General features: G+C 41.7%; 3 protein-coding genes across 3 annotated transcripts; 1 reads left to right on the top strand and 2 right to left on the bottom strand.

Annotated features, from left to right (window-relative positions):
* Positions 1 to 4626: 4626 nt before the first annotated feature.
* Positions 4627 to 17392, bottom strand: LOC139445566 (uncharacterized). The gene is made up of 4 exons (XM_071226722.1): positions 17275 to 17392; positions 9675 to 9755; positions 8318 to 8424; positions 4627 to 5645 (listed from the first exon to the last, which is right to left on the bottom strand). Exons 1-4 carry the CDS (start codon positions 17357 to 17359, stop codon positions 5454 to 5456), a joined length of 465 nt encoding a protein of 154 aa, XP_071082823.1. The 5' UTR covers positions 17360 to 17392; the 3' UTR covers positions 4627 to 5453.
* A 7405-nt stretch (positions 17393 to 24797) lies between these two features.
* On the bottom strand, positions 24798 to 26558 carry LOC139445019 (phosphoglycerate kinase 1-like). The gene has a single exon (XM_071226077.1). It carries the CDS (start codon positions 26535 to 26537, stop codon positions 25287 to 25289), a length of 1251 nt encoding a protein of 416 aa, XP_071082178.1. The 5' UTR covers positions 26538 to 26558; the 3' UTR covers positions 24798 to 25286.
* Positions 26559 to 28719: 2161 nt separating this feature from the next.
* On the top strand, positions 28720 to 47404 carry LOC139445753 (F-box only protein 7-like). The gene is made up of 10 exons (XM_071226957.1): positions 28720 to 28915; positions 32239 to 32797; positions 34044 to 34182; positions 35794 to 35883; positions 36175 to 36264; positions 36728 to 36780; positions 40846 to 40969; positions 44183 to 44220; positions 46327 to 46504; positions 47130 to 47404. Exons 1-10 carry the CDS (start codon positions 28791 to 28793, stop codon positions 47336 to 47338), a joined length of 1605 nt encoding a protein of 534 aa, XP_071083058.1. The 5' UTR covers positions 28720 to 28790; the 3' UTR covers positions 47339 to 47404.
* Positions 47405 to 72089: the final 24685 nt, after the last annotated feature.

Below are 72089 nucleotides of genomic sequence, written 5' to 3' on the forward strand. Positions count from 1 at the left end.
TGTCCTTTGTGTGTGTCTGAGAACATTACTTCAGGTTTCTTTCATTGTCTTTTGTCAGTTTCAGGAGTGAGTGAGTGAGTGAGTATGGTTTTACCCTTATAGCAATATTCCAGCAATATCACGGCGTGGGACACCAGAAATGGGCATTACACATTGTACCCATGTCGGGAATCGAACCCTGATCTTCGGCGTGACGAGCAAACGCTTTTACCCCTAGGCTTCCCGACCGCCCTGACAGTTTCAGGAAACTGACCTTACATTAACTATCATATTCTACTGATTATAGGATGTAACTGCATAAACGTTGCGTTATTCTTTTTATTTACAATCAATTCAAAGTTGCAGGTGCACAAGTAAACAGTAGTGTGAAATGTTTAACTGCTTAATTGCTTCTCTGAAGATTGCTTTATTACATGCAATACCACCGCATTCTTAGTCATACAGGTTCCTGTATACCGAAATCTGCCAAAACTACGCATTTGTGCTATCAGCTTTTCATTTGACTTTAAAACCCGAATACATGTTCATTCCTCTTTCGTACTGGATTCCAAAGCTCCATAAAAATCCGTAGAAGAGGGTCCAGCAAATGTACTTCCTAATCCCGGTCACAAAGATGAACCATAATCCTAAATATATGTAAGGATGGACTATCTTTATATTCACATAACGTATTTGATACAAGTGGAATTAATACGGTGTGGATTCTCAAAAACTTCATTCCTAGATTGATAACTTTGGAATGTGATAATTTGGGGATTGGATATTGAGGCATCCCCATGGGCACCAATTGTGCTCCTCTTCCTGATCTGTTTTTTTATATATACATATGAATCGGAATTTCTTCTTGGATTAGCATAATCAAAATAGGGGAATTTGGCCAAAGAGTTTAACTTAAACTTCAGGTATATTCATGATCTGATGAATAGAAGCAACAAACTTCTTTCCATATTCATAAAAAAATCTCTGCTAAAAGTACGATTCCGACTGTCCGATGAGCATATGTTTATATAGTTTCATATAGTGATGATACCACGTGTTTGTGAAAAGGTGTTCATTCAGTAATGATCAAATAGCCAATTTCCTTCCACTAATTTAGCCACCGGAACTAAACATAAAAGAGACGAATGAAACCGCCGCCTCTGTTTCCTATTTAGATTAATGCATCAAGATTCGGAGAGACAAAAATATCCATAGGACTGTATGACAAGAGTGATGATTTCAACTTTCCAATAGTCAACTTTCCCTTTATGTCGAGCAATATTCCAGTATCTCCAACCTTTGGTGTCTACATTTCACATTCTGAGGTGCAATCGAGCATGCTCTTTCTACCAAGATTTCAAAGATTGTCATACGAATCTTGATCAAAGGTTCTTTGATCAGGGTACAACATTCAAAGCTTTCAAAATTCAAAAGGTTTTACGTTAGACACGCGGAGTACATTTTAAAAATTGATGCAGTAGTGACCTTATGATTGCTTTTGCATGTCTTTGTGATGTGTGCCACCGGTGGGGAAGGAACAAGTGAGGTCACGTGAGATTGCTCTTGAGGAATTGGCTCAGTCTTAAAGAGTTTACTCAAAGAACAACAACAACAAAGAAATCCAAATGGGAGAGTGGGTACGTGACTTCACTCATAGTTTCTCTTGTTACTGCACGATAAGATTCATTGAAACCCACAAATAATTGATGGTCTTCTCGCAAAAAGTATGCATCGACACATTGTCCTGCACACAAGGCCTCGTTGTCAAATCTCTATAGGTTTAACATGCACTCTAGGTCTCCACTGCTTCACAATACACGGCACAGAAATAACTACTTTGTTATCTACTCTGATTATATTATCTACACAAAGCAACTGAAGAGATTTAGTCTTTGGCCACTAACTAAAGCTAACAACATGGTAAATTTCAATGTTCACATTCTTAATGACATCTGCTACCTAAAGACTCCATATAATCCAGAACAGTTTTGACATTCCAGGTCACTTGGTAGTTAGGCATTGAAGGTATTGGATGAAAATACCTTTCAAAACCTTTATCACCAATGGGTTCTATGCCACTGGCAATCCTGAATGGAGATGAAGCACAGCAGATAAAGGACTACGTTCTGTGTTAATCAATCTCATTAAAATCAGATCTTAGTTCTCGCTACCGCTAAACAAAGCGGTAGCGAGAACTAAGATCTGATTTTAATGAGATTGTGTGTTAGTTGCATTGTATCCACCTCCAAATTCATATAACTGTCGCATGAAATCAAGCATAACACTCTCATCTGGTCAAAATGGATCGGTGTTCAGGTCTTGGCAATAATGCATGTGCTTAACTTAGTATGACTTGTATTTTTGCTGAGTACAACCTCTCCAAGAATTCATGATAATGTTAATCGTGTCATGAGAAAAACCCTGTCTTTCCAAACAACACCTGATAAATGCAACACCATCATATGCATTTTCTTGTGTAGAGGATGAAGAGCCTCCGCTATGTAGGGCATCTGTAGTGATCTCTGTCCTTTCAGAATCAGAGGAGGTGGCAATATCAACATTCGCAACATTATCGGATACCAGGTATGTGTGGAATACCTCGGCAATACCATCAGACCTTCTGCTGTCTTCACGTATTTTGGGCTACACTCGCTCCAATGAGCTGAAAGGAGGAAAGGCATGAACGCTTCAGAGCGATCTTAGCACTAAGACTATCATAAGTCTATGTTAAAGTATGGGACTTACGATCATCTTTGCGCTAAGATCGCTTTGGGCAAGTGGGCCCTGGTCTCCATGACCAATACCTAGACACCTACTTATTGAGGCGTGAAGTAAAAAGGTCTTCGTCTGCAGGAAATGTGTCAGTTATTGCTTTAAGGGGTTTGTGAAGCATCCATTCTGTTGCTTCATTAAAATATATGTTTACCCGATTAGCTTCAAAATTGAGGACCCCTGGTAAATGAACCGCTGACATCCACATTTGGTTTCCTTTGCTAACAAACAAATCTGGTTAGATATCTACAAATTGAGATTTAGTTCCACCCATGTGGTTAATGTAAGCTACTGCAGTAGCATTGTCAATTCAAAGTCTTAAATGTCGACATGGCAACACATTCAGGAAACTTTTGATGACAAAGAAGGCTGCCTGAAGTTCAAGATCTGTAATGTTGCTCCGAAACTCAATGTCTTTGAGTTACCATCTGCCATCTTTTTTCGGATTGTTCACTGCATCCCGATCTAGTCCTGAGCATCAGTGGTGAGTGTTATTGAAGGCAAAGGTCGGGATATTGGAGCACCATAACACTTAATATTGTCTTCCCACCAACCTAGGTGACGTATACCTGCGTTGGGAATAGTCATAGAAGCACTAAAATCCCCTCTTACTGCTTTCGTCGACATATTTTGCAAGTGTCTGAAATAGGGGTCGCTAGTTTGAAACTAGTGCCGTAAGGCTCGAGATAGCTGCTTTCTGATTGACAAATGTCGACTTCTTGTCAGTCATTTCATTAGTCGGTCAAAGTTCGATTTTAATGAGATTGCAGTCAATGTGAGCATACGATCGTTCACTCCAGATGCAACTGAAATGTAAAGTTTCTATCTGCGTGAGCCCTCAGTAATGAGGCAGATAACTTAAAACAAACACACAGTACCAGCGCTATTCCATATGTTGTCAATGGTAGAAGAAGAAATTAACAGCAGGTCTTCTATGTTTTCGTTCAGGTACAGGTCGAGCTTTGCGGTGTTTGTAGATCAGTGTTAAGACATGGCTTAAAGATAACAAGAAGGCTGATTGGATATGTGATTGTGACATTTATTAAATTCGGCTTCAAACACAAAATCTTCCTCAGATTAACATTACAATAACATGGCATAACTCTTTATGCAATGACGTCACTCCTGTGTGCAATGACGCAAACAGACAATAACGACACATAAGATGTACTGTATAGCCCCCCAAAAACAATACTCTACAATTGGACTTTCAATATTAGCCATAAGGTTGGAAAAAATTGTAAGATGTAATTGTTACTGCATTAGAGCATTATTCTTAATGATGATCGGTCAGTTGTAACGATATATCAAAAAAACAATACGATATGACGTCATCGGTTGTTCATGACGTCACAAAATTAAGTTTCAATGAAGATTGGTATTTCACGCACACGAGCACGCACGCACGCACGCACATGCGCACGCACACCACTCCCAAAGAGACGGGGAAGTCGGGTAGCCTAGTGGTTAAAGCGTTCGCTCGTCACGCCAAAGACCCTGGTTCGATTCCCGACATGGGTACAATGTGTGAAGCCCATTTCTGGTGACCCCCGCCGTGATATTGTTGGAATATTGCTAAAAGCGGCGTAAAACCATACTCACTCACTCCCACAGAGACACATACATACACGCCAGACACCATACACACCCAACAATCTCGGGTATTAACACCACACCCGTGCTCGTTGGTTTCACCAAAGTGAAAAATATCTGAGACCCCAATCACTTCGAACGTGAATACTGTTAAAAGCGGCGGTAAACTCAACACCCTCACTCACCCATTATCTAGGGACAAATACTCCGTAGTTCCTCATAGCTGTTTGGTTATTGAAAGTAAGAAACGAGGACCGTGTCCTACCACCTACCACCTGCAAAGGTGAATAACAAACTTCGCATATGCCGAAATCGGCAATAATGAAGTCGATTCTTAACCAATTGGTGGTAGTTACTGCTACAACAATAAAAATATCAAACTTCGTATGTACCGAATTGTTGGCTAACATGAAGTCTATTCTCAACCCATGTGTGGTACTGACAGCTACCTCTATTGAAATAACTTTGTATATAACAAATTGCATTCGACCCGTGAAGATCCGGGGTAAAATAGGTCTTCAGCAACCCACGCTTGCTGTAAAAGACGACGAGGTTTTTCGTAAAAGAGTGAGTGAGTGAATATGGTTTTACGCCGCTTTTAGCAATATTCCAGCAATATCAAGGCGGAGGTCACCAGAAATGGGCTTTACACATTGGACCCGTGTCGGGAATCGAACCCGGGTCTTCGGCGTGAAGAGCGAACGCTTTAACCACTAGGCTACCCGACCACCCCTGTTTTTTCGTAAGAGGCGACGAGCGGGATCGGGTGGTCAGCATCGCTGATTTGGTTGATGCATGTCACCGTATCCCAATTGAATGTATCGATGCTGATGATATCAATAACAGGATTGCCTGATCCAGATTTGATTAATTACAGACATCCGTCATATATTGCTGTGTGCGGCGTAAAACAACAAACAAAACAAATTGAATTCAGGAGCTGACAGAATATTGATGGCATATATTCCTGTTTATTTATCACGGGCAACTCTAACATACACCAACTAAAATCTAAACATCCCGCAGTGATGTAATTTCATCCTGTGTCTCCCATAACAACAAGCGGTCTCACATAGTTATACTTCAGTAATGACGAGACAGGAAGTAGGTCACCGCCTGCACACTGTAACAGGAACGTGAGAATGATGCACGATGTAGTCGCTGACACTGCCGAGAAGCGTCCTCCGTATCTTCCCCACCCCACGCGCTCCAGTGACGATCAGGCTGGCGTTTTCCTCGTCGGCAATACGGACGATTACCTCCCCTGGACTGCCGATCACGCTCTTCACCTTGCCTGTCATCTGAAAATAAACAGAGTGAGTGAGTTGGGTTTAACGCCGCTTTTAACAGTATTTCAGTTATATCACGGCGTGTCAGCTTAATGTGAGAGGAAAGCCCGAAGTGATGCAGGTCTCAGACGTCTACCACTTCAGTGAAACCCAAGACCACGGGTATGGTTCTGACAAACCTAGAAACATAATCGGGGCGAACCTGGATTCGAACCCACAATCATAGGTTTCTGGCTTTCCCATGGGACGCAACTCTGCACAGCGAATCGCGGCGCCTCAGATGACTGGGCCACCGTACCCGAATACAAACAGAGCCATGGGTCAAGCATGTGCCAAGCAACTGTGGGATTTGAACCAAACTCTCATAAACAAAAGCAGCACCAAATAAACCACACAAAAAACACACAAACTAACATCCTTAAAGAGGCTGTACGTATGTTTGATATCTCATATAAGAAATAAACGACTCTTGGTCGTTGTTTGTCGTATAATAAAACACTGCAAGGGGACTAAATCACCCTGGGCTGCTCCCCACATGGCTTATTCTCCCTGCAGTGTTTTATTGTACGACAAACAACCCCCACTTGTCGATCTACAGAACAACACTTTAGTGTTATGTCTGTATCAATCCATCCCATCCCCATTTTATGTAACAGTGCGTAATGTACCCCGCCCCCCCCCCCCCTTTCCCCACCCGCAAAAAGATACATGTAACATTTTTTCATTACACTCCTACCCATAATAAACTTGACAATCCCTAAATAATGTTTGTTTGTTTGTTTGTTTGTTTGTTTGTATGTTTGTTTGTTGTTTAACGCCGCACAATATTCCAGCTATATGACGGCGGTCTGTAAAATAGTCGAGTCTGGACCAAACAATCCAGTGATTGACATCATGAGCATCGATCCACGCAATTGGGATCGATGACTTGTATCAACCATGTCAGCGAGCCTGACCACCAGATCCCGTTATTCGCCTTTTACGACAAGCATAGTCGCCTTTTACCGCAAGTATGAGTTTCTGAAGACCTATTCTACCCCGGAATCTTCACAATGTACATTTGTGATCAGTTTTGGCAACGATTCATCTCAAACTTGATTGTTTTGTAGATGTTACTCTAGTTGTTTGTGTACCTCAAACCTAAACACCTACATAAATCAGCTGATTGTTTCGAAATGTATTGTAAACTATGGAAACTAACTGCAAACAAGGATAAAACGAAGGTCCGTATCTTCGGTGGAACTATAACAGACAATAGAAAGACAATTTATTTTGAATGAAAATTATCTGGGTTTTGTGGCTGAATATAAATATCATCTTCCTGGTTGAAATCAAATGTCTCAACAACTCTCTCTCTCTGATACATATTGGCAATCTTGGACCGCGGATATTTCAAATTCTAGTAAAGGCTCCACATTTCGTACACAAACTTGAAACATAATTAATAAACACTCCACTCCCCTTATCCTGTAAATTACTATTCTTTGGGACATCTTGTTACCGCCGGCTAATAGAAACTGGAAGACGGAATGGAACTCCCTTGAATCAACGTTTATGCAAATTGTGTGATACTTATGACATTGGAGATGAATTCCAATGTATTCTTAAATGTAAATATTTCAATAAACAAAGGGCAATGTACGTATACATTCTAAAACACTATTCCAAAACACCAGATATGTTACAACAACAGCAATTATTTAACTACCATAAGATCTCTGTCCTAAAGAAGCTGTGTAAATGTGTTAACATTTACTGAAAATTGTAAAAAATCCAGGTAAACGTCTGTCCGACGCCATATATAATACTGTTTGTACCTCATTAGCTGATGCATTCGAAATAGAGTGCCATTCTATTCTGACATCTCGCTGTCATTTTTTCAAGAACATGTATGCCAGCAAGATATATTTTACGTCCGTTTCGTAAGGTTCATGCAAAAACATAGAATTGTTGAAAATGTTTCTGATTTTTCCTTCCACTTATAAGACAGATAAGACACACTGTTCCTCGGATTTGTCCCTCATAAAACTGTCAACTCTTTGGGTGATGAAAGGGTATTCAATTTTTCCTGCAGGACGTGGTCTCCCTCTCGCCCCTTCCATCGAATTTGTTTTATACCTCTTCCTCGGGCATGGTTGAGAACGTAGACACTTGGGACTGGGAAAATCGCTAGGGCTTTCGGCTCGCGAGATTTCCCCTCACTATCATGATAACAAGCTAAAAAAAAGCCCTGGGAATCGTGTTTTATCCATTACATAAAAGTTAAATTCACCGCTCCTGGAATGTACGTGTATAAACCCCTCCCCTTCCAAAACACGACCCTTAAAGATACGGGGAGAGACAAGGTCTTCAGCAACCCATGCTTGCCGTAAAAGGCGACTATGTTTGTAGCAAGAGGCGACTAACGGGATCGGGTGGTCAGGCTCGCTGACTTGGTTGATGCATGTTGATGTATCCCACTTGCGTAGATCGAAGCTCATGATGTCAATCGCTGGATCGTCTGGTCCAGATTCGATTAATTATAGACCGCCGTCATATAGTAGGAGTGCGGCGTAAAACAACAAACAACCAAACAAAAATTCCAATACATACACTGAAGGATTCCCGGACATCCACAAACACACACGCACATGCACACACGCACACACGCCCACACGCACACGCACACGCACACGCACACTAACCCCGGCGTCAGTAAGCAGGGCGCTGAATCCCTCCAGCAGCTTGTTCTTCTTCTGTTGTTCCTGCTCCATCTGTTCTACCACCTGCTTGATGTCCGGACGGGCATGGCCTACAACAGCAGCCACAACATTGCAGTGAGTGAGTGAGTTCGGTTTAACGCCGCTTTTAACAGTATTCCAGTTATATCGCGGCGTGTCAGCTTAATGTGGGGGGGAGCCCGAAATGATGCAGGTCCAAGACGTTTACCACTTGGGTGAAACCCATGCACGGGTATGGTGCTGACAAACCTAGAAACAAAATCGGGGCGAACCTGGATTCGAACCACAAAATCATAGGTTTCTGGCGTGCCGAAGGGGCGCAACTCTGCACTCCGAATTGCGGCGCCTTAAACGACTGGGCCACCAGTGCTCTCCACAACACTGCAGATATTTCACAGCATTAATTCAAAAAAACGTCCCGTGAATTCCGGGTTTAGAATTGAGCAGCCCATGTTTGTCGTAAGACGCGACTAACGGGTTCGGGTGGTCAGGTTCAGTGAATTGTTTGAATGCACGTCATCATACCCTGACAGCGTGGCCTTTGCTCATAACATCAACCACTGGTTTGTCTGGCCATACTTGATCATTTGCAAGAAGCCGGGACATCACTGGAAGATTACTAAGTGCTGTGTAAAACAACACACAAGGTCTGGTGAAAGGGTTTTTTAACGTCGCGTTAAAGGTTATTGCACTTAAGCAGTGACGTGCATGTACGTGTGTGTACTAGTCCCGACTAATGCCGGTTTCATACTGCTAGCCCACTCAGATACCTGGCAGGGTAACAACAAGTACCATCTTTTAACGTCTATGGGCATGATGCGGAGAAATCAATCGGAACACCTCTCGGGTAACTTGCATATCTCGAATTAGAATCGTTCAGTTGAAATGAACTGATGTGTATCCGATGCATTGGGTAAAGGGGAGTAACTCGTTTCGAGTTTTACTGAGTTAAACGGCGAAATTGGGTTTAACGTCGCGTCCAAGATTATTGCACTTATATAGCGACATGCATGCACGTGGCTGGCAGCCTGTACTAGTCCGGACTGATGCTAGATGATGGTGCTAGCACATTGAGATACCATGCCGCAGTTTAACATGAATACTCCTCAGACACAGTATACTGACTCCGACCGACCGGTCCTTGTTATTGCCCCTTAATGCCGAGCGCCAGACTGGGTAGGGTAACAAGTACCATCTTTTTGGTATGGCGCGGCCCGGGGATCGAACCCTGGACCTTCCGCTCTCCGGGCGGACGCTCTACCACTGGGCCATGGAGCCTATGTACCCCTCGCTTGACGGTTGACCGCGTGTAGTCTCCTACCTGAGTTGAGGCAGTGCTGATACTCAGGTGAGTGAACAGCGATCACGAAGTCGCCCGGCCTGTGAACGTTCTCTTTATACCCTGAAACAAGTGTGAGTGAGTGAGTGAGTTGGGTTTAACGACGATTTCACAAATATTTCTCTAACATCGTTATCACGGAATACTTGTGCTGTCATGGAACACCAGAAACAATCCACGAGCCCCTATTTGTGTAAGACACCTTTCTCACTAAAAGACACAAGTTGTACTGAAAAGTTTTTGTTTGTTTGTTTGTTTGTTTGTTTGTTTGTTGTTTAATGTCGCACTCAGCAATATTCCAGCTATATGACGGCGATCTGTAAATAATCGAGTCTGGACCAGACAATCCAGTGATTGACATCATGAGCATCGATCCACGCAATTGGGATATAATGACATGCATCAATCAAGTCAGAGAGCCTGTCCACCCGATCCCGTTAGTCGCCTCTTACGACAAGCATAGTCGCCTTTTACGGCAAGCATGGGTTGCTGAAGACCTATTCTACCCTGGATATTCACGGGTCTGCAATGTAAAGGTTTTTATGAAAACTTTGAAAAAAGTTGGTGTAAATAATATTGTCTCAGGTTTTACAAAAAGCAATGTTCGCTGATCCTGAAAAAAAGTGTCGTCACACTCACTTATAAAATATGTGTAAAAATAACATTTAAAAAAAAGTCGAAATTCTTCCTGACATCGCTTAGATTATTATTTAGTTTATGATTTATATAATTATAATCAAGTACCAATACTTATAGGTACAGAGTGTAGAATAGACCGCTCCCAGTCAGTTCATATTCTCAGTCTACCATATATTTCCTCACAAAGTGCCATTCACAGTTTTATTATCATCAAATATTGAATTATGGTCAGATGAAACGTTCTTGGCTGCTAGCCGGCAAGCAAGATATGACCCTATTATTTACTTGGTATCGCCTCACGCTGTAGAAACAGGCCACAGCAACGAGGCGTTCTGCAGCCGCTCATCAAAAGGGATGAGTGAGTGAGTGGGGGAACGGTGTTTACGTCCTTGTAAACATTCCAGCTGTATCTCGGCGGCCTGGGTCTCCGTCAACAACGTTACCTTGGCAACTCCCATACGTTAACAGAGACTTACCATAGTCGCTGCACTCAACGCTTTGAACGAGGCCGTGGCGCTGTTGAACAAAGCGATCTTAGCGCTAAGGTGATCGTAACTCCCATACTTTCTCATACTTAAAGATTGTCGTTGCACTAAGCTCTTTAAACGAGGCCTGGGCGCCGTTCAATATAGCGCGCTGTGACTGTCGTAAGCCAATCTTAAACTATGGAAGTTACGATCATTTTAGCGCTAAGATCGCTTTGTTGAACCGCGCCACGGCCTCGTTCAAAGCGATATGTACTTAACCGTGCCGTACTGAGCGCATGGGGACTCGTTTCTCAAAGTGAGTGAGTGGGTATGGTTTTACGCCGCTTTTAAGAAGCGGCGTAAAACCATACTGACTCACTCATATAGCTGGAATATTGTTGAGAATGGCGTTAAACAAGAGAAAAAAACATACTTCCTTTAAACGAGTGAGTACGGTTCAGAGTCGCTTTTCGCCTTCTTACATCCCAGAGTAGATAGGACTGGCTAAGAAAGGAACTTAAATTGACTTCACACATTGTCCATGTTGGGAATTGAACCTGTGTCTCCGTCTGGCGAGCGAAGTGCGAGCAGTTCAACACGGAACATTTTGTTATCAATCCTGATAAGGTGCCGGGTTTTAGGAAAACGAAGCTGTGGTCAATGAGGATTATGTAATTTATGAATATTACTCCGGATAGCAGCGCTATAACGAGGTCAGTTGACCTGGCTGGTATGACCGCTGGTATGACCCATATGACCTTAGAGTCACGCGGTCAGTTGATTAGAGAGCTACCACAAGATACTGTTGATGCGTTATTTGCAGTGTCTTTTCTGTACATTAAACTCACAAAAAATTAACAGTGTAAGGGCATAATAAACTAATTATAAGATAATCATCCAGACTTAAAAAAAATAGCGCAGTTCACCTTGACATGAAGTCAACAGCTTACAACACAAAGACAGAAACCTAGAAAAGGACTGAAAACCAACACTAAAAATCTAATAATTTGAGCAAAATATGATGTCATCATAACGCGAAACATACATACCAAAGTTCAGCTCCCTCAGTTTGGTAATTTCAATAGAGAAATTGACAGAGCCAAATTTTGAGAAGAGCATGGTCAAAAGAAAGAAAAAAATGAAAACTCTGCCAAAACGGGAACATGCATGTTGATTCCCAAAACGTTTGTTTGTTTGTTGTTTAATGCCGCACTCAGCAATATTCCAGCTATATGACGACGGTCTGTAAATAATCGAGTCTGGACCAGACAATCCAGTGATTGACATCATGAGCATCGATCCACGTAGTTGGGATCGATGACATGCATCAATCAAGTCAGCGAGCCAGACCATCCGATCCCGTTAGTCGCCTTTTACGACAAGCATAGTCGCCTTTTACGGCAAGCATGGGTTGCTGAAGACATATTCTATCCCGGATATTAACGGGTCGTTCTGTCAATAAAGTGCCTGGTCCACACTCGATGACGTCACGTGACAGCGGCCGAATAATGATGGACTTTGCGGCGTAAAGCTCCATTTCCTCATCACTCTGTAGCTCTCATCAGTCCGCGTCTGTTTAGCGAGCGGAAGACAGGTGCTTCTATCAACGCCCACGTCATACCAACAGTGAGTGAGTATGGTTTTACGCCGCTTTAAGCAATATTCCAGCAATATCAAGCGCATCTTCCCGAGGCAAGTGAGTTAACTTACTATAAAAGTCCAGTTTCCACCCTTGCCGAACTAGGCTGGTATTGTGGAGTTACATTTTGGCTGGACTAACGAGTCTATGCATAGTCCAATCAAAATCGCGCATCGAAATCGAAATCCGGTTCGTAAAGTGTCATGCAGATTTCGGTCGACTGCAGGATTTGCAAAGCATGTGCACCGCTAACTCGTTGTCAACAGATATTTTCTAAATCTTTTCAAGTTTTTAATCAAGGTGCTCACGTGATTTGATGCACTTCGCGATGTAAGACTCGTTTTAATACAATATAGATCTTGATTATCGATCAGATCGTCTTGACTGGGCGCCACCGTTTTGCTTTAAGCAAATGCAAGTGATACGAGAGGTTGAATCTGATTAGTCAATAGGAGAGGCATAGAAAGGACATACCTCGTAACAGCCACTGGTGGCGCTACGATAGAGCCCAGGAATTCCAGCCTAGTTCGGCAAGGGTGGAAACTGGACTTTTAAAGTCAGTTAACTCTCTTGCCTCGGGAAGATGTATCAAGTGGGGTACACCAGAGGTGGGCTTCACACATTGTACCCATGTCGGGAATCCAACCCAATTATACAGGATGTTGTTCATTTCAATTTCTCACTGGGGAGACGGGATGTTAGTTTGAGCTCAGCATTATCTGTTTTAATGTTTAGGATCTCAATTATTTTATCCACAACGGACAGGTTCACATCATTCTATTTTTTCCGTGGAACATGATAACCTTTAAATTTATTTTAGAAACAATACACACACACCGTCCAAAAAGATAAATAAATTGGAAATATGTTTAGACAAAGAATGTGATTTTTTAATGACGTCATAGCTGAAATGGATTACAAGTCTCCGTCGCCACACGTGCAGCTATTGCGCGCCATGGAAATTCCGTGCAAAAATAGCTCTGGGGTGTTCAGCACTGCCGCGGAAGACGTTTGTTGACAGAACTCATTATCAGATCGCTGGAAGATGGATGTTCTGGGCAAGGCAATAAGTACATCACAGAAAACGCCAGACTCGGGAAGAATGCCAGAAAACCATACGAAGAAATGAAACGTAATTGGCTGAGAGTAGAAGTCATTCTGTCGTAATGTGATTACATAGAGAAATCAATATCGTGCAGAATATGTTGACAGCCGTGATTGGAACTAGAATACCTGTTAAGCATGTCGAGTTTGGAACGGAGAATTGGAGGTATGGCTTCCTCGATCATTCATATTATAAACCCATCGTTTCAGGGTACATTAAACATTCGAGGATGCCGGTAAGTGGTAAACGTCTGAGACCTGCATCACTTCGGGCTTTCCTCCCACATTAAGCTGTCTGGGATGGAAGTCGCCATGTTGGAACTGGTGCCGAACAGCTCGAGAAAGCTGCTTTCTGATTGGCAAATGTCAACTTCTTGTTTTATTGGTCGCGAAAGGGCGTTCTGGTGTGACCTGTAAGGGGATGTCCTCAGATCTTTGTTTAGCGGTGGATTGATGCAATAGACACTGGAGACAAACATAATCCCGCCTCGTCGTGTCTGAGTTCAGAGCAAGGCTCGACCCCCTATGCTTTCGCTTTTAAGGGGCGGTCGAGTAGCCTAGTGGTTAAAGCGTTCGGTCGTCACGCCGAACACCCGGGTTCGATTCCCGACGTGAGTACAATGTGTGAAACCCATTTCTCCGTAATATTGCTGGAATACTGCTAAAAGCGGCGTTAAACCATACTCACTCACTCACTTTCGCTTTTACGGATTTCTAGATTTGTCAGCACCCGTGCTCGTGGGTTTCACCGAAGTGGTAAACGTCTGAGACCTGCATCACTTCGGGCTTTCCTCCCACATTAAGCTTACACGCCTGGAATTCGCCCTCACTCATTTACTCTAACCGAACAGAGCGCTGCGGCAGGGTCGCATTGCTAAACACTCTGGTTAGTTTGGAGATCAAACAAACCCACGGGGCCAGCCGACAAGTCTCACAGACGTGGTAGATTAGAAGAAAGTGTTTACTCCTTGACGGAACAGGCGGAATCAACCCAGGCTAGATCAACAACCCGCGGGTGTGTTTCGTATCACGAAAATATAGTACACGTTACTATGCAACGCGAATGGATTTTCTGTAATACTCCACTGAAATCTTCACACAATATTTACGTGAAAGCATGGAAAGCAGAAATTGAATCAATTTGAATGAAGCCGACTTTGATCGTTTTCAAACAGTCCAGTAACATTAAGTGATATATTTACGAAGAAAATTATTCACGCTAGCGAGGGGTTTGTTTGTTTGTTGTTTAATGCCGCACTCAGCAATATTCCAGTTATATGACGGCGGTCTGTAAATAATCGAGTCTGGACCAGATAACCCAGTGATTGACATCATGAGCATCCATCCACGCAATTGGGATACGATGAAATGCATCAACCAAGTCAGCGAGCCTGACCACCCGATCCTGTTAGTAGCTTCTTGCTGCAAGCATAGTCGCCTTTTACGACAAGCATAAGTTGCTGAAGACATATTCTACTCCGGAACTTCACAGGTCTGCTAACGAGGGGACACTGATGGACCAGTCGTCGAACACGCCGCAATTCGCTGTGCGGAGTAGCGCCTCTTAGACCTACCAGAAAAAAACAAATTGTGGGTTCGAGTCCCAGAGTCGCACTGGTTATTTGTCCAGGTTTGTTACGATCTCCCACCGCAAGATTACGCGACGTGGTACAACTCAAATACTGTTCAAATCGGCGTCAGTACTAAACTCAAAACAACGCATGTAACGTTTATCAAATAATTATTTGCTGATTAAATTTTAAACAATATAAGGTGACAAATACAGGGTTTTTTTATGACATCCGGTGAAACGATATACACCAATTACTATCTTTTATTGTATTTTTATATGAAAATGTTAATTTCTGAGGGACCCGTGAAGGTCCGCGTTAGAATAGGTCTTCAGCAACCCATGCTTGCCGTAAGAGTGAGTGAGTGAGTATGGTTTTACGCCGCTTTCAGCAATATTCCAGCAATATCACGGCGGGGGACACCAGAAATGGGCTTCACACATTGTACCAAAATCGGGAATCGAACCCGGGTTTTCGGCGTGACGAGCGAACGCTTTACCCACTTGGCCATCAGACCGCCCCCTTACGATCGGGTGGTCAGGCTCGCTGACTTGGTTGATGCATGTCATCGTATCCCAATTGCGTGGATCGATGCTCATGATCTCATGATATTTTCAGAACGCCGTTATATAGCTTGGATTTTGCTGAGTGCGGCGTTAAACAACAAACAAGCAAATAATTTCTAACTTACAGTTCCTGTTTATACATTTATACATATATATATATGTCACATGACTACCTGTCGGCTGTGGATATACCGTCAGCCGTCGAAGCCGGCGAAAATAATTCGAGCTATCCGCATTTCGATATAAGCGGGTTGACAGTATGAAGCCATGGTGCCAGTGTGGAACAGGTGGCCCACACCGTCGTTACGCGCGTTGTATCGAGTTAATTGGCCAGTTGTTCCACCAGAACTGGTTAATAACGAGACGACATATACCCACACGAATACACAGCGTTAATTGTTGATCATATTTGCAAACACTGCCATACGGTCATTATTGATATGAAAAACACTCCCAACGAACGCTGTAGTTATAATGGCAGAGCTACATACCACAAATGCTATGCACGAAGTTAGCCGATATTATGACCGTGGACGTAGCTGTATGATAAACACAATATATGGGCGGCCAAGGGACAAAAGTACGCAATAATAGTCAAATATTACGAATAAAGAATGAATGTTACAAATAAAGGTCATTATGTATACAAATAATGAACTAAAAAAATTGTTCTTTTATTTCAGCTTTGTATTTTTTACCGAATGGCCGCCCAAAGACGATGGTAACTGTCCGTATTGAATACAGTACAGTAAACTACGGTTATAACGAACACAAAGTTCGTTGTAAACGTAATTTGTATGATCACATCTACCCAGTATATACAGTCAAGTCTCGTTAATTCGAAACTCGTTAATCCGACACACTGTATAATAGCAAATGGCCGGGACCAAAAACAGTTCGATATATCCGCCAGTTCGTTATAAGCGTGTTCGTTATAAACGTAGTTTACTGTATATAGCAAGGCATTGTGGCCAGTTCAGTAAGAACCGACTGCAGTGCCGATAAAGCCTGGCATTCCATGTAACGTTCCAGCCAAAGCCTTCAGCGTTCATTTGGTCTGCTGGCCGGTCAATAATTCTGGCTCGCTTAAATTACATGCGGTCAGATTCACGTACGCCATTTCTACAGTATGGCTTAACCTACGTCGGTGGTTGCACTATGCATGACATCACTAAAACTATTATTAAATAATTGGAAAGAACATGATTGGCAGGTGTACATTACATGATTGAAAACAAATGGACCGGGTGACCTTACAGCCTTAATAATACGTGCATGGATCTATGCTTGATTCGTTCACTGATCAATATCACATGAACTAGTAGTTAACGCGGTCAGACTACAACATGAGAAAAAACACTCTGTTGATCGAACGGTACAAGTATGAACCCCACCTAACAAATGTACATCAGAAAATGTGAACGAGGACACACTTACTGCCTTCTTCCTCGTCTGCGAGTTTGTTAGTATTCAATGTTAACTAGTTCTATTTCCCGGTGAATACACACATGGCGATCCGCCTGTGACTAATTTTCATAAAGCAGAGGTATATTTGTCTTATTATAACACACACTTTTCATTTACCAGTGTACTTACAATTAAAGGCATACTCTGAAAACTCGCTGCCATCAAGCGCGACCACGACCACGCGAGAGCCACTTGTATCCGACTTCTCCGCCATGTTTCGTGAAAGTCAATTCTACGCTGAGCGATATTCCCTCGCTATACCGCTAGCGCGATAAGGGAATGTTGGATTTACAAGGCTCAGCATGTGAATGCACAGGACCTCGATGATAGCGTGTATAACATAATATATTCGTATAAAAAAACAATCACGCTGTGTGTGAATGATATTCACGCCTTCTGCAGTATCTCACGTAAATGGACACGTTTCACACATTATGACAAAACTGCTTTGGACGTATTCTTCTTGTGTGTTGATGTAGGATTGCCACAACATTTACTCCCGTAAAGCTCACTAATAAAGATTAATATCGCATGTTCAACATCAAAATAGCGTTGTCCTCAATGTGCATATCGAAATATTCAGGACGAATTGTCTCGTATCTTTCAGTACATATTCGGAATGGGGGTGAGGTAGGGTTGGGGGTGGGTGGGGTTGGGGGTGGGGGGTGTTGGTGGCCGGTGGGGATATCTCCAATGGCTTGTTACCGGATTATTCCTGTATGCAAATGTAGCTAACCTATTTTTACGGTCATTATTTTTGAAAGTCGCAAAGTATTCTTAGATCATGTCGGTCACTGACTCAAGACACACAAATTTGTTATTTATTAATGTACTTATTTACATTTTTATGTACTTTTTATTTCTTTTCTTTTTTAAAACACCACACGACCCCTGCAATATACTAAATGGTCGCCCCCTTGATGTGGGAGAAAAAACATGTTGTATGTGTGGTCTCTGTGTGTGTCTTTGGTTGTTGTATAAGGCCACACTCATCAATATTTCAGCTATAATTATGACGGCGGTCTGTAAATAATCGAGTCTGGACCAGACAAACCAGTGATTGAGATCATGAGCATTGATCCACGCAATTGGAATACGATGAAATGCATCAACCAAGTCAGCGAGTCTAACCACCCGATCCCGTTAGTCGCCTCTTACGACAAGCTTAGTCACCTTTTACGGCAAGCATGGGTTGCTGAAGACCTATTCTACCCCGGTCCACTGTTACAGGATTCATTCTCAATCATTTATTCTGAACACATTTATAATTTAATAATTTAATATATGATGAAAGAATGCAATTTGCTACACAATCTGTTCACATATTAATCAACAAAGTGTTCACGTTACTCACGAAACCAACTTTGCTGGCTATTGTACCCTTGATCTACACGGGTTGTAGTTTGTTATAAGCATATATACAGCAAATGGACAGGACCCAAAAACTGTTCGTTATATCCATCAGTTCGTTATAAGCATGTTTGTTATAAACGTATTACTGTACCAATCGGATCACTTAATAATTCCGATATGTCCATAAAGAATTAGTTGTTTTGAAACTTTCGCATCTAGATCAGGAGTGTCTACATTTCATTTTTGTCTGTTTGTTTCTACTAGAAATGCATATACATTTAAATTGTCAAATTGTCTTGACATGATGAGTACATTACTGATAGATCCTTTTGTATTGAACGTCGTGCTATGGCTGAGAGCCTTTGCGACGTAAAATTTCATATTTCCATTCCATTCCTTTTGTATTCTTTTTGTATTTTATACTACTACTGCTGCCACTGTGGTTATTACCACTGTTATTACAAAACCTCTATTTACATGTCAAGCATCATATTAGTTCAATAATTATATAATGCGCTGTACAGCTGTAAATGATATTGTTTATCTTTATGTGTATATGGGCCAATGGCCTTTCATACAATAAAGATTGATTGATTGATTCCAACCTTTAGAATACAATGGGTAGGAAAAGGTAAGTGAAGTGTCAGCTTCATTGGTCCAGTGGATTCTGAGGAGATGTTTACAACATAGGCCATGCATGGCATAACTTCACCTGACAGGTGAACTGTCAGGTGAGCTAAAAATGAAAAATATGCGTTAAAAATTATAACACTTCAAGCGGTCTTGCTGTTTTGTCAAACAAATGTCAAAATATTATGACTTTTTATGGGTCAACGTATGACATTTATGACACGTGTGTCCTTTGTCTGACTAACGTTAGTTTCAAAGCGTCCATAGAGGTAACCTGTCATTGTGACTGCTGTCGATGATGGCGAGTTGGTGCGTTCTGGCGGTCAGTTCACACACGAGTTGGTCCATATTATTGTAAACAATAATGAATGAAAATTTGAAGAAAAAAATAACAAAATAGATTAAAACAACTAGCCAGATATGCACAACTGGTAAAACATAACGCAATTTGAGATTGAATGGATGCACAAGTTTGATAAAAACAGACTCGTAGATGAAGGATGTAAGAAAAAAAAAAATTTTGGTCGTATTTGGTGACTTTCTACGCAATATTGCCATAAAATAAGAGAACATTTTGAGAACATATTTGAACCAGTGCTTCTCAATCCATGATTGTCTAACATGCTGATTGTGTGACACCCGATGATATGACAAACTGATTATGTGACATTCTAATTGTGTCACATACCGACTGTGTGACATGCTGAATATGACATGGCGAGGTGAGGTGAAATGGGGTTTAACGTCGCGTCCAAGATTATTGCACTTATATAGCGACGTGCATGTACGTGTGTGTGTGGCTGCTTGTACTAGTCCGGACTGACGCCGATTTAGAATGCTAGCTCACTGAGATACCATGGGGCAGTTTTAACATGAATACCCCACTCAGACACAGTATACTGACTCCGAGCCGACCAGTCCTTGCTTTAGCCCCTTAATGCCGAGCGCCAGACAGGGTAACAACAAGTACCTTCTTTTCACGTCTTTATCGAACTCCGGACCTTCCACGGAGGCGGTCTGATGAAAGTGATAGTGACATACTGATTGTGTGACATACTGATTGTGTGACATACTGATTGTGTTACATGCTGGTTGTGTGACATGCTGGTTGTGTGAAATGCTGTTCGTGTGACATGCTGATTGTGTGACATGCTGGTTGTGTGAAATGTTGTTCGTGTGACATGTTGATGGTGTGACATGTTGATGGTATGACATGTTGATGGCGTGACATGTTAATAGTGTGAAATGCTGATTGTGTGACATGTTGATGGTGTGACATGCTGATTGTGTGACATGTTGATGGTGTGACATGTTGATGGTGTGACATGCTGATTGTGTGACATGTTGATGGTGTGACATGCTGATTGTGTGACATGTTGATTGTGTGACATGTTGATGGTGTGACATGCTGATTGTGTGACATGTTGATTGTGTGACATGTTGATGGTGTGACATGCTGATTGTGACACGCTGATTGTGTGACATGTTGATGGTGTGACATGTTGATGGTGTGACATGCTAATGGTGTGACATGTTGATGGTGTGACATGTTGATGGTATGACATGCTGATGGTGTGACATGTTGATAGTGTGACATGCTGATTGTGACATGCTGATAGTGTGACATGTTGATGGTGTGACATGTCGATAGTGTGACATACTGATTGTGTGACATGTTGATGGTGTGACATGTTGATTGTGACATGCTGATAGTGTGACATGTTGATGGTGTGACATGTTGATGGTTTGACATGTTGATAGTGTGACATGCTGATTGTGTGACATGTTGATGGTGTGATATGTTGATGGTGTGACATGTTGATGGTGTGACATACTGATGGTGTGACATGTTGATAGTGTGACATGTTGATGGTGTGACATGCTGATTGTGTTACATGTTGAAGGTGTGACATGTTGATGGTGTGACATGCTGATGGTGTGACATGCTGATAGTGTGACATGCTGATTGTCACATGCTGATAGTGTGACATGCTGGTTGTGTTACCTGCTGATGGTGTGACATGCTGGTTGTGTGACATGCTGGTTGTGTGACATGCTGATGGTGTGACATGCTGGTTGTGTTACCTGCTGATGGTGTGACATGCTGGTTGTGTGACATGCTGGTTGTGTGACATGCTGATGGTGTGACATGCTGATTGTGTGACATGTTGATGGTCTGACATGCTGATGGTGACATGTTGATGGCAGGACATGTTGATCGTGTGACATACTGATTGTGTGACATGTTGGTTGTGTGACATGCTGATTATGTGACATACTGATTGTGTGACATGTTGGTTGTGTGACATGCTGATGGTGTGACATACTGATTGTGTGACATGTTGGTTGTGTGACATACTGATTGTGTAACATACTGATTGTGTGACATGTTGGTTGTGTGACATACTGATTGTGTAACATACTGATGGTGTGACATGCTGATTGTGTGACATGTTGGTTGTGTGACATGCTGATTATGTGACATACTGATTGTGTGACATGTTGATGGTGTGACATGCTGATGGTGTGACTTACTGATGGTGTGACTTACTGATGGTGTGACATGTTGATGGTGTGACATGCTGATGGTGTGACTTACTGATGGTGTGACTTACTGATGGTGTGATATGTGGAATGTGTGACATGTTGGTTGTGTGACATGCTGATTGTGTGACATGCTGATGGTGTGACATGCTGATGGTGTGACATGCTGATGGTGTGACTTACTGATGGTGTGACATGTGGAATGTGTGACATGTTGGTTGTGTGACATGTTGATTGTGACACGCTGATTGTGTGACATGTTGATGGTGTGACATGCTGATGGTGTGACTTACTGATGGTGTGACTTACTGATGGTGTGACTTACTGATGGTGTGACATGTGGAATGTGTGACATGTTGGTTGTGCGGCATGCTGATGGTGTGACATGTTGATGGTGTGACATACTGATTGTTTGACGTGTTGATTGTGTAACATACTGATGGTGTGACATGTTGATGGTGTGACATACTGATGGTGTGACATGTTGATGGTGTGACATGTTGATGGTGTGACATGCTGATGTGTGACATGTTGATGGTGTGACATGTTGATGGTGTGACATGTTGATGGTGTGACATGCTGATGTGTGACATGTTGAATGGTGTCACATGTTGATGGTGTCACATGTTGATGCTGTCACATGTTGATGGTGTCACATGCTGATGTGTGACATGCCGATGGTGTCACATACTGATGGTGTGACATGTTGATGGTGTGACATCCTGATGGTGTGACATATTGATGGTGTGACATGTTGATTGTTTGACATGTTGTATGTTGACTTCAGGTTGCATTGGTCACACTGTCAGTAAAAGGAAGCCATGGAGCATCCATGTTTGGGTCTGGGCAAGGAGCCTTCAGTCCAGGATGTGTTACTGACATATGCAGAACGAGAATGATACTGTCATGTACTAGGCCTCAAGCTAGTTCAGGCCTGTAAGTCTCTCAGTAGGACTTCATTACTATCTTTAAGAGGTTGGCTGGTTTCAACTCATCAGCTGCTGATGTGCACAGTCCAATATTGGATGAAGTTCAGTAAAATCCTCATATTTGCAGTGGAAATTCTAATGAAGTATCTCATAAATAAAAACATACAAGGAAATTCATGGTTGAAAAAACTATACCCTCCATTTCTGAAACCAGGTGATTGGTTTCATGGGTAATGAACTATACAACCCATTAATTATCAATGATTAATTATCCAATCAATCTGAATATAATTGTTTCAATGAGCCTGGCACAGTGGGGAGGTATAGCCAGTTAACTGTACGCATTCCGCTAACCACATCCCGTATATGACCGCGTATAAGCCGAATTTTGAGGACCAGAAAAAAGATTCTGTAGAAAGGGGTCGGCTTATCCACGGGATACACTTTCATGATAGTATTTTTCAGATCGTGATCTGTCACACAGATGCGTCACAACGAGCATCTTTCTGTAACCTTTTTGTGGGGGACATACAGATGAGATACCTGGCAATTGAAATGGAAAGGATTTGTAGCAATGCAAGAGGAGACAATCTGAAAATAAGTTATTCCCCTTAGACTTAGTGCTCAAGGTCATTTAATCATTTTGATTATGTCTGCCTGTGTGTTTGCTGTTTAACGCTACACCAAGATAATCCAGTGATTGACATCATGAGCAACGATCCTTGCCATCAGGTATGATGACATGCCAAGACACCCATTCTGACCACCCAATTCGTTAAGTCTTACAACCAGCATAGGTTGCTAGGAACTAATTCTAACCATGATTCCCCATCAGGCCTTGTTGCTTGTCAGGCACTGTTAAAGGTTGGTTTGTTGTTTAACGCCAAACTCAGCAATATTTCAGCTATATGGCGGTGGTCTGTAAATAATGAAGTCTGGACCAGACAATCCAGTGATTGAGACCATGAGCAGCGATCTACGCAATTGGGATCGATGACATGCATCAACCAAGTCAGCCAGCCTGACCACCCAATGCTGTTAGTCGCCTCTTACGACAAGCATAGTTGCTTTTAATGGCAAGCATGGGTTGCTGAAGACCTATTCTGCCCCGGTGCCGTTTCAGGATTCATTCTCAATCACTTATTCTGAACACTTTAATAATTTAATATATGATGAATAAATGCAATTTGCTATCAAAAATCTGTTCACATATTAACCATTAAAGTGTTCACATTACTCCCGAAACCAACTTGGCTGGCCGAATTTTTTTATCTGTAACCTTTCCCTCCTCAAATTCAATGTGATGACCTATAATATTACTTAGTTCTCCATGAGCTGACAAAGAGAATCTCACCTGAGTGTCTTTTGATATCAAAAATATAAACACGAGTTGATAAAAGTGGAAAAATTCCGAGGCTAGCCGACTTTTTCAATTTGTAGACAGTAATTAGCAGTGTCTTCAGTGTAAAAAGTACTGCTAACAGCTTCAGTAGCAGAGTCATTAGTGATGTCATTTGATTGTGACATCATGGTAACCAGTGATATCACAATGGTCTGCAAAGCATTGTGATGTAATTTCATTGCAGCGATATCTACAGTGTAGATATCGCTTGATCTAATCCAAGCGATATCTCCTGTGGGAGCCAGTTTTGGATGATAAAAATAAAATCTCACCCTCGTGTCTTTTGATATGAAATATATCAACACTCGTTGATAAAAGTGGCAAATATCCTCGGCAAGCCTCGGAATTTTTCCACTTTTTCCTACTCGTGTTGATATATTTGATATCAAAAGACACTTGGGTGAGATTCTCTATTTAAAACCTGAAACTATAATTATTTCAGCATTATATCTACTTGTAATTTAAGAAAATCTATGCAACCAGCCAGCCTGAACCACACATCATTTTAGAACTGCAAGTACCGACAGAAGATCGGTTTGTGTCCCGTCTTTCTTGACTTGACAACACACATAATCCCACAAAACATTCATCGTATGTGAATCACATTCATCCAGAGTTAATGGCCGAAATTCCTTCAAAAAAAGTGATATACCAAAATATACACCCTAAAACGCCTCTTATCACACATTTTTTTTAACTTTTGGATGAAAATCTAATTATTTATTGTGGCCTTGTACAATAACTTTTTGTCATCATCTGAAGATCTGCAAACTTAAAACAAGGTAAATGATAATAAATTTCAGTTTCATTTAGTCCATATTTAATCAAACTAAATAACCTGACAAACACATGTAAGGGTTCAATAGTTTTCCATGAATCGTTAGTGCGTAGTTATACATTCAACAAGTAAAGATGCCATAACAATAAGTAACGTTGACAGCATGGATACTTATCTTGAAACAAGCCATTAGAGTTACTGATGTACTTATAATAATTACTCCTTGAAACAGGCATAAAGGATGTTAACATGGGTAAGTTACAATTGCAATATCTTCCTTCTGACAGAACTGAAATACTACACAATACCTTTCACATAGTCACCGGTCAACAAGACAACGAAACATGTCCTCAGTCTGGGCTAGGCCTGACAAAGATCACAAATGTGTCTCACTATAAGCAGTGATAAGATGAACAAATATTTCAGATCATGTGAGAAAGAACACATCTGAGAGATCTCACTACGAAAATCTATTCTGTATAGAATTTCTAGTGACATCGAGTCTTTAAGCATTATCGGAGAGGGCTGCTACACCAGGGAGAGTCTTTCCTTCCAGCAGTTCGAGGCTAGCTCCACCTCCCGTGCTCACGTGGCTGACCTTTTGCTCCGTGTTGAACTTGGCTGCACATGTTGCTGTGTCACCTCCACCGATAATGGTCGTTGCACCACCTTCGGTTGCCATGACAACTGCATCCATCATAGACTGGGTGCCTTTGGCAAAGTTGGGGAACTCGAAAACACCAGGTGGACCATTCCATACAATTGTTTTAGCCCTGCCAATGACTTCAGCGAACTTGGCTGATGATTCGGGTCCCACATCCAAGCCTAAAGATCCAGCCGGAATACCGGATGAGACCGTAGCTTTACCGACATTGGCATTTTCGGCAAACTTGTCAGCTGTAACGAAATCTGTTGGAAGATGGATCTGAACATTATTTTTGGCTGCTTTTTCCATCAGATTGTTAATGATCTTAGCACCCTCTTCATCATACAAGGAGCTGCCAATCTCCATACCCTGGAGGACCTTGAGGAACGTAAACGCCATTCCACCACCTACGATCATCTCATTAACCTTGTCAAGCATGTTCTCAATCAGCTGGATCTTGTCTGCAACTTTGGCACCACCAAGGATGGCAAGGAATGGTCTCTCTGGGTTATCCAAAGCTTTTGCAAAATAGGTCAGTTCCTTCTTGAGCAAGATGCCTGCTGCTCGCTGAGGGAGTTGACAACCAACCATTGAACTGTGAGCTCTGTGTGCAGTGCCAAATGCATCATTCACATAAACATCGCCTAGTTTAGAGAGGGATGCTCTGAAAGCATCCACTGCACCTTTTTCGGCCTTCACCTTTTTGCCTTCAGAGTCGACGCCTTTTCCTTCCTCTTCTATATGAAACCGTAGATTTTCTAACAAAATGATGGATCCATCAGCCGGATTAGCACATGCCGCCTCCACCTCGCTGCCAACACAGTCGCTTAGGAATGTTATAGACTTTCCAAGAAGCGTTTCCAGCTCTTTGGCGACAGGTGTCAACGAATACTTCTCGTTCCTTTGACCGTCAGGTCGCCCAAGGTGACTCATAAGAACGACGGATTTCGCCCCATTTTCCAGCGCTGACTTGATTGTAGGCAGCGCTGCTACGATTCTCTGGTTGTTGGTGATGTTACCATCCTTGAGTGGTACATTAAAATCAACTCGCATCAACACACGTTTGCCTTTCACATCAATTTTGTCGATGCCGAGCTTGTTGAGTGCCATGATGCTTGTTATGAGTCAAGGGCAAGGTCACTGTGCCGGTTACAAGGACATACTTCATTTATGGTTTTTCTTCCGATATCGTGATTAGTCTTCTGCCAGTTGGAGCATGCAACATATCACTCGTAAAAAAAATATCTTTTCCAAAATATAATTATTATGGTAAAGTTTCTACCCACTGTCGCCTCAGTTACATTTTCAGTTTGTTGAGTTTAGTTCTCAACTTATTTTTCTCAAAGCACGATTCCAGCATTTATAACAGATCTTACCAATCAGTACATCATTGGAAAAAGAATCTGTTTTCAAAATTCAAAACCTTTTGATACAATGAGAAAACACGAGGTGTGTATTACAGATTCTAATGGAAACAAAATTCCAAATAAAACATTAATGAACCTAATCCAGAAAACTAAATATTTATACACTGTGTTGTAAATTGACGGCCAAAAAAACCTTTAACATGTTCAAAATAAAATTGCAAAAATGTAAAAAACATTAGTTGGAACTAAATCAATGCAAAACACTTCGACCAAACACAACAATGGCCTATGCAGAAAGTTATACACGTCCACGGCACGTTTGTTTTTTGGTTTGTTTTTTTTTGTTTTTTGTATGGTTTTTTTTCATTTGTTTTTTTTTTTTTTTTTTTTTTTTAGAAGGGGGCAGAAATGCGTGAAAAAAGTGATAAACGCGCTCCGCTTGGGCAGCCGAAACTACCCGTGCAATTAGGGTATGTAAATGGTGCTGAGGGTGTGTCAGACACTCATACTGATAACAAACCACCACAGACATGCCACGCCTGACACACGAACAACGCGAGCGGGTCCTCGGTATGATACAGATGAAGACCGTTATTTGCTTACTTTGTATCTCCGGAATCGATTCCTGACAGTGACGTCATCAGGGAGGATGCCTTAGGGCAGTTATTGACAGCGCAACACCCTCGCATCTCCGGAATCGATTCCTGACATTGACGTCATCAGCGACGATGCCTTAGGGCAGTTATTGACAGCGCAACATCCTCGTCAGAGATTGAGATGTGCCCAAACTATACGTTGATGGCAACGATGTGACTGGCAGAGGGTCGTCTTCGCTGTTCAAAGTCTGTTCTGATTTTACCGCCGAAGGGGAGAACGAACGGCGGCATGTTGCGTTCATTACGTCGTGTCGTATAGTGGAGGGGTGTTATGGTGTGGAGAGAACGCCACTGTCCATCGTTAAAGAAAATTGACAGCTCAGGGTTACATGGATGACATTCTTGGTCCGATTGTGCCACCATTTCTACAGCAGCTGTGTCCTTCATCAGCCTGTCTTCTGCGACATTGTGATTTATTAAAGCATTGAATAAAGAATAGCATCAAGGAATGCTATTATAACTAGAAGCATACGGCGTCCATGGCAGTCTACCTGGATGGTTTCGTAGCTATCTCGAAAATAGGGTACAGAAAGTAATTGTTGACGGTTATGCTTCGGGAGACAGTTGTTCAGAACACGGTTATTTCAACGTCAGTTTAACTCCCAACCAACCGTAAAATATTTAACCAAACATGTTTCGACGGGAGTTCCACAGGGATCGGTCTTAGGGCCTTACTATTTATGAGATACATTAAAAATATTATCGATGGTATCGACAGTAACCTTTGTCTCTTGGCGAACGAGACATGTTATCGTAGATGATCAAGATACCACCGTTAATACAATAAATACTGACTTAGATATAATATCTCACATTGGGTCAAAAATGGCAAGTTAATTTAAATCTAGAAAAGAGTGGGGCAGTATTATTCTCACGTAAGGTTAATTCATGTGCAAAACTGGTATTCTTGTTTAGGATTATACTTCTACTTATAGACTGGACTTCTCAGGTGTTTTTAGATTAAACACAAAACAAAGTCTACGTTGAAAACATGTTTAATCCGATTAATGTTTCAAATCAATTGCTTATGTATATATCCTGATTTGTAGATATCTACAAATAATATAGAAACATTTGTAATTGAAACAGGTGGCAGTGCAGTCTAGGGGTTTTCATATGAACAGGACATGTAAGATACATTAGTACCTAAAAGAAGTATACCGACATGACACACGCTTATTTCCCCTTGACCACTCTTTCATTCGTGAGTTTGTAATGTTACCAGACTGGGCTCCTTTCTGTTAAAGATCGCGCATTCGGAGAGAGATACCAGTTAGAAAACAATGCCGGAAGTTTAGTTATTTGCAAACAAACCCACATGTCAACAGAAAAGAAACAAGATGAAATTGCGAGTTAGGATACAGGGCGTGACAAAGACAGTCAGTTTAGGTGACGGCGGTGCGAAGGACGTTACATTTGCCGTGCTGAAGCAGACAATCACATCAGAACTAGGTTTATGTCATGTGTAAGTGTTGTGAATTATAGCCAGAAATATCATATGACATTGTCATTGAAACAAGACACATATCTAGCATTGACAATCAAGTCTTAAACAAAGCCACGACTAGCAGCATATATCTACATTAGCAATGAACTTTTCATAAACTATTATTTGATCTATCATGATCTATAGGCCTATCTGTATTGAAGGGTGATACGGTGAATGACAGAGTTCGTCGGGATGAGTGATAGGTGGCGGATGAATGTGATTTTTTACCCCAAATCCTAGCTGATTTTCTACCTCAAATCCTAGGTGATTTTGTACCCAAGAAAATAAAACATTATGTATTTCAGTATATAATTATATTTATTTTAACGTTGGCCTACCTTAAGAATACAGTACCACAAACATTTCAAACACGTGACAATACGCTATGCCGTAATTTGTGGTATTTTGTTGCCAGTCATACCGGTGAAACAATGCCCTGTGACGTCAGGGATCGTCAAGTGTACATAAGCTCCTCCCAGTGATCTATGGTCGAGCCATCAGTTACGAGGCTTCGCTGTAGGGAAGGAGGACAGCTTCTGCCTTTAGGAAGGGTAGATAATGTCGTCCTGTTCGCTGATTGATCCTTCTGTGCCATCCTTCAAGGTCATGAATTGTTAGTCGTGATTTATATGCCATAAACAGTCCAGTTGGATGGTCTCCACAAAGAACTTCTTATCCAAATGGGGGCACAGTTGGCCCAGTCATCTAAGGCGCCGCAATTCACTGTGCAGAGTTGCGTCCTTTGGGCACGCCAGAAACCTATGATTGTAGGTTTGTAGCCAGGTTCACCCTGATTATGTTTCTAGGTTTGTCAGCACCATACCCATTCTTGAAGTGGTAAATGTCTGAGACCTGCATCACTTAAGGCTTTCCTCCCACATTAAGCTGGCACGCCATTATATAGCTGGGATAATGTTAAAAGCGGCATTAAACCCAACTCACTCACTCACTGTTATCCAAATATTGGGACCAGTTAATTGGTTAAACCTATGTTAATTGTATTGTTTTGATAGGAAAGTGATAGTAAAGTGACTTTAGAATGCTAAAATAATCATGATAATGTTAATCATTTTAATTAGAAGCTAAATCAAGAACAATTTGGGAACAAAATTGCCTCATTCCTTGGGGGCTGCTACTAACTTGTAAGGGCAGCTCAGCACCTTCTTGTATAGATCCGAATGCAACACTATATTTAAATGCTGCACTCTACCCATGAAGATCCGGGTTAGGATATGTCTTCAGCAACCCATGCTTGTCGTGAGAGGCGACTATGCTTGTCCTAAGAGGCGACTAACGGAATCGGGTGGTCAGACTCGGGAGACTTGGTTGATGAATGTCATACATCTGGAATATTGCTGTATATGTTAAAAAACACACAAACAAACAATTCAATGCTGCACTCAGATTACTGGGCATTTGTCATTTTGACCGCCACTCTCTTGTTTGCCACAGGCTTGGAACACAATCGTCATGTAACACTTTGTTTATCTACAAAATATCCCCAAGTTTTGTTTTCAGCCAATTATGTTACAATTCATTGAGATATGTCATCAGAGGACCCAGATAAACCAATCAAATCATTACCTTGCTGGTTGACATTTTCAAGATAAGATCCATCTTTTAAATGAGAAAAGTACTAATGTAAGAAAAAACATAAGAGATTTACATAGAACACTTCCAATTTTTGTACATTTCAAGTTTATTGCCTTTAACAAAGAAAATGGGTCTGAAAGTTTAGAATATTTCCACCATATTGAAAAGACAACATGGGTTACCTCCCTTGCCTTGTGATCTCAAGGTGTACTGAGTGTGATGATAACATATATACAGTCAGTTTGGCTCCAAATGAGAACGATGAATTGCAAAATAACTCAAAATTGGGAATGATCTATTAAATGCAAATACCGTCCACAGAAACGAATACCCTGTACCCAACAATATCTGCTGTTTGTTATTTTTATTCCCTGGAAACAGGAAACAGTTGTTTAAGGAAGTATCATGTTAAGTGTTAAAGTTGACATCGTCCACGGAGGGGGCACAAAGGTAAGAGGAACAAACAAACAAATCCTTTGTCTATGTACAGTTTACAGTATATGTTTACCATGTTCAAGGGGTTACATTATCAGATTAGCATCGATTAGAAGTAGATAAAAATAAATAAAAATAATGCAAATACAAGGTAAATAAGGCTTAAAAAAAATAAAAGAATTGGTTCTCAGGTAATGACTTTTGAAAATATAGTGCAGGCAGGCAGTGGCTTCTTTTTTTTTTTTTGCTTATTCAAACTAGTATGCACTCAAATAAACAGTCGTGTAGAATCAACCTAGGAAAGGGCCACTCTCAGAAAGAAGCATACAAACTCCTATTGCTGCCATGACTATAACATGAGATGCACAGTAAAACAGTGTGCATGTAAAGGGAAGTAACTGTGTGCTATATTGGATCACATTGTTTTTAAGTATTAGGATTTGTTTTGGTTTTTTTAAATATAGAAATAAAAACAAAACATGCGGCAGATTTTATGATGATGCGTGCTGTGCCTCAGAACCAAGACAATTATTTCTTTTATCCAAAGCCTATATTGTTATTATGTTATCCAACATGTCCAATAGAACATGTTTTAAACTGTATAAATGATAAGGAAGAGAATTTATGGATGTCAACTTCTTTATTATGAGGAACACAACATTTCGGAGTATGTTTCATCATACCTGATGAAGGAGTAAGCATACACTCCGAAACGTTGTGTTTGAAAAATTTGTTTTAAAAAGACTTTGCATTCAAGACTCATTTGTGAAAATATCGACTTGGTAAAAAAATGCTGATGTGATGTTAAATTCTACCTCACTCACTGACTTATGTATGATCATGTGTGATCAGTTCAAATACCGTATTCGACGTAATAAGCGCCCAGGGCGCTCTCAAAAGTAGAAATAGGGGGCTCTTATTAGAATATTATTTTGGTGAAAAAAACAGCGTTGAAAGATAAATTTCATGGTTTATGCTGAAAGCCCGAAATGTTTATATTCGACAGATATATTTTTCCAGAATTTAATTCCCCATAATTGAGGGTGCATATTACACACGAGTGCGTATTATACACGAATAAATAGGTGTACATTGATCAATCGGAAGGGGTGCTAATTGGGATTGTTCACTAGCCAATATATTAGCAAATATCGCGCGTGGGCGCTTATTAGAGCGGGGCGCTTATTACGTCGAATACGGTATGTGTACCTGTTATTTGTCAGATCTTACAACAAGCATGACAAGAACATGTTCTTGGTTTTTTCCCACAGATCTTTTGCCCTAAGTTTGAACAAGAAAGACATTCTAGAAGGTGACGAAACAGTTCTAGATGACTTTGGTATTGTGTCAGGAGATCTCATCCATGTCTTGGTGGAGGAAGGAGCTTTGGCCAGTCAGCCAAGGGAGGTTACTCCTACAAGCCAACCAAGGGAGGTTACTCCTACCAGTCAACCAAGGGAGGTCACTCCAGCCACCAGTCATACCAGTACACTATTCACCAGTGCCTCTAATGTGGATTCAAGATCAGATATGTCTGCTTCATCTACAAGCGTAGACCAAAGATCTGAAGTTCTGGATGCTTCAGTTGCAGATGATCCCATGGAAGGAAGCAGCAATATGGGAGGAAGCAGTGATATGCTTCCTGTGGAGAATGATCCAGTTGTGAATCGGTGCTTAAGCGAGCCACTACAGTGTTGTGAGTCAACGACTGATGACGTTCCAGTCTTACTGGCTCACTTATATGAGTCTGTTCAATGTGGAGATCAGAATGACTTCTTGTGGGTTGTGATACACACTTTAATGTTGGAGGCAGGATTCAAACCCACTCAGGTACAGCAACCAGTCTAACTGCTACGCTAACAGTTTGGGGGTAATGTAGCCAGCCATTTGTCATGTTTCTTGGAAACTTGTAGGGTCTTCTGTTCTTGGATAGGAAAATTTCTGTCTATTTAAATTCAGTCAATGTATTTTACACTGTAAAAAAGAAAAGCAGTTGTCTAAGGAACAGCAGTTTGCCGTGCAGAGTCGCATCCCTTGTGTGTGCAAGGAACCTATGATAGTGGGTTCCAAAACCCAACTTCACCCTCACAATGTGTCGAGGTTTATCGCCACTATACCTGTTGTCGTGGGTTTCACATGTTAAGTGTCTAAGACCTGCATCACTTCGGGCTTTCCTCCCACATTAATCTGACACGCCGTGATATGACTGGAATACTGTTAAAAGCGGCGTTAAACCAAACTCAGTCACTATTCATTTCATGACTCATTAATTGCCTTCATTTCACTGCTCCTTGGAAAAGTTCACCGGTTGCAATTGGGGGTTTGGGCTTACAATATAAGGATAAGGTAAAATAAGGACCCTCGAGCCCTTGTCATGTATAGTGAAGATTTTAGAAATCATTATGAAGTTATCAGGTTACCATATGTGTTCATATAATTGAGAATAAGAATAAGACGTCTTTTCAACACGTGTGTTATTTTTGGACAACACCAAATACAGCTGAAATGTGTCAAACCCTTTTGAGTTTTCGGCTGGAGATTTTCTAATATTTGTACTTGAGCAAGTCTTTGACCCAAGTTGATTTCCAAGGAGATGTAGATAAAGTGAGTGAGTGAGTGAGTCGGATTTTACGCCGCTTTTAGCAATATTCCAGCCATATCACGCTGGGGTACACCAGAAATGGGCTTCACACATTGTACCCATGTCGGGAATCGAACCCGGGTCTTCGGCGTGACGAGCTAACGCTTTAACCACTAGGCTACCCGACCGCCCTGTAGATAAAGATGAAACAAAAACATCAAATAATAATTATGTTGAGATGAGCTTGTTATGCTCATAGTCAGATAAAGTTCAGAAAATCAGCCCTGCTTTTTCACTCATTTTAACCATATGCACCTACTTGATCATGCAAGTCCAAAACTTGAGCATGTTCGATAATGTGCATCAAAATATTTTGAAGTAAAAAAGGGCCCTTATCATACTTGATTCTTTAATAAATAATTCTTTAGTAAACTTAATAACATAACATACATGTATTGTCAGTGGTTCTGAAGTGTCCAGCTTGTGATGTTTCAGGGTGATGACAGCGGTAGTTCAATGCCAGACAACTGGAGGCAGCCAGCGCTCTACAACACCAGGTACCGTCTCCCAGAGTCTGACGGTGTGGTCAGCGCAGTGACAGGAGTAGTGATGGGGTCATTTCTCATTGTACACGGTAGGTCAATACTTTTATTGCCCATCGGGCTAGAAATAACAGAGTTCATAAAAATTGTATCTTCACTCGTGCAAATATCACTCCACGCTCACCAGTGTATTGTTGACGTCATCAACACGGCATTAATGGCGTCATTCAAATCTTATTCTGAGGTCATAGCAACAGCATCATAGCTGAGCATCCACTAGCCCATTTATCACAGTCAAGCTTCCAGGCTTTGATACAGGCAAGTGGACACGCTGGTATCACGAAGATGAAGATTGTTGATGACATTCGACAGCTAAAGTTTTCTAAGACGGCGGTCGCCCCGGTTATGTTTCTAGGTTTGTGAGCACCATACCAGTGCTCGTGGGTTTCACCGAAGTGGTAAACGTTTGAGACCTGCATCACTTCAGGCTTTCCTCCCACATTAAGCTGACACGCTACGATATAACTGGAATACTGTCAAAAGCGCCGTTAAACCCAACTCACTAAGACAGCGGTCATGATCAGTGCATTTTTCTAAGGGGGAGCACAAAACAATTAAGAAATAATCATGATAATTGGTAATAAATGAATTATTACACTCACATATGTGTCATATTGATTTTACAAACTCGTGGAAGAATTTGTGTAGTACTCTCCCTCAGGAAATACAAGAATTCTGACTCTTTGTTTCGTAAAGTCAGTATGACACACATGCTCGTATATCAATCTCTATGTCTTTCTAGTAAAATATTCAGAGCCTAAAGTTTGAAGTCAGGCAATGAACACCCTTATTAATCATCATGTAAATATGGATCAAAATATGCGAGTTTATCTAATTTCCATACGACATGTACAAAGCAATACTTATGTGTAGTAAACTGTGTGCGATATAAGCGAAAGCGACATCGTTGTTGTTGACGTGAGAGTTGGTGATGTGACTGTAGATAATGATTTACAGAGCTTTGATTGTTGCCATCATGTACTGTCGACATGGTTCTCACTATCAACAAGACTGATTATTCTCTTGATGCTCTTAGCATGTTTGTTTGGTTGCTGATTAGTCTCTTCATGCTCTTAGCGTGTTTGTTTGGTTGCTGATTAGTCTCTTGATGCTCTTAGCGTGTTTGTTTGGTTGCTGATTATTCTCTTGATGCTCTTAGCGTGTTTGTTTGGTTGCTGATTATTCTCTTGATGCTCTTAGCGTGTTTGTTTGGTTGCTGATTAGTCTCTTCATGCTCTTAGCGTGTTTGTTTGGTTGCTGATTAGTCTCTTCATGCTCTTAGCGTGTTTGTTTGGTTACTGATTAGTCTCTCATGCTCTTAGTGTGTTTGTTTGGTTACTGATTAGTCTCTTCATGCTCTTAGCATGTTTGTTTGGTTGATGCACGTCATCGTATCGCAGTTTCACTGGATTGTCTGGTCCAGACTTGATTATTTACAGTCCGCCGTCATATAGCTGGAATATTGCTGAAAGGCGTTAAGCAACAAACAACATATTGGACAATGCCAGTTCTTCAAATTCACTGGGGTCACAACAGAGGTCTCTGCCATTTCTTCCATTTGTACCATTAGAAAATGTAAAATCGTGCTTAATTATTTACCACTTCAGCACTCAATGCTTATTCTCACTTGAATCTTCCTGCAGGTTACATTGTTGGCAATGAGGTTGATGATTCCTGCTCGTACAAAGTGATCCTGAGGCCCAGCGAGTATTTCACAGGAGACACACAACATGGTAATGATTCTTGTAGATACAAGTTGCCTTTGTTGGAGCACACTGTACATATGACTCATGATGGTCTTTGTTTGAGACTGCCAAAAGAAGGAAAAGACTCCGTCCGCCCGCACTAAAAAACATTGCTTGAGAAGCAATTCTTATAGTTTTTTAAGCCTTAATGATTTTTTATCATGTTTATCACCATGATGAGAGAACATACAGAAATAGATCTGTAAAGCAGCTGATGAAACAGGAAGACCACAGATTGCACTGTATGGAGATTCCCTGTAGTTATGTTTCTGTGTGCAGGGCCAGCCAAGTGCTACAAGAACCTGAAGCTGATCTCCCGTAGCGTGAAGAACCATGTCTGTCTGCCGCTGCTGAAAGACATGAGGACAGGTGATTGTGTCATGTCGTATATTTCACTTGATTATATGTTTAGTGATGGAATACTGTATATTCTGAAAAAAGTAAAAATTGATATCTCATGCAAGTGAATTCACACTTTGTAACATTTTCACTTTTGCCACTCAATAAGATATCAACTTGTTCTGGTCACTTAGTGAGATAAAAAAATATTTGGCAAGAAAATTAAATTAAAAAATACTCTAAATGCTGCAGCACATATTTCGAAATAATTTCTTGTGATGAGTGTAATTCTTTGCTCTCACTCACTCACTCACACTCACACTCACACTCACTCACACTCACTCACACTCACTCACTCACTCACTCACTCACACACTTGATCAAAATAACAAAGGCTTGAGAAATCCTACACGTTATTAGAAATGTCACAATCACCACATAGAGTCAGTGTTTACTATAAGTCTCGTGTGTAACAAGATGATGTATTTTGCAGTGTTGGGGTACCCTGATGGGATAAACCTCCTGTCCTTGACACATGAACTGAAGGTGAGAGTCAAGGTCACACTGTTATGCCATGATTGGTAGGGTGTCAAGCGGTGGCATAATCTAATCCTTGATATTGTGCACTTGGATTATCAAATTGAAACCTCAAACATTTAAGTTGTGCACTGTATCTCCTGTTGTAAGGTGAGATCATTGTAAGCTACAAGTGAAGTTTCATGTCATACTGTTGAATAATTTATACCCAGTGAATATATATACAGTCGTGCCCCGCTTATACGGACTTCAGATATCCGGAAACCTTGGTTCCCCGACGATTTTCATTCAAAACGAAATAATTACTATATAAATTTACCCGTATATACGGAAATTCAGTGTCCGGAACCGGACGGTCATTTTCATACACAAAACACTGAAATGCACACAAAATTGTCTCACTTACCCGGACAATACACTTCCGCTGGTGGTAATCCTTCCTCTGGTGGTAATCCTTCCGCTGGTGGTAATCCTTTGATTCGTGACAAGTCAATTAACCAAGTGACACGGAGTTACATTTGAGACCAGCTTGTTTATTGTACATGTAATCCCCAAGCACAAGTTCGTGGCTTGTATAGAGACCTTGATTACCTATTACGAGAACACAGGCGATCTGGACAATTTGGAATTATTGTTTAAAATTCAAACCTCAAAATGTGGTAAAGTTCAAACTTCAATGACAGACTTTTTGAAACGTGTATGGATAAAGATTGAGTGGATGTATCTGTTTGCTCTGTCATCTGTCATGAGTTACATAAGTGAAGGGAAGTAACTCTTCCAGTAAAAAGCTGGTTTCAGTTATACGGAAATTCGTTTATACGGACGAATTGTGAAATGACGCAAGTGTCCGTATAAACGAGGCACGACTGTATTGAACAACTGCTTTCTGAAAATGATATTTGTTTGTATTACTCTTCACAATCTCCATCTTCTGTGTTTTGTAAAGGTAACCATAATATCTTTCTATATAGCTGCAAAATGTATACTTGCAGGATATATTTAGGATTTCACGAAAAGCCACTCTTTTTCCCCAAATAGATGCATGTTAAACAATTACCTTTTGACAAACATTGGTCAGTCATACATTTACATGGTAGGTTATTGTTATTATTATTGTTTTTTATAATAATTGTCATAATGATTATGTCACTAAATCTATAGCCAAATTTCTAGATGTGTTCATTCGTATTTCAATATTTTCACAAAACATAGTTAGGATACTTCTCACAAAGTCCTTTCTCAAACTCACAAGTCCTTGATCCTTAAAACTTGTACCATCCAGAAAGAATGAGTACAGTCATACTGCTTTTAGCGATTGTCCAGCAATATCATTGCAGGTGGACACCTGAAATGGGATTCAAACAGTGTAGGGAATCAAACCCAAATCTTCAGCCAACTAGGTTACCACCCGATCATATGACCCCCAGTCACATAGGAGGTGACTTAATGGAACGGATGGTCAGACTTGATGATAGACTAGATTTATAGCGTGTCATCGTACCCTGATGGCATGGATTGTTGCTCATAATATCAATCACTGGATTGTCTGGTTCAGACACGATTATATACAGGCTACCATCACATAGCTGGAATATTGATGAGTATGGTGCGAAACCAGAAAAACATTTTTTCAAATACTGTTAGGGGTGCTCACTTGTATACAGAGTGACATTACTCTGTATAAACCACAATTCAAAATTTTAATGAGATTTTAGTTTGTGTTACCGCTGAACAAAGAACTGAGGACATGCTATTACGGGTCACTTCAGAACGACCTTTCATCTGACCAATCAGAGGGTCGCTTACCAGATCAGGAAAGTGACAGTCAGAATGTGTTTTCTGATCATTCAACCTCGAAATATTAACATGGGGTATTCCGAACTAAATTTAAGAGACTTTCCATAGCATGGGAAGTACTGCCATACAATCTCGGACATCTATTAAACATTCTAGATTTTTTTTTTCTTCAGTTATTACAATTTGAATTGGTATTTTTCAAAGAGTTATCGGGAATGGATATCGCCAGTTTCAAACCAGTGCTGTAAAGCTCTTCTTGTTCGTAATTTCATTGGTTGATTAAAGTTTGTGAAAGGTTGTTCTGACGTTACATGTAATAGGATGTCTTCAGATCTTAGTGTTGTAGTGAGAACTAAGATTTGATTTTTATGAAATGCAATTAATTAAACCAGGAGATTTCAGTGGGAGCGCTACTATTTGGATAATCCTGGTTCCTCTGTAATTGTCATGCTTATGCAACATCTGAGACCTGCATAACTTCGGGCCTTCCTCCTACATTAAGCGGACACACCACGATATAATTTTTTAATTTGAAGTTTACACGATATACAGCTTTTCCATTAGACGAGGGGCCGGTCACGTGACCGCAAAATTGATGTTCATAAGTGTATGAACGACACAATTTGACGTTCATACATTTTTCACGAGATGGTGTTCTTGAAATGACGTAAACACTGACAGACTACTTCCACATTCCTGGGGAAACCCATGGGAATTCCCTTGCACGAAAACATGCATAAGCGTTCTTTCTGATCATTTAGAACCTTTATTCTTGGTCTCAGCGTTTCAGTATACATTGAGAAATGTCAGAGAGTGTGACTGCATGATTGTTCACGAATATCATCTCTGCGGCCCATCCTAATGAACAAATGAAGAAATGCACATCTAAACTATCGTGGTATCGACTCAATCCATGCCTAGGCTGACATTGACCGTCTCCAGCAACCTATGAATTTACCTTAGTATCTGTGTGACGCTTCTTTATTCACCTTTCAATGATCGGCCAGTTGATCAATGATGACTAACACATGTAACCGCCACATGTTCATTAACAACTTCGGATATCTCTCCCGTCACGTTTATCGTGTCGGCCATTTTGATGTCTTGTACTTGATGTAAATGTATTACGACGCGCTGTCATTCTGACTGACTAAGTAGTTCTTTACAGACCTTTCTCATCTAATGAGGATATGATTTGAACACATGTGCTGTGTAAGATGTTTCTGAAGAGCAAGTTGTGTATCCATGCGCCCATGTCGCCTCTCTTTTTGAGGAACTATTTTACTCCGCGATATAGCTGGTTGTTGTTTGGCTGTCAGTGTAAACATGAAGTCACACATACTAAATAAAATTGTGTTTAGATTTTGGCCTACATCATTTGAGGTAAGAAATTGTGATAAAAAGGGCCTTCACTCTATGAAGGTTCATACTCCAGTGAACTCACACAAAGTGAAGGTCAATTCTTAAATAACTGGAATATTGTTAAAAGCAGCAATGAAGACCCAACTCACTCACTCACTCACTGTTATGTTTGTAGGATTAACAGTAATAGCAGAAACAGTTGTGTACAGCTGGTTAAAATCAGAAGATAGATAAATGGGATTAACATATCAGCCAGTAAAAATATTTGTCTTGCACCGCTGTGCAGAGAGCTTTAGGCCACGCCCCCAAATAGTTTTTAGAAGCCGATTATGGAGCATGGGATTTCAGCACTTTAACTTTGACATTTAAATACTTTGTATGTATATTATGATCTTTTGTCATTTGGAAATTGACTAAATGTGTCTAGGATAATTGATATTCACAACAAATTCGCTGTCTTTTTTTCAGTTTACTCGCCCTTTAGGGTCATGTAAATAGACACATGACTTAATGTTTCCCTGCAGTCAAGGTCATTGGTGTCACGGGTTGCCCAGTCGTCTAAGGCGCCTCGATTCGCTGTGCAGAGTTGCATCCCTTGGGCACGCCAGAAACCTATGATTGTGGGTTTGAATCCCGGTTCGCTCCGATTATGTTTCTAGGTTTGTCAGCACCATACCTGTGCTCGTGGGTTTCACCGAAGTGGTAAACGTCTGAGACCTGCATCACTTCGGGCTTTCCTCCCACATTAAGCTGACACGCCGTGATATAACTGGAATACTGTTAAAAGCGGCGTTAAACCCAACTCACTCACTCACTCACTCATAGTGGTCGATGCCAGAAAGCATGGTCAGCATCACACAAGCAGGACTTCGCTCGGCAATGTACAGTCAAAATGTTTTTTCCTTTGTCTCCTAGTTGAAGATTCTTGGCTTCCTGGACAGTGCGAGTGTCCTAAAGATGGACAGAACCTGTCATCACTTTCATTCTCTTGCCAGAGACAGGGCTGTCTGGCGGCGGCGCTACCTCCGCGACTTTGGAAGTGAGTATCATATATTCTTTGTTGTCCTGTCCACAGCACTTAGTGTCTCAGATAGTATACTAGGCTTCCCGAGAAAGATTAAATTTAAACTTTTCAACACTATACCCAGTCGGGGATATCACCAACGTTCTAAACGTCAAAGACCTGCATTTCTTTCCTCAAGGTTGAAAGTGGCTTTAAACCAACTTCCCCACTCAGGACTTATTGGTTAGGAAAGCCTTTATTATGAATAGAACACTGGGAAGTGAAACACGAAGTGAAGCTCTCATATATTCTAGCACAGTTAGAAGACAGTTACGTTACATGTTTCTGTGTGTGATACATGTGTTGGTTGTGTGAACACAGCATGGGGTACTGGCCCTCATTGAGCACAGCAAGTGTAGCACTAGGACAGTCTTTAAGCTTAGGCAAGACATTTTTTCTTTCTTTTTTTGTGCGGATTTTTGTTCGACTATTTGGATCGGCGGGTCGAAAAGCTAGAATGCATTTGACCTATTTCTGGTCATTTGAATAAAAACAGAACTGGTTTTCATCTATCTTTTTATTTCACATTTTTATTTATTGGAGTCAGTGGATTCATAAACCAAGTTTAAACAATACTCTGGCCTTATATGTTTGGCTGTTCTGGACAAATTCTGCGGTAAAATTATCAAAATTCTGCAGGTAATTCTGCAGTAAAACACATAACCATTTCCACTGCAATTACACCGACTTATTTGGTATTCTTTACAAATTTGAGTCTCTAGCATTTAGACGTTTCAGATTTGGTTTAACATGTCAACTTTATGTAGTCATAATACCACGAGAATGTTTGAAATTGACAATTATATATTTTAAATTTAGTTTTATTGTAGGATTCATATTTTATTCGTTTGAATCGCATGTTAAATGTTTGGGGATCATTTGAGGGCAAAATTCAGTAGAAAAGCTTGAAAATAATGTAAATTGGTGTTAAAAAATTGAAAGGACAAATTCTACGTTTTTTCGACAATTCCGCGGTAAGTTACATTTTCTGCAAATCTTTCGGCAATCGCAGAACTGCAGCATTCATCTGAGACTGGTTTAGTAGTGGGATTGGTGAAATGGGGTTTAGTTTCCCAGGATTGTTGTATGAGCCGACTCATGTGCGGATTAGACTGGAAGCAGTCCCTGTTTCCAAAATGAATTTTTAAAAATAAGTCATATATTACATTATTTTCTCGTGAATGGTGTATTTTAAAAGCATTGTAAATATTTGTTTCAAGTTATTTTTTTCTTGTTTGTTTGAGTGTTGAAGGTGATGTTTTGTATTTTAAGATGATAGTCATGACCTGGCTGTGTGTCACTGTATCTTGGTGTTTGTCGTTGCTTGTGAAGTCGGTTACGTCTCATTCTGCATTTAGTCCCAAAGTGCCTCTGTTATATTTCCCATTGTGGCTACATTGTTTTGGTGAGCATTTCTTCTTGCAAGAAGTAAACAGGTACCCAGTGATGATAATTCATGCAGCCATTTTTTTAACATCAGACCGTATCACATGGGACTGTTGGCAAAGTTGAAGTGTAGGCAGAGAAAAAGCGTAGGCACAGTGGGCGCATAGGGCGAGTGGGAGCATAGGCGCAGTGGGAGCGTAGGCGGAATGGGAGCATAGGCGCAGTGGGAGTGTAGGCGGAGTGGGAGCATAGGCGCAGTGGGAGCGTAGGCAGAGTGGGGGCGTAGGCAGAGTGGGAGCAAAGGCGCAGTGGGAGCATAGGCAGAGAGGGAGCGTAGGCAGAGAAGGAGCATAGGCACAGTAGGAGCATAGGCACAGTGGGAGCGTAGGCAGAGTGGGAGCGTAGGCAGAGAAGGAGCGTAGGCACAGTAGGACCGAGGCGCAGTGGGAGCGTAGGCAGAGTGGGAGCATAGGCGCAGTGGGAGCAAAGGCGCAGTGGGAGCATAGGCAGAGTGGGAGCATAGGCAGAGAGGGAGCGTAGGCAGAGAAGGAGCGTAGGAGCATAGGCACAGTGGGAGCGTAGGCACAGCAGGAGCGTAGGCGAAGTGGGAGCAATGGGCGGAGTGGGAGCGTAGGCAGAGAGAGACCGTAGGCAGAGAGGGAGCGTAGGCACAGTGGGAGCATAGGCAGAGTGGGAGCATAGGCGCAGTGGGAACAAAGGCGGAGTGGTAGGTTAGGCGCAGTGGGAGCGTAGGCAGAGTGGGAGCATAGGCAGAGTGGGAGCATAGGCGCAGTGGGAGCGTAGGCGGAATGGGAGCATAGGCGCAGTGGGAGCGTAGGCAAAGTGGGAGCGTAGGCAGAGTGGGGACGTAGGCAGAGTGGGAGCGTAGGCGGAATGGGAGCATAGGCGCAGTGGGAGCGTAGGCAGAGTGGGAGCATAGGCGCAGTGGGAGCGTAGGCAGAGTGGGGGCGTAGGCAGAGTGGGAGCGTAGGCGGAATGGGAGCATAGGCGCAGTGGGAGCGTAGGCAGAGTGGGAGCATAGGCGCAGTGGGAGCAAAGGCGGAGTGGGAGCATAGGCGGAGTGGGAGAGTAGGCAGAGAAGGAGTGTAGGCACAGTGGGAGCGTAGGTGCAGTGGGAGCATAGGCGGAGTGGGAGCATAGGCGCAGTGGGAGCAAAGGCGGAGTGGGAGCAAAGGCAAAGAGGGAGCGTAGGCACAGTGGGAGCATAGGCGGAGTGGGAGCATAGGCGGAGTGGGAGAGTAGGCAGAGAAGGAGTGTAGGCACAGTGGGAGCGTAGGTGCAGTGGGAGCATAGGCGGAGTGGGAGCATAGGCGCAGTGGGAGCAAAGGCGGAGTGGGAGCAAAGGCACAGTAGGAGCGTAGGCACAGTGGGAGCGTAGGCACAGTGGGAGCATAGGCGGAGTGGGAGCATAGGCGGAGTGGGAGAGTAGGCAGAGAAGGAGTGTAGGCACAGTGGGAGCGTAGGTGCAGTGGGAGCATAGGCGGAGTGGGAGCATAGGCGGAGTGGGAGCAAAGGCGGAGTGGGAGCAAAGGCAGAGAGGGAGCGTAGTCACAGTAGGACTGTAGGCACAGTGGGAGCGTAGGTGCAGTGGGAGCGTAGGCACAGTGGGAGCATAGGCGGAGTGGGAGAGTAGGCAGAGAAGGAGCGTAGGCACAGTGCAAGTGAAGACACAGTGGGAGCATAGGCATTGTTTTCCGGACGTCATGTTCAGTACTGAATGGATACAGGCAACACCAGGTATGACGGGGATTTTCACTTATAAGTGCCATTCTGTCATTACAGGCCGAGGGAACAATTCCTTGTCCTTGAACTGGTATGAGGTAAGTGATTTGTGATCTAAGGTAGGTTTATATGTGATATTTGTTTGTTTGTTTGTTTGTTGTTTAACGCCACACTCAGCAATATTCCAGCTATATGACAGTGGTCTGTAAATAATGGAGTCTGGAACAGCCTGACTACCCGATCCCGTTAGTCCCTTCTTACGACAAGTATAGACGGCTTTTACGGCAAGCTTGGGTTGCTGGTAGGGCTGCAACGATACAGGAAGGTCACGATACGATACGCATCGCGATATTCTGGTCACGATACGATACGTATCTCGATACGCAATGATAAAAAAACAAGACTTAAAGCATGTCTAGTTTGAACCTTTCATGATTTTGGAACAGTCAAAATTATTTTATAATAACAAGACTACTGAAGTTGTTCAGCTTCAAAGTGGAACTTTCTCTAACTTTCCTTAAAAACAATTCAAAGTTCAAACACCAGAAAATAATTAATGTGCTCCACCAGTGATACAACGTCAAAGAATTTTGATGCAATGGTCGAAGAAATTGTATCTGAATTTTTTGTTTTATCAGGAATAATATATTCAATATCGTGTTACCTTAGTCGCAGCTTTTACTATATATATATATTTAAAATTATAAGAACCACAAGTGTAGCATTTTGGTACTGGTGATTGCTGTTACAGGATATTTGTACGTACATGTATGGAACAATTTGACCAGTCACCCTAGGGACTTCCCGTGCTACATGGATTTCGATTGCGAAAACGTTATGTTGACATATATTAGCCAAATTGCCACAAATATGACCTTTGACGAGTCAAAGTAGGGCCTTTTTTCATATTTGTATGCATTCTCTAGCAACTAAAGTTCGTTTCAATGCGTCAAAAGCGGTAATCTGACCGTGGTTGCTGTATCTCTTCACACACGATTTCACCTAACTTAATGAAAACAATATTAAATGAAATTTTGAGTAAAATTAATAAAATATACTACAAACACAAGTCCAGATATATAATGAACACGTTTTAATAACAAGATAGTATAATAATGGTATTGAATTGCGTACTTCAGTTCGGACTTGCTGACTTGTATTTCCATTGTTATGTGCTTGCGGGCATCAGCTGATAATGTTTAATGAGATGGGGAAAAACATCTGTCGGTGTAAAACCTGAGCTTATTAAAAATGTAAGTACGTTTTGGGGAGCCATGCGTTACCGCGCGCTATAACCAAGTTTGCGGTTTATTGAAAGGCACAATAGCGAGCAAACGCTGTACTTGAGATTTGCGTTCCGTATCGTGGCGTATCGATAAATGGGCCCACGTTTATCGTATATCGTATCGTGGGTCAAGTATCGCGATGCATCGGAATATCGGTGTATCGTTTCACCCTTAGTTGCTGGAGACCTATTTTACCACGGTGATATGTGATGATGGCTATAGATGATGGCAGTTGACAGGGGTGTACCTGATACACACCCTTCTACACAGCTGTACTTTCTGTTACATATGACTTATCATGCACAAGAAAATACAGTCATGTCGTGCAAAGGTAACTTGTAGATTGGTCTTAAAGTTGGTCAGTGGTCACGAATTGGAGCAGGGTGCTTTAAAAGATGAATACGGTATAACTAATACAGGACTTTGAACAGGACCCGTGGAGATTCCGGGGTAGAATAGGTCCTCAGCAACCCATGCTTGCCGTAAAAGGCGACTATGCTTGTCGTAAAAGGTGACTAACGGGATCGGTCGGTCAGGCTCGCTGACTTGGTTGATGCATGTCATCGATCCCAATTGCATGGATCGATGCTCATGATGTAAATCACTGGATTGTCTGGTCCAGACTTGATTATTTTACAGACCGCCGTCATATAGCTGGAATATTGCTGAGTGCAGCGTTAAACAACAAACAAACAAAACAAACTTTGAACAGACAACTACTGCATTGTTTGAAGGCTTCAGATCGGTTCATATTCAAACTTGGTAAATACACAGAAGAATCAATATCTGATAAAATCATGGAAATGTCCTAATGCCATTTGTTTCTGTCACTGGTTAGTGATCATGGCCAGATTCAGCCATGTTTTAGTCTCTTCTCCTTCTTGAAGTTCATGTTTATGACTGTGGTGTATTTGCCAGCTGTACAAAGCACAGTACCGGAGTCGCAAAGAGGCGAGGAAGGCGATGCGAGAAATGACGTTTATGACCCCAGGACAGGTGTGGATGCAGCAGCGCCCCCACCCCCCATTTGCCCCTGTGGCTCCCTACAACGGGGGCATTGTGGGTGGGGACTACGACCTCAACCCTCCCTTCCAAGGTAGGAAGCCTTTGAGATTCCAGATCGAAGACGATTCTGCCTACTTGTGACAAAGCAAACTTAAATTATGATTATTGTTATTATCAAATTTTAATGCATATTTTTTGACTATATAGAGATTATTAACCAAGTTTGTTTCCGTAACATCAATATCATGTCTTAGAAATAAAAATTGTATATTATGCAAGCCTTTCTACAGTTTTCTCTCCTTATATTGATATTGACGATGCAAAAACACCAAGGTTAATGATCTCTTTATCTTTAAATATCTTTCTTAAAATAATCAATGTTTTGTAAGTATTTTTACTCAATTTAAAAACTGTGTATGAATTCAGTGTGTGAGTGAATCCCCCCTGTCATGTAGTGCCAAATGATATGCCGCCAACCCCCCCCCCCCCCCCACCCCCCCCCCCCCACCCCACCACCACCCCCCCCCCCCCCCCCCCCCCGCCCTTCTAGACTTATTGCGTTAGCCAATAATGTACTGATCAAGCAGACATTGCATCGATGCTCGGTGACTTTCTTTGCATATTAATTGGATCGTGATACCAAGTTTATGAGACTGGCTTATTGCATAACAGTATCCAAGTAATCTTAAGACTCAACAATGTGTTCTGCTCAACAGGTGTTCCTGATCCATTCGGGAGACGAGGGCGGAACCCACTGCAGCCTCTACTCCCCCAACCGAGATTTGACCCCTTTGGACTCCTCCCTGACCACAACATATTCCCCGGTCCAAGAGGGGGGAGGAGAGGGGGTCGGGGTGGCGGCGGGGGGTTGGGGAGGGGAAGAGGATGGATGGGTGGATTCGGGGGTGGTCCTGGGATGTTCTAAAGAGCTGAGTAGATTTGAAATGCAAGGATAAATGAATTGGTTCCTGTCAGTATGGGCTTTGAATTTCAAGAGGGTCCTGATGACAATCTCATTAAAATCAGATCTCAGTTCTCACTATCGCTAAACAAAGATCTGAGGACATCCAATTACGGTCACATCAGAACGACCTTTCATCCAACCGATCAGAGCGTCGCTTACCAGATCATGAAAGTGACAGACGGAATGTGTTTTCTGGTCATGCAACCTCGAAATATCTAACAGAGGGTATTCCGAACGACTGTTACGGGTTTTATGATTATATCCATACAATCTAGGCCATCCGTAAGCCATTCCTGAATGTTCTTTTTATCAGTTTTAAAATTTTTAACCGAGAATACGTCAAAATATGTTTCGAAGCATAGTCGCCAGTTTGAAACTAGTGTCGTAAAGCTCAAGATTTGGCTAATGTCGATTTCTTGTCAGTCATTTCATTGATCGGTCAAAGTTCGCGATAGGTCTTTCTGACGTGACCCATAATGGGATGTCCTCAGATCTTTGTTTAGCGGTAAGATATGAATTTAATGAGATAGGTCCTGATGAGGGAGTCACACGTCACAAGTTGATTTTGGCAGCTAGTCTAGTAAAATTCTGTTGGTCTAGAAAGCTCAGCTAATAACTGTCCATTATGCTAACATAAAATCTAATGTTTGTTTAATTGTTTCTTGTTTATGCCACACTCAGCAATATTCCAGCTATATGATGGCGGTCTGTAAATAATCAAGTCTTGACTAGTGATTGACATCATTATCATCAATCTATGCAATTGGAATACAATGACATGCATCAACCAAGTCAGCGAGCCTGACCACTCGATCCCATTAGTCGCTTCTTATGACAAGCAGAGTCTTTGGCAAGAATGGGTTGCAGAAGACCTGTTCTAATGACCTAAATCTAACAAAAATAATGTCAAATTATGTAAAAAGAAGGACATTATTCGGACGTTTAGACGTTTAGACTCAAAGGGCTGTCAGTGTAATTTTGGGTCTTTTGCTATCAGTCAGTATTCTTTCAGCTTAGTTGTTTAAAAAACACACACAAACAGCGGACAAGCTTTAAAAGTTGAATTTACAAAACAAAAATAATATCTGTCTGTAGGAAAACATGGTGACAGCTAGTTCTACTTTCGTTTCATTACTGCAATTTTTGTTTTGCACAATCATTGACTGGTTTTGTTTTGTGTGTCATAAGATATGTTATGCTGAACTTTTATGACATTTTATAGCTGGTCGTTTCAACTGCCCTCCTTCGTCCGGCAGTTAATGGAAGACCTCAGGCTTTTGCAAATGATAATGCCCTGAAAATAGCATTTACCCTTATAATAGCACAATTACAATAAAAGAAAAGTCTTAATTTACACTAAGCAAGTTTTATGGACACTTTTTGTTAATCTTTTATGATAAAAGTTTGACTCATTTTTATGATAGTTTTTTTTAAGTTGTTTTATGCTTAACAGTATCCTATCAGGACTCTCTTGTATATCTACAGATGCGTGATTTGTATTTTGTGTCAAACAGGCTGGATGGCTAACAATTGATGCAGTCCCAAAACACTTTGTGTGTAGATGTGTGTGAATGATGATCCATGGCCTTCTGTGTTGATTGGCCCAGTCAGAGTGAGTATGGTTTTACGCCGCTTTTAGCAATATTCCAGCAATATCACAGCAGGGGACACCACAAATGGGCTTCACACATTGTACCCATGTCCGGAATCGAACCCGGGTCTTCGGCGTGACGAGCGAACGCTTTAACCACTAGGCTACCCAACCGCCCCAGCCCAGTCAGAGGCTGAGGTAACATGTCAAGGAGACAAACACGACCCAGTACCCAAGAGGACGTCTCAACTGTACAGTGTATATTGGTCTGTGTCACTGAGGAACTGTGTCTCTTCTATAGGTTGGCTTTTCCAATCAACATTTGATGGAAACATGTTCAGACATATTTGTTTGTCCATGTGCCTGTACATAAATAAAACATAAAACTTCAGAGGTTCATTTGTCATGTTTGTCTAGATAGAAATGTATTTTCATACTAAAGGTAAGGTGAGGTGAAATTGGGTTTAACGTCCAAGATTATTGCACTTATATAGCGACGTGCATGCACGTGTGTGAGTGTGTGTGGCTGCTTGTACTAGACCGGACTGATGCCGATTTATAGTGCTAGCTCACTGGATACCATGCCGCAGTTTAACATGAATACCCCACTCAGACACAATATACTGACTCCGAGCCAACCAGTCCTTGTTTTAGCCCCTTAATGCCGAGCGCCAGACAGGGTAACAACAAGTACCATCTTTTAATGTCTTTTGGTATGACGCGGCCGGAGATCAAAACCCGGACCTTCCTCTCTCCAGGCGGACGCTCTACCACTAGACCACGGAGACGGTCTTTCATACAAGAACTTTCTACATGAATTCAATATAAAACAGTCTAGTTCTCCTTTTTTGCTTCCAGTTCATGCAGTAGGTGAGTGAATGTGTTAGGTTTAAGCTGCTTAGAGGTGGTGAGGGGATGTGAAATGGGGTTGAACAATGAGTTCAAGTAAGAAACCATACAACTTTATGGATAACACCTTCTGGTTTATGCATACAGCGTCATCTCGGTGTAGATTCTTACCACTCCAGCTTGATAACGGTGTAAGAATCTACATCGAAATGTCGCTATAGGCAGTAAACCATGTTCTCCATAAAGTTGGACGATTTCTTAATCACCAACTTCTAGAATGCCAATCAAACAGATCGCTTTCCATAGGGGGGTCCAGGGGTCCAGACCCCCCCCCCCCCCATCCCTTTTTTTTAAACCAAATGTATGTTGTGGGCAGTAAAATTATCTGAGGGAAGATTTTGATATTTTGGACCCCTTCCTTTCAAAAATGATGCATATGTTTTCCGCAGTGCTAACCCAATGAGATACCATACCACAGTTTACATGGATACCTAACTAAGACCTAACAGAAAACTAACACAAGCTAATCAGTCCTTAATGTTTAGCGCCAAGGTGGGTAACTGCAAGAAGCAACTTTTAACCTCTTTGGGTTTGAGGAACTTGTTGATTGAGCCAGACCTTCACCTCTCCCACCAGATGCTCTGTCAGCTGGAGGTGGTTAGGTCACTCAGCACATTGTTCAGTAATTGATGGTTTACCAGTTGATGGTGGGAGGAGAGCCCAATGGGAAGCGGGCTGTAAACATTTATCAGGTGGTGAAATCTACAGCATGGGTATCAAACTTACAAACCTGGGATCACAGTCAATACTAATCTAGGATTTGAACCCACGATCAGTAAATGCTGGCATGGTTTAGGATGCAAATGTTTTTGTTCGTTTGTTATTTAACGCAGCACTCAGCAATATTACAGCTATAGGACGGCAGTCTGCAAATAATCGAGTCTGGACCAGACAATCCAGTGATTGACATCATGAGCATGCAATTTGGATATGATGACATGCATCAACCTTGTCAGCGAGCCTGACCATCCGATCCTGTTAGTGGGATAATATGAATTTCACAATGCAGAAGGAAACGGGAAGGTCAATTTACAAATTGGATTGGAATCCTGTGAGTGACTTAAAGAAACTGTACTCCAGTGCATGGATCATATGAGTTTTAGCATCATTGGCCTTGAGATTGCAGAGAAATTTTGAAAATCCGAAAGACAATTCACATAATTATTCACTTAAAAAATAGCACTGCAGGTTTGGGTGCATTACCTTCAGCAAACATGGGGTACTCATGCCACACTTAAAGATTGATCATAATGCATGCAAATGAAAGGCTGTGTTTTATTTATTGTTTCGATTTGCATGTGAGATGACGTACTTTGCATGATTGAGTGTATGTTTGAGAAGATTTGTTTTGCGTGCGTGATTTAGTGTAAGTGTTTATGGACGAAGAAGATGTGTTTGGGTGTAATTGTTTTTGTATGAGAGGATGTGTTTGAAATGGTGCTCATTTCAAAGTTCACAATATTCTTGCAATATTACAACAGGAGACACCAGAAACGCATTTCACACATTGTAGATCTACCTTGGTGGGGAATCGAACCCTGGCACATATACAAATGCATTCTTAAGTCTCCACAGTCAATACTTGAGTGAGTGTGGTTCTGCGCCTCTCTTAACAATAGTCCCTCCATGTCGCGGCGGAGGGCACATTCACACGTTTTATTCATCATCTGGTAGTAGCTTCTTTTCCACCAATGAACAAAGGGAGACCACTCATGTCAGACTATTTCTCCGAGTGTGTCAGTGGAGATGCTAGTTGGGGATTTCCCCGGGTGTTTTGCGCAGCCTGTCCTTCCACAGCAATAAGCGCGGACGTTCCGCCAACCTTAAACACACATCGCGCTTTACACACCAGCAAACAGTCCCCAGTTAAAACCAACGGTCATTACCAGCACACACCCATGGCATGCGACTGTAGAGGTTTAGCCTTGCCGGAAATGGAACGATGACGCCTCATTCTCTGTAACGTAGTTACCGTTGTCGCGGCCAACGTCCCTTCTGTTTTTAACAGATTTACTATCGCTCTTGCTCCCTATCGCTCTGCATTTCGTTGACTACAGCATCGTTTCAAGATATTCTACTGACAAGATGTTTACAAGGCTGCATATTCAAGGTATTTAAGAATGCATTTATTGTATTTGAAAGTGTTTAGTACGTAGATTAGAACTGAAAATGGCCGTAGTTTGACAACAGTATAGGTGGTGATGACATTGGCCGCCATTTGCAATTGTTTTGATTCAGAAATGTGAGTCTTTAAATCTCTTGTCTGCTCTGAAATGAGAGCGGTCCGTCCATAAATATGACCGGCGATGTTGTTAAAACATTATAGATCCTATGTGTGACATTGTATAACTTTGATATCTTTTTATACATTAGATCTCTACACGTTTCTGTAGAGATGTGCTGCGTGTAAAATATCTATATTTGAAGCTGGGCGATGTCTTTTCATCAACGTAGCACAGTGAAACCTCGTTATTTCGCACTCCTTAACTCGATATGTGCATTGAACATGTATTTTAATGTATTTTTAAATGTGCTTATCTTTCTTTTCAGCACGGGAAGACATGATCCGGTATCATGTCACTCCTGCTGCGAGTTTATGGCCGTCGCTGGATGAGGAATCCGACTGTGTATGTGTAATTTATCAACATCTCTTTTAGATTCGGCCGCAAAATAGCTCACCTTTGTTCATTTGACGATGTCCCCTGACGCACACTATTGACATTGCCCATTTCTCTGCTTGTGATTGTGTCCTGAATTTGTTTTTTCATGATACACCTTTTCCATTTACATGTTTCTAACAGTCGATCAGAACTTTTGTTTTGTGCCCAAAAGCATGTGTAACCTATGTCTATCACTCGAAACTGACTATATTCCTGGCCCACTGACCCTCCTTTCTCCCTCCCTCCCCACTCACTGATGTAGCATCCCCAGGCTTCGTCCCAGACCCCCTCTCCCAACCCTCTGAGTGTTTTCACCCCCTTCTGGGCCCGCCCTGACTACGGTGAGACGCTCCCCGCCCCAGTCACGATCACCTACGTCGACCATTACCCTGCCCCTAGTGATGACGACAGTGACTACTGGGTCTACGAGGACGAGGATGACGACAGCTTCGTGGAGGACCGAGAGGTTCATCCTCTGAGGAAGGCGCTGAGGAGAGTGGCTGCCTTCTGGAGGAGAATCTTCTCGTAGACTTCTCATCCATGTGTGTGTGTGTGTGTGTGTGTGTGTGTGTGTGTGTGTGTGTGCAATTGTAGTTGTGTAAATGTGAGAGGATGTGTTTTAGCATGTGTGATAGAGAGTGTATGTTTGTCAGGATGTGTTTTAGCATGTGTGATAGAGATTGTATGTGTGTCAGGATGTGTTTTAGCATGTGTGATAGAGAGTGTAAGTGTGTTTGTTTGAGTGGATGTGTTTTTGCAAGTCTGGCAGTGTATATGTGTGAGGATGTGTTTTTGCATGTGTGATAGAGAGTGTATGTGTGTCAGGATGTGTTTTAGCATGTGTGACAGAGAGTGTAAGTGTGTTTGTGTGAGGATGTGTTTTTGCATGTGTGATAGAAGGTGTAAATTTGTGTTTTTTGTATGTGTTTTGTATGTGTGATAGAGAGTGTAAGTGTGTTTGTGTGAGAGGATGTGTTTTTGCATCTGTGATAGAGATTGTATGTGTGTCAGGATGTGTTTTTACATGTGTGATAGAGAGTGTAAGTGTGTTTGTGTGAGAGGATGTGTTTTCGCATGTGTGATAGAAGGTGTAAGTTTGTGTTTTTTGTATGTGTTTTGTATGTGTGATAGAGAGTGTAAGTGTGTTTGTGTGAGAGGATGTGTTTTTGCATCTGTGATAGAGATTGTATGTGTGTCAGGATGTGTTTTTACATGTGTGATAGAGAGTGTAAGTGTGTTTGTTTGAGAGGATGTGTTTTCACATGTCTGGCAGTGTATATGTGTCAGGATATGTTTTTGCATGTGTGACAGAAAGTGTAAGTGTGTATGTGTCAGAGGATGTGTTTTTGCATGTGTGATAGAGAGTTTGTATGAGAGGATGTGTTTTTGCATGTGTGACTGAGAGTTTGTGTGAGAGGATGTGTGATAGAGAATGCAAATGTGTATGTGTGTACGAGAGTACAAGTGTGTTTGTGTCAGAGGATGTGTTTTTGTATGTGTTGGTGAGTATGTATAAGGGTGTGTGTTTTGCATGTTTGTTTGACTGTTTTTGTGAGAGGATGTGGGTTGGTGGACCCGTAATAAAGTATTTCTCCCTTTGGACTTTTTTGGCTACACCCTTTCGGTTTATGTGTGGACACGCTCTTTCGATCTTATTTTCCTTTGTTTTGGCTCACCCTTTGGCTGACATTTCTAAGTTTATTCAGTTTTCTCATATGGGAGAAGAGTATTTGTGCTCACTTTTGGCCCTGCTTTAAATACTTTCTTTTGACACATGCCATTCCATTTCTTGAATATATCTAAATAAATATGGAATAATGGTATACACATGAGTCTGTTTTCCTTCCTTGGATCTAACGACGAGGTGACAGCAACACAGCAATAAAGACAGGTGAGCCGAGTTTGGTGTTAATATAATTTAAAGTGGTAATACCGAGAATATGTATTGTCAATTTAAGATATTAAGGGGACATTGTTCCTGAACCTTTGTGTTGCTGTCTTCTAGCCCAGTGTACCAGAGGAATCTCCGATGGAAAGTCCAAATTCCATACCCATGGACCGCTGTTATATAGCTTCGAAGCCATGTAGTAACACTGTGTATTTTACGATCACTTAATTACTATTAGGTGCATCTATGTATGAAAGATCGAGAGTTATCTCCCTTCACCTTTTGCCGATGTTTCTCCTGTAACTGGATTTTCTTATATATCTTGATAATCCTATTCGTTTACGGTAGCTGGTTGAAAAGTTAATATAGTAGTTTTGATACGCATGATCCCGATGAAAATAATCAATTATGTAAAATAAAGATAAAATTAAATACGTAAGTTACTTTGCAAACTAACACTTAAAGGGCGACTGGGCTTCTCTGTCTGATGCCCAGTTTCAGTCCCGATCTACACGTTGTAAGAAAATGCCTAATGGACACCTAGGTCAATCAGAGTACTTGTGAACTCTTAGATTGATATAAATAATGAAATTTGAGTCAACAGACAGAGAAAGTTGTGTTTGGACGACTTGAACCCAAATTACTAAAACTCAATTTGCCCGGGGATAGTCGTAATCTAACTGTTTAAACCTCGAAAATCGCAACGACCCCATATGACGGCGGAAGACACCAAGAATGGACTTTAAGATAAGCGTTAATACCTGGAATGGAACCTGGGCCTTTGGCGTGATGAGCCAACACCTTAACCACTCAGCTACACCACCACCCCTTTATGTCATCTATGTGAAATACGATACTTATATCAATAATCATTACTGCTACATGAACGTCCACCTTCATACAGATGCACAAGTACATTCATCTTCGTGTTCATTTCTCCACCCACTCTGACAATATAATCTAATCTATAACATAATCTAAATATTCAGCGGACACAGAAGGAGCACGGTTTTCCGTCCATGTCGACCCGGGAGATCAACAGCCTGCAGCTATTTGTGTTGAACGGAATGAACAACCTGATATAGGTGTATATTATAGGCATACAACCAACCCATAACCAATAGCTGATTTGAAAAGTAAGAAAGCTGAAAATAGAAATGAGGCGTTTAATTGTTTCTATTGTTTCGAACATGGCCTTCGTCAGTTTAATATGCCTTGACCAGACGGTAGATCAGGGAACAAATCTGTCCCCAAAATACACATACAGACAACCAACGCTGAATGTCACAACACATCAATACGAGCAGGTTATTAAGTACACTACCCTACACTTAAACTGCTGGGGTCCTAGCTGCTTTGACACGTGGATGAGCAGGGATACAGCATGCGCTATGGTGTGGGACTGGCTTTAATTTTTTACTCATATCATACATGTACACACTGATTGAACAAGCTAGCAGCTTAGATGGCTTTTATCTGTGAATGTGACGGGAATAGGGCTTTTCTACCAATGAACAAAGGGAGACCACTCATGTCAGACTATTTCTCCGAGTGTGTCAGTGGAGATGCTAGTGAGGGATTTCCCCGGGTGTTTTGCTGACCACAACATATTCCCCGGTTCAAGAGGGGGGGAGGAGAGAGGGTCGGGGTGGCGGCGGGGGGTTGGGGAGGGGAAGAGGATGGATGGGTGGATTCGGGGGTGGTCCTGGGATGTTCTAAAGAGCTGAGTAGATTTGAAATGCAAGGATAAATGAATTGGTTCCTGTCAGTATGGACTTTGATTTTCAAGAGAATATATGAGGGTCCTGGTGAGGGAGTCACACGTCACAAGTCGATTTTCAAGTAAAATTCTGTTGGTCTAGAAAGCTCAGCTAATAACTGTCCATTATGCTAACATAAAATCTAATGTTTGTTTAATTGTTTCTTGTTTATGCCACACTCAGCAATATTCCAGCTATATGATGGCGGTCTGTAAATAATCAAGTCTTGACTAGTGATTGACATCATTATCATCAATCTATGCAATTGGAATACAATGACATGCATCAACCAAGTCAGCGAGCCTGACCACTCGATCCCGTTAGTCGCTTCTTATGACAAGCAGAGTCTTCGGCAAGCATGGGTTGCAGAAGACCTGTTCTAATGACCTAAATCTAACAAAAATAATGTCAAATTATGTAAAAAGAAGGACCTTATTCGGGTGTTTAGACGTTTAGACTCAAAGGGCTGTCAGTGTAATTTGGGGTCTTTTGCTATCAGTCAGTATTTTTTCAGCTTAGTTGTTTAAAACACACACACAAACAGCGGACAAGCTGTCAAGTTGAATTTACAAAGCAAAAATAATATCTGTCTGTAGGAAAACATGGTGACAGCTAAATGTAGTTCTACTTTCGTTTCATTACTGCAATTTTTGTTTTGCACAATCACTGACTGGTTTTTTTGTGTGTGTCATAAGATATGTTATGCTGAACTTTTATGACATTTTATAGCTGGTCGTTTCAACTGCCCTCCTTCGTCCGGCAGTTAATGGAAGACCTCAGGCTTTTGCAAATGATAATGCCCTGAAAATAGTGTAGCGGCCATAAAATTTCCGAGTCCCGTGATGGGATTCGAACCACAGACCTTCTGAACAGAGGTCGGACGCCTTGTCCACATGACCAAAGAGGTTAACCCCGTCAGCAAGCTGACAAGGTAAGGATGTCATCTGTGGGATAACTCCACGCCCTGCAACAATAGCATTTACCCTTATAATAGTACAATTACAATAAAACGAAAAGTCTTAATTTTACTCTAAGCAAGTTTTATGGACACTTTTTGTTAATCTTTTATGATAAAAGTTTGACTCATCTTTATAATATTTTTTTTAAATTGTTTTATGCTTAACAGTATCCTATCAGGACTCTCTTGTATATCTACAGATGCGTGATTTGTATTTTGTGTCAAACAGGCTGCAAGGCTAACAATTGATGCAATCCCAAAACACTTTGTGTGTAGATGTGTGTGAATGATGATCCATGGCCTTCTGTGTTGATTGGCCCAGTCAGAGTGAGTGAGTATGGTTTTACGGCGCTTTTAGCAATATTCCAGCAATATCAGGGCGGGGGACACCACAAATGGGCTTCACACATTGTACCCATGTCGGGAATCGAACCCGGGTCTTCGGCGTGACGAGCGAACGCTTTAACCACTAGGCTACCCGACCGCCCCAGCCCAGTCAGAGGCTGAGGTAACATGTCAAGGAGACAAACACGATCCAGTAGCCAAGAGTATGTCTCAACTGTACAGTGAATATTGGTCTGTGTCACTAAGGCATTGTGTCTCTTCTATAGGTTGGCTTTTCAAATCAACATTTGATGGAAACATGTTCAGACATATTTGTTTGCCCATGTGCCTGTACATAAATAAAACATAAAACTTCAGAGGTTCATTTGTCATGTTTGTCTAGATAGAAATTTATTTTCATACTAAAGGTGAGGTGAGGTGAAATTGGGTTTAACGTCGCGTCTAAGATTATTGCACTTATATAGCACGTGTGTGAGTGTGTGTGGCTGCTTGTACTAGACCGGACTGATGACTGATTTATAGTGCTAGCCCACGTTTTAACATTTTAACATGAATACCCCACGAGCCAACCAGTCCTTGCTTTAACCCTTAATGCCGAGCCACAGACAGGGTAACAACAAGTACCATCTTTTAACGTCTTTTGGTATGATGCGGCCGGAGATCGAACCCCGGACCTTCCGCTATCCGGACGGACGCTCTACCACTAGACCACGGAGGCGGTCTTTCATACAAGAATTTCTACATGAATTCAATATAAAACAGTCTAGTTCCAATTTTTTGCTTCCAGTTCATGCATTAGGTGAGTGAATGTGTTAGGTTTAAGCTGCTTTGAGGTGGTGAGGGGATGTGAAATGGGGTTGAACAATGAGCTCAAGTAAGAAACTTTGGTGTAGATTCTTACCACTCCAGCTTGATAACGGTGTAAGAATCTACATCGAAATGACGCTATATGCAATAAACCAGAAGTTGTTATCCATAAAGTTGTACGATTTCTTAATCACCAACTTCTAGAATCCTAAACAAACAGATCGCTTTCCATAGGGGGGTCCAGGGGTCCAGACCTCCTCCCCCCCTTTTTTTAAACCAAATGTATGTTGTGGGCAGTAAAATTATCTAAGGGATGTTTTTGATATTTTGGACCCCTCCCTTTCAAAATGCTGCATCCACCCTTGTGTTGATAGTTATATGTTTTCCACAGTGCTAACCCAATGAGATACCATACCACAGTTTACATGGATACCTCACTCAGAAAACTAACACCAGCCAATCAGTCCTTAATGATTAGCGCCAAGGTGGGTAACTGTGAGAAGCGTCTTTTAACCTCTTTGGGTTTGAGGAACTTGTTGATTGAACCAGACCTTCAGCTCTCCCGTCAGAGACCGCCTCCGTGGTCAAGTGGTAAAGCATTCGCCCGGAGAGCGGAAGGTCCGGGGTTCGATCCCCGGCTGCGTCATACCAAAAGACGTTAAAAGATGGTACTTGCCTTGTCTGGCGCTCGGCATTAAAGGGCTAAAACAAGGACTGGTCGGCTTGGAGTCAGTATACTGTGTCTGAGTGGGGTATCCATGTTAAACTGCGGCATGGTATCTCAGTGTGCTAGCGCTATAAATCGGCATCCGTCCGGACTAGTACAAGCAGCCACACACACACGTACACACACATCGTTATATAAGTGCAATAATCTTGGACGCTACGTTAAACCCAATTTCACCTCACCCTCACCTCTCCCGTCAGACGCTCTGTCAGCTGGAGGTGGTTAGGTCGCTCAGCACATTGTTCAGTTATTGTTGGTTTACCAGTTCATGGTGGGAGGAGAGCCCAATGGGAAGCAGGCTGTAAACATTTATCAGGTGGTGAAATCTACAGCATGGGTATCAAACTTACAAACCTGGGATCAAAGTCAATAATAATCTAGGATTTGAACCCACGATCAGTAAATGCTTGCATGGTTCAGGATGCAAGTGTTTTTGTTCGTTTGTTATTTAACGCTGCACTCAGCAATATTACAGCTATAGGACGGCGGTCTGCAAAAAATCAAGTCTGGACCAGACAATCCAGTGATTGACATCATGAGCATGCAATTTGGATATGATAACATGCATCAACCAAGTCAGCGTGCCTGACCATCCGATCCTGTTAGTGGGATAATATGAATTTCATAATGCAGAAGGAAACGGGATAGTCAATTTACAAACTGGAGAGGAATTCTGTGAGTGACTTATAGAAACTGTACTCCAGTGCATGGATCATCTGAGTTTTAGCATCATTGGCCTTGGGATTGCAGAGAAATGTTGAAAATCCGAAAGACAATTCACATAATTATTCACTTAAAAAATAGCACTGCAGGTTTGGGGACATTACCTGCAGCAAACATGGGGTACTCATGCCACACCGAAAGATTGATCATAATGCATGCAAGTAAAAGGCTGTGTTTTGTTAGTGATTGGATGTGGATGTGAGATGACGTACTTTGCATGATTGAGTGTATGTTTGAGAAGATTTGTTTTGCGTGCGTGATTTAGTGTAAGTGTTTATGGATGAAGATGTGTTTGACAACAGTATAGGTGGTGATGACATTGGCCGCCATTTGCAATTGTTTTGATTCAAAAAGGTGAGTTTTTTAAATCTCTTGTCTGCTCTGAAATGAGAGCGGTCCGTCTATAAATATGACGGACGATGTTGTTCAAACATTATAGATCCAATGTGTGACATTGTATAACTTTGATATCTTTTTATACTTTAGATCTCTACAAGTTTCTGTAGATATGTGCTGCGTGTAAAATATCTATATTTGAAGCTGGGCGGTGTCTTTTCATCAACGTAGCACAGTGAAACCTCGTTAACTCACACTCCTTAACTCGATATATTCATTGAACATGTATTTTAATGTATTTTTAAATGTGCTTATTTTTCTTTTCAGCACGAGAAGACATGATCCGGTATCATGTCACCACTGCTGCGAGTTTATGGCCGTCGCTGGATGAGGAATCCGACTGTGTATGTGTAATTTATCAACATCTCGGTTTTAGATTCGGCCGCAAAATAGCTCACCTTTGTTCATTTGACGATATCCCCTCATGCACACTATTGACATTGCCCATTTCTCTGTTTGTGATTGTGTCCTGAATTTTTTTTTCATGATACACCTTTTCCATTTACATGTTTCTAACAGTCGATCAGAACTTTTGTTTTGTGCCCAAAAGCATGTGTAACCTGTGTCTATCACTCGGACTGACTATATTCCTGGCCCACTGACCCTCCTTTCTCCCTCCCTCCCCCATCACTGATGTAGCATCCCCAGGCTTCGTCCCAGACCCCCTCTCCCAACCCTCTGAGTGTTTTCACCCCCTTCTGGGCCCGCCCTGACCACGGTGAGACGCTCCCCGCCCCAGTCACGATCACCTACGTCGACCATTACCCTGCCCCTAGTGATGACGACAGTGACTACTGGGTCTACGAGGACGAGGATGACGACAGCTTCGTGGAGGACCGAGATGTTCATCCTCTGAGGAAGGCGCTGAGGAGAGTGGCTGCCTTCTGGAGGAGAATCTTCTCGTAGATTTCTCATCCAGTGTGTGTGTGTGTGTGTGTGTGTGTGTGTGTGTGTGTGTGTGTGTGTGTGTGTGTGTGTGTGTGTGTGTGTGTGTGCAATTGTAGTTGTGTAAATGTGAGAGGATGTGTGACAGTGTGTGTGTGGATGTGTTTTTGTATGTGTGATATATAGTGTAAGTGTGTTTGTGTGAGAGGATGCATTTGCATGTGTGATAGAGAGTGTTAGTGTGTTTGTGTGAGAGGATGTGTTTTAGCATGTGTGATAGAGAGTGTATGTGTGTCAGGATATGTTTTAGCATGTGTGATAGAGATTGTATGTGTGTCAGGATATGTTTTAGCATGTGTGATAGAGAGTGTGTTTGTTTGAGTGGATGTGTTTTTACAAGTTTGGCTGTGTATATGTGTGAGGATGTGTTTTAGCATGTGTGACAGAGAGTGTAGGTGTGTTTGTGTGAGAGGATGTGTTTTTGCGTGTGTGATAGAAGTGTGTAAGTTTGTGTTTTTTGTATGTGTTTTGTATGTGTGATAGAGAGTGTAAGTGTGTTTGTGTGAGAGGATGTGTTTTTGCATCTGTGATAGAGATTGTATGTGTGTCAGGATGTGTTTTTACATGTGTGATAGAGAGTGTAAGTGTGTTTGTTTGAGAGGATGTGTTTTCGCATGTCTGGCAGTGTATATGTGTGAGGATATGTTTTTGCATGTGTGACAGAAAGTGTAAGTGTGTATGTGTCAGAGGATGTGTTTTTGCATGTGTGATAGAGAGTTTGTATGAGAGGATGTGTTTTTGCATGTGTGACTGAGAGTTTGTGTGAGAGGGTGTGTGATAGAGAGTGCAAATGTGTATGTGTGTACGAGAGTACAAGTGTTTGTGTCAGAGGATGTGTTTTTGTATGTGTGACTGAGAGTTTGTATGAGAGGATGTGTGATAGAGAGTGTATGTGTGATAGAGAGTGCAAATGTGTATGTGTGAACGAGAGTACAAGTGTGTTTGTGTCAGAGGATGTGTTTTTGCATGTGTTGGTGAGTATGTATAAGGGGATGTGTTTTGCATGTTTGTTTGACTGTTTGTGTGAGAGGATGTGGTTTGGTGTCCAAGTAATAAGCATTTCTCCCTTTTGGACTGTTTTGGCTACACCCTTTCGGTTTATGTTTGGACACACTCTTTTGATCTTCTTTTCCTTTGTTTTGGCTCACCCTTTGGCTGACATTTCTAAGTTTATTCCGTTCTCTCATATGGGAGAAGAGTTTTTGTGCTCACTTTTGGCCCTGCTTTAAATACTTTCTTTTGACACATGCCATTCCATTTCTTAAATATATCTAAATAAATATGGAATAATGATATACACATGAGTTTGTTTTCCTTCCTTGGATCTTACAACGACTAGGTGACAGCAACACAGCAGTAAAGACAGGTGAACCGAGTTTTGTGTTAATATGATTTAAAGTGGTAATACCGAGAATATGCGTTGTCAATTTAAGATATTAAGGGGACATTGTTCCTGAACCGTTGTGTTGCTGTCTTCTAGCCCAATGTGCCAGAGGAATCTCCGATAGAAAGTCCAAATTCCATACCCATGGACCGCTGTTATATAGCTTCGAAGCCGATGGTAGCTGGTTGAAAAGTTAATATAGCAGTTTTGACAGCATGATCCCAAAAAAAATAATTAATTACTTAAAATAAAGAAAAAATTAAAAACGTAAGTTACTTGGCAAACTAACACTTAAAGGGCGACAGGGCTTCTCTCTCTGGTGCCCAGTTTCAGTTCGGGGCCCCGTTCCACAAAGCGATCTTAGCGCTACGATTGTAGTAAGTCAATGTTAAAGAATGGGAGTTACGATCGACTTAGCGCTAGGATGACTTTGTGGAATGGGGCCCAGATCTACACGTTAAGAAATGCCTAATGGACACCTAGGTCAATCAGAGTACTAGATTGATATAAATCATTAAATTGGAGTCAACAGACAAAGAAAGTTGTGTTTGAACGACTTGAGCCCAAATTACTTAAACCTAATTTGCCCAGGGATAGTCTCCCTTTAAATGTTTAAACTCGAAAATCGTAACGACCCACATATGACGGCGGAGGACACCAAGAATGGACTTTACGATAAGCGTTTATACTTGGAATGGAACCTGGGCCTTTGGCGTGATAAACCAACACCTTAACCACTCAGCTACACCACCACCCCTTTATGTCATCTATGTGAAATACGATACTTATATCAATAATCATTACTGCTACATGAACGTCCACCGTCATACAGATGCACAAGTACATTCATCTTAGAGTTCATTTCTCCACCCACTCTGACAAGATACACATTGGCATTCAAGTATATAATCTAAATATTCAGCGGGCACAGAAGGAGCACGGTATTCCGTCCATGTCGACCAGGGAGATCTACAACGTGTAGCTTTTTGTGTTGACCTGAATGAACAGCCTGATATAGGTGTATATTATAAGCATACAGCCAACCCATAACCAATCGCTGATTGGAAATGTAACAAAGCTGAACATAGAAATGAGGCGTTTAATTGTCTCTGTTGTTTCGAACACGGTCTTTGTCAGTTTACTATGCCTTGACCAGACGGTAGATCAGGGAACAAATCTGTCCCCAAAAATATAGATAACCAATGCTGAATCACGCACACATCAATACGTGCAGGTTATCAAACCTTAAACACTTAAACTGCTGGGGTCCTAGCTGCTTTGACACGTGGATGAGCAGGGATATAGCTTGCGCTATGGAGTGGGACTGGCGTTTTTTTTTTATTCATATCATACATGTACACACTGATTGAACAAGCTACCAGCTTAGATGGCTTTTATCTTCTGTGAATTTGACAGGAATAGGGCTTCTTTTTTACCAATGAACAAAGGGAGACCACTCATGTCAGACTATTTCTCTGAGTGTGTCAGTGGAGATGCTAGTGAGGGATTTCCCCGTGTGTTTTGCGCAGCCTGTCCTTCCGTAGCAATAAGCGCGGACGTCCCGCCAATCTTAAACACACATCGCGCTTTACACACCAGCAAACAGTCCCCAGTAAAAACCAACGGTCATTCCCAGCAAACACCCATGACATGCAGCCCTAGAGGTTTAGCCTTGCCGGAAATGAACGATGACGCCTCGTTCTGACTTCGTGTCCGTAACGTAGTTACCGTTGTCGAGGCCAACGTCCCCTCTGTTTCTAACAGATTTACTATCGCTCTTGCTCTCTATCGCTCTGCATTTCGTTGACTACAGCATCGTTTCAAGATATTCTACTGACAAGATGTTTACAAGGCTGCATATTCAAGGTATTTAAGAATGCATTTATTGTATTTGAAAGTGTTTAGTACGTAGATTAGCACTGAAATTGGCCGTAGTTTGACAGCAGTATCGGCGGTGTTGACATTGGCCGCCATTTGCAATGTTTTGATTCAGAAATGTGAGTCTTTAAATCTCTTGTCTGCTCTGAAATGAGAGCAGCCCGTCTATAAATATGACGGACGATGTCGTTCAAACATTATAGATCCAATGTGTGACATTGTATAACTTTGATATATATTTATACGTAATCTACTCTTTCAAACGACGGGCTTGAAAAGACATGACTAAAACATGAACACAACTAGCCTATTAAATGCCCATTTACTAACGCCTGCTCATAGTCTCTAGAATGACACCATGTCATGATACCTGCTCATGTCCGTCCAACCGTTCAGGTGCTGAGGAGAAAATAAGAGCTCACAAGCTTCTGTAGAGATGTGCAGCGTGTAAAATATCTAGATCTAGGTCTAGATCTTTTTTTGTTGACTAGAGGCTGGACGATGTCTTTTCATCAGTACAGTGAAACCTCGTTAACTCGAACTCCTTAACTCGATGTATTCATTGAACATGTGTTTATTTTTCTTTTCAGCACGGGAAGACATGATCCGGTATCATGTCACTCCTGCTGCGAGTTTATGGCCGTCGCTGGATGAGGAATCCGACTGTGTATGTAGTTTATCTACATCTCTTTTAGATTAGGCCGCGGAATAGCTCACCTTTGTTCATTTGACGATGTCCCCTCACGCACACTATTGACATTGCCCATTTCTCTGCTTTTTTTTTTCATGATACACCTTTTCCATTTACATGTTTCTAACAGTCGGTCAGAACTTTTGTTTTGTGCCCTAAAGCATGTGTCCATCACTCTGACTTTCTTTTGGACATTTTCTTTGAAAACTGACTATATTCCTGGCCCACTGACCCTCCTTTCTCCCTCCCTCCCCCATCACTGATGTAGCGTCCCAGGGCTGCGTCCTCGACCCCCTCTCCCAACCCTCTGAGTGTTTTCACCCCCTTCTGGGCCCGCCCTGACCACGGTGAGACGCTCCCCGCCCCAGTCACGATCACCTACGTCGACCATTACCCTGCCCCTAGTGATGACGACAGTGACTACTGGGTCTACGAGGACGAGGATGACGACAGCTTCGTGGAGGACCGAGAGGTTCATCCTCTGAGGAAGGCGCTGAGGAGAGTGGCTGCCTTCTGGAGGAGAATCTTCTCGTAGATTTCTCATCCATGTGTGTGTGTGTGTGTGTGTGTGTGTGAGACAGAGTGCAAAAGTAGTTGTGAAAATTTGAGAGGATGTGTTTTTGCATGTGTGACAGTGTGTATGTGTGTGAGGATGCGTGTTTGCATGTATGATAGAGAGTGTGAGTGTGTTTGTGTGAGAGGAAGTGTTTTTGCATGTGCGACTGAGAGTTTGTGTGAGAGGATGTGTTTCTGCATGTGTGACAGAGAGTGCAAGTGTGTTTGTGTGAGAGGATGTGTCTGGTATGTGTGACAGAGTGTGTGAGAGGACGTTTTTGTATGTGTGATAGAAGGTGTAAGTTTGTATGTTTTGTATGTGTGATAGAGAGTGTATGTGTGAGAGGGTGTGTTTTTGCATGTCTGACAGTGTATGTGTGTGAGGATGTGTTTTTACATGTGTGACTGAGAGTTTGTGTTAGAGGATGTTTTTTTTGTATATGTGATAGAGAGTGTAAATGTGTATGTGTGCGAGGATGTGTTGGGTATGTGTGACAGAGAGTGTGTGTTTGTGAGAGAGGATGTGTTTTTGTATGTGTGATAGGTGTAAGTTTGTTTGTTTTGCATGTGCGCCAGAGAGTGTAAGTGTGTGTGATACAGAATGCAAGTGTGACAGAGAGTGTAAGTGTGTATGTGTGACAGAGAGTGTAAGTGTGTATGTGTGATAGAGAGTGTAATTGTGTATGTGTGACAGAGAGTGTAAGTATGTATATGTGATAGAGAGTGTAAGTGTGTATGTGTGACAGAGAGTGTAAGTATGTATGTGTGATAGAGAGTGAAAGTATGTATCTGTGATAGAGAGTGCAAGTGTGTATGTGTGACAGAGAGTGTAAGTATGTATGTGTGATAGAGAGTGTAATTGTGTATGTGTGACAGAGAGTGTAAGTATGTATGTGTGATAGAGAGTGTAAGTGTGTATGTGTGACAGAGAGTGTAAGTATGTATGTGTGATAGAGAGTGAAAGTATGTATCTGTGATAGAGAGTGCAAGTGTGTATGTGTGACAGAGAGTGTAAGTATATATGTGTGATAGAGAGTGTAAGTGTGTATGTGTGACAGAGAGTGTAAGTATGTATGTGTGATAGAGAGTGTAAGTATGTATGTGTGATAGAGAGTGAAAGTATGTATCTGTGATAGAGAGTGCAAGTGTGTATGTGTGACAGAGAGTGTAAGTATGTATGTGTGATAGAGAGTGTAAGTGTGTATGTGTGACAGAGAGTGTAAGTATGTATGTGTGATAGAGAGTGTAAGTATGTATGTGCGATAGAGAGTGTAAGTGTGTATGTGTGATAGAGAGTGAAAGTATGTATGTGTGATAGAGAGTGCAAGTGTGTTTGTGTGAGAGGATGTGTTTTTGCCTGTGTTGTTGAGTGTATGAATAAGAGGATGTGTGTTTGCTTTTGACAGAGAGTATATGTGTGAGAAGATGTGTTTTGCATGTGTGTTTAGTTTTAAGAGTATATGTGCGAAAGGATGTGTGGTTGAGTGTATGAATAAGAGGATGTGTTTTGCATGTTTGTTTGTGTGAGTGGATGTGGTTTGGTGTCCGTGTAATAAGCATTTCTCCCTTTTGGACTGTTTTGGCTACACCCTTTCGGTTTATGTTTGGACACACTCTTTCGATCTTCTTATCCTTTATTTTGGCTCACCCTTTGGCTGACATTTCTAAGTTTATTCAGTTCTCTAATATGGGAGAACAGTTTAAAGCTCTCACTTTTGGCCCTGCCTTAAATACTTTGACATATGCCATTCCATTTCTTAAATATATCTAAATAAATATGGAATAATGCTATACACATGAGTTTGTTTTCCTTCCTTGGATCTAACAACGACTAGGTGACAGCAACACAGCATTAAAGGCAGGTGACCTTAGTCTGGTGTTAATATAATTTAAAGTGGTAAAATTGAGAATATGTATTGTCAATTCAAGATATTAGGGGACATTTGTCCTGAACCGTTGTGTTGCTGTCTCCTAGCCCAATGTCCCAGAGGAATCTCCGATGGAAAGTCCAAATTCCATACCCATGGACCGCTGTTATATAGCTTCGAAGCCGATGTAGTAACACTGGGTATTTTACGATCACTAATTACTATTAGGTGCATGCGTGTATGAAAGATCGAGAGTTATCTCCCTTCGCCTTTTGCCGATGTTTCTCCTGTAACTGGATTTTCTTATATATCTTGATAATGCTATTCGTTTACGGTAGCTGGTTGAAAAGTTAATATAGCAGTTTTGACAGCATGATCCCGATAAAAATAATTAATTATTTAAAATAAAGAAAAAAATAAAAACGTAAGTTACTTTGCAAACTAACACTTAAAGGGCGACAGGGCTTCTCTCTCTGGTGCCCAGTTTCAGTTCGGGCCCCGTTCCACAAAGCGATCTTAGCGCTACGATTGTAGTAAGTCAGTGTTAAAGAATGGGTGTTACGATCGACTTAGCGCTACGATTGTAGTAAGTCAATGTTAAAGAATGGGTGTTACGATCGACTTAGCGCTAGGATGACTTTGTGGAACGGGGCCCAGATCTACACGTTGTAAGAAATGCCTAATGGACACCTAGGTCAATCAGAGTACTAGATTGATATAAATCATTAAATTGGAGTCAACAGACAAAGAAAGTTGTGTTTGGACGACTTGAGCCCAAATTACTTAAACCTAATTTGCCCAGGGATAGTCTCCCTTTAAATGTTTAAACTCGAAAATCGTAACGACCCACATATGACGGCGGAGGACACCAAGAATGGACTTTAAGATAAGCGTTTATACCTGGAATGGAACCTGGGCCTGAAGCGTGATGAGCAAACGCCTTAACCACTCAGCTACACCACCGCCCCTTTATGTCATCTATGTGAAATACGATACTTATATCAATGATCTTTACTGCTACATAAACGTCCACCGTCATACAGATGCACGAGTACATTCATCTAAGTGTTCATTTCTCCACCCACACTGGCAATATAATCTAATCTATAATATAATCTAAATATTCAGCGGGCACAGAAGGATCACGGTATTCCGTCCATGTCGACCCGGTAGATCTACAACGTGTAGCTATTTGTGTTGAACGGAATGAATAACCTGATATAGGTGTATATTATAAGCATACAGCCAACCCACAACCAATAGCTCATTGGAAAAGTAAGAAAGCTGAAAATAGAAATGAGGCGTTTAATTGTCTCTGTTGTTTCGAACATGGCCTTCGTCAGTTTAATATGCCTTGACAAGACGGTAGATCAGGGTACAAATTTGTCCCCAAACAACATATACAGACAACCAACGCTGAATGTCACAAGAAATCATTACGAGTTAGTTATTAAATATACATGAACCTACAATTGTAAACGGACGGGAACCCAGCTGCCTTGAATGAGCAGGGATATAGCTTGCGCTATGCTGTGGGACCGGCGTTAATGTCTTACTCATATCATACATGTACACAATTATACAAGCAAACACACTGGTTGAGCAAGCAGCTTAGATAGCTTTTATCTTCCGTGTATGTGACGGGAATGGGCTTCTTTTCTACCAATGAACAAAGGGAGACCACTCATGTCAGACTATTTCTCGGAGTGTATTAGTGGAAATGCTAGTTAGGGATTTCCCCGGGTGTTTAGTTCAGCCTGTCCTTCCGCCGAGGTCCCGCCAACCTTAAAACACACATCGCGCTTTACACACCAGCAAACAGTCCCCAGTTAAAACCAACGGTCATTACCAGCAAACACCCATGACATGCAGCCCTAGAGGTTTAGCCTTGCCGGAAATGGACGATGACGCCTCGTTCTGACTTCATTCTCTGTAACGTAGTTACCGTTGTCGTGGCCAACGTCCCTTCTGTTTTGAACAGATTCACTATCGCTCTTGCTCCCTATCGCTCTGCATTTCGTTGACTACAGCATCGTTTCAAGATATTCTACTGACAATATGTTTACAAGGCTGCATATTCAAGGTATTTAAGAATGCATTTATTGTAGTTGAAGTGTTTAATACGTAGATTAGAACTGAAAATGGCCGTAGTTTGACAACAATATCGGTGGTGATGACATTGGCCGCCATTTGCAATTGTTTTGATTCAGAAATGTGAGTCTTTTAAATCTCTTGTCTGCTCTGAAATGAGAGCGGTCCGTCTATAAATATGACGGACGATGTTTTTTAAACATTATAGATCCAATGTGTGACATTGTATAACTTTGATATCTTTTTATACATTAGATCTCTACAAGTTTCTGTAGAGATGTGCTGCGTGTAAAATATCTATATTTGAAGCTGGGCGATGTCTTTTCATCAACGTAGCACAGTGAAACCTCGTTAACCCAAACTCCTTAACTCAATATATTCATTGAACATGTATTTTAATGTATTTTCAAATGTGCTTATTTTTCTTTTCAGCACGGGAAGATATGATCCGGTATCATGTCACTCCTGCTGCGAGTTTATGGCCGTCACTGGATGAGGAATCCGACTGTGTATGTGATTTATCTACATCTCTTTTAGATTCGGCCGCAGAATAGTTCACCTTTGTTCATTTGACGATGTCCCCTCACGCATACTATTGACATTGCCCATTTCTCTGCTTGTGATTGTGTCCTGAATTTGTTTTTCATGACACACCTTTTCCATTTATACTCGGACCCCATGGTACCGCGGCATTCATCGTATCGCGGCATTTGTGATTTCCGATAGTTCACGCGGGACACGCCTCTTAGCGGCTGTCTATTAATGCAAATCAGTAACCAGGAACTGCACATTTCGTAAACAATTTCAATTTCCTTGGAATGTTCCGTCTGCTGTAAGTAAGGAGTTATTAATCCGTTGATACATATTTCTGGCACCTGTTGTAATATTGCCTTACCCCCATCTATCAATGGCCAACGATATAACCCGCAGTTCTCCAAGTAAACTTTCTCTATCGACCTGAACTAGATCATCTGCATATTCATGGCGACTAATGAGGTAACGGAAGTTACGTAGTCCGCACATTTTTTCCCGCTCAGTGCCCAGAATCTATTGGGAGATCATAAGGGCCATAATGCCAAACTTAGAAATACGTTCTTCACTTGTAATCAAAAGATAAATACATACTTTGGGCATACTAGGAGTGCTTTTAATATATTTATTGTTGACTTTTAAAAAAATTCCATTTTGTGACAAATTATTGTCATCCATTTTATTTTAGACAATCTTAAAATATAATTTCTGATATTTTGTTGTTGACTTATAAAAATATTTTTCTCTTACTTTTCGGTAAAAATGCATTGAATACCTATTGCGATACCCCGAGGTTGCAGGCTACATGTTTCTAACAGTCGATCAGAACTTTTGTTTTGTGCCCAAAAGCATGTGTAACCTATGTCTATCACTCTGACTTTCCTTTGCACATTTTATTTGAAAACTGACTATATTCCTGGCCCACTGACCCTACTTTCTCCCTCCCTCCCCCATCACTGATGTAGCGTCCCCAGGCTGCGTCCTCGACCCCCTCTCCCAACCCTCTGAGTGTTTTCACCCCCTTCTGGGCCCGCCCTGACCACGGTGAGACGCTCCCCGCCCCAGTCACGATCACCTACGTGGACTATTACCCTGTCCCTAGTGATGACGACAGTGACTACTGGGTCTACGAGGACGAGGATGACGACAGCTTCGTGGAGGACCGAGAGGTTCATCCTCTGAGGAAGGCGCTGAGGAGAGTGGCTGCCTTCTGGAGGAGAATCTTCTCGTAGATTTCTCATCCAGTGTGTGTGTGTGTGTGTGTGTGCAATTCTAGTTGTGTAAATGTGAGATGATGTGTTTTGCATGTGTGACAGTATGTGTGTGTGTGGATGTGTTTTTGTAAGTGTGATATATAGTGTAAGTGTGTGTGTGTGAGAGGATGCATTTGCATGTGTGATAGAGAGTGTTTGTGTGAGAGGATGTGTTATTGCATGTGTGATAGAGAGTGCAAGTGTTAATGTGTGACGGAGAGTGTAAGTGTGTATGTGTTAGAGGATGTGTTTTTGCATGTGTGATGGAATGGAGAGTGCAAGTGTGTTTGTGTGAGAGGATGTGTTTCTGCATGTGTGATGGAATGGAGAGTGCAAGTGTGTTTGTGTGAGAGGATGTGATTTTGTATATGTGATATCGAGTGTAAATGTGTATGTGTGAGAGGATGTCTTTTGGACCTGTTGTTGAGGGTAAGTGTGTATGTGTTAGAGGTTGTGTTTTGTATGTGTGACAGAGAGTGTGTGTTTGTGTGAGAGGATGTGTTTTTGCATCTGTGATAGAGATTGTATGCGTTTGAGGATGTGTTTTAGCATGTGTGAACGAGAGTGTAAGTGTGTATGTGTGAAAGGATGTGTTTTTGCATCTGTGACAGAGATTGTATGTGTGTGAGGATGTGTTTTTACATGTGTGATAGAGAGTGTAAGTGTGTTTGTTTGAGTGGATGTGTTTTTGCATGTGTGATAGAAGGTGTAAGTTTGTGTTTTTTGTATGTGTTTTGTATGTGTGAACGAGA

This window comes from Haliotis cracherodii, unplaced genomic scaffold, assembly GCF_022045235.1.
Source record: "Haliotis cracherodii isolate W230 unplaced genomic scaffold, xgHalCrac1.p SCAF_6, whole genome shotgun sequence".
NCBI classification, from domain to species: domain Eukaryota; kingdom Metazoa; phylum Mollusca; class Gastropoda; order Lepetellida; family Haliotidae; genus Haliotis; species Haliotis cracherodii.

Excerpts from the sequence above, each read along its gene's own strand:
- LOC139445566 (XM_071226722.1), bottom strand. The coding sequence starts at position 17,359 with ATGGCGGAGAAGTCGGATACAAGTGGCTCTCGCGTGGTCGTGGTCGCG. Across the intron at positions 9,756-17,274 it reads TTCAGAGTATGCCTTTAATT|GGTATAAAGAGAACGTTCAC; the intron begins GTAAGTACACTG and ends CACTTGTTTCAG. Across the intron at positions 8,425-9,674 it reads TCAGCACTGCCTCAACTCAG|GCCATGCCCGTCCGGACATC; the intron begins GTAGGAGACTAC and ends CTGCTGTTGTAG.
- LOC139445019 (XM_071226077.1), bottom strand. The coding sequence starts at position 26,537 with ATGGCACTCAACAAGCTCGGCATCGACAAAATTGATGTGAAAGGCAAA.
- LOC139445753 (XM_071226957.1), top strand. The coding sequence starts at position 28,791 with ATGAAATTGCGAGTTAGGATACAGGGCGTGACAAAGACAGTCAGTTTA. Across the intron at positions 35,884-36,174 it reads CACAGGAGACACACAACATG|GGCCAGCCAAGTGCTACAAG; the intron begins GTAATGATTCTT and ends TTCTGTGTGCAG. Across the intron at positions 46,505-47,129 it reads CCTCAACCCTCCCTTCCAAG|GTGTTCCTGATCCATTCGGG; the intron begins GTAGGAAGCCTT and ends TCTGCTCAACAG.